This window comes from Marmota flaviventris, chromosome 16 (assembly GCF_047511675.1).
Source record: "Marmota flaviventris isolate mMarFla1 chromosome 16, mMarFla1.hap1, whole genome shotgun sequence".
In the NCBI taxonomy this organism is placed as follows: Eukaryota; Metazoa; Chordata; class Mammalia; order Rodentia; family Sciuridae; genus Marmota; species Marmota flaviventris.
The window spans coordinates 40,483,253-40,555,341 of NC_092513.1; the positions used below are offsets into that span (position 1 = coordinate 40,483,253).

The 72,089-nt window shown below is 35.5% G+C and overlaps 1 protein-coding gene across 1 annotated transcript; it reads left to right on the top strand.

Annotated features, from left to right (window-relative positions):
* The first annotated feature begins 12,815 nt into the window (after positions 1-12,815).
* Positions 12,816-53,010, top strand: Dsc3 (desmocollin 3). Its single transcript, XM_027935730.2, has 15 exons — positions 12,816-12,884; positions 18,590-18,674; positions 20,311-20,510; positions 21,751-21,870; positions 26,933-27,088; positions 28,416-28,560; positions 30,449-30,615; positions 33,025-33,159; positions 33,745-33,930; positions 41,599-41,858; positions 41,970-42,112; positions 43,390-43,614; positions 45,990-46,214; positions 48,255-48,376; positions 52,765-53,010. Exons 1-15 carry the CDS (start codon positions 12,816-12,818, stop codon positions 53,008-53,010), a joined length of 2,484 nt encoding a protein of 827 aa, XP_027791531.2.
* The last annotated feature ends 19,079 nt before the right edge of the window (positions 53,011-72,089 follow it).

Consider the following 72,089-nt stretch of genomic DNA (forward strand, 5'->3'; position numbering starts at 1 on the left):
ACATTGTGTTTCAGGTTCTACTTTAGAAGAATCAGTGTGACAGATACAGGGAGCGATGACCTGAGGAACAGTTGCCTGTCTCATTCCTCATCACCTCACTTGGCTGTCTTTGGCTCTCTGAAACCCTCTTTCCATCCCTGCCACTTCAATCATTCTTACTTTTCTTTTGTCACCATTGACTTTTTCATGTCAAATCAATAATCAGTTCTTAGTTCTAATCTTTATTGACTTCTCAAAATCCTGTGCCACAGTTAAGTATGTTCTTCTGGTTGGGAATCAGTCGGCCTGGCTTTTGAGATACCATGCTCAATTGCTGGCCACCTCATCATAGTCTAGAGGAAGCCTGTTCCTCTTTTCCTCATGATTTCTGGAGTTGAAGTACCCAAAAACTCTGTCTTCACTCACTCTTTCTTCACTCATTTCCTAGATCTTTTCTTTCAGTTCACAAATTTTGAATCATACAACTTAACTTAGATATATAACTGGCATCTCAAACTTCACAGGTCCAATAAAATCCTTTTAAGTCTTAACCCAAACTACTTCCTCTCCCTCTGTTACCCATTTATTCATTCCACTCACTCTGTTGTTAGTGCAAAGCCCTTGTTAAGTATCCATGAGTTTTCCCTTTCTCTCATATTCTATCACTAATCTATGATCAAGTCATATGAGGCCTAATATCAAGTTATATCACAGATCCAATAAATGTGCCATTTTATTGCCCTCTACAATCTGTTTTCTGCATTAACCGTAAATGATTTTTTTAAAAATGTATACATCTGATCATGCCACCTCATACTCAAAACCCTTCAATAGATTCTTATGAAAATATGAGGTTAAAATAAAGTCTAACCCCTTTAATAAGTTTTTTCTTTTCTTTTTAGTTCTTTTTTCTTTCTTTCCTTCTTTTTCTCTTTCTTTCTTTCCTTCCTTCCTTCCTTCTTCCTTCCTTCCTTCCTTCCTTCCTTCCTTCCTTCCTTCCTTCCTTCCTTCCTTTATTCCTTCCTTCCTTCTTTCTTTCTTGTACCAGGGATTGAACCCAAGGGTGCTTAACCACTGATAAATACTCCTTAATACAGATTGTTATTGAAATTAACTGAAGTCGAGGGAGAATGATGGTGTACAGAAAACATCAATTCAGGCAGCAAAGGGGACATAAATTACAGTATATATTGTTGTTCCCACCATGAAAGGACCAGATGAAATACATAAAGATTGATCTAAGCCTTTCTTTTAAAACACAGACTAGAAAGATTCTACAAATGCTGCAGAGGGCTAAAGCATATGGAATGAAGATGCTGCTTTTAAATCAAAATAAAGTAAGTTTTTCAAAAGGATTATTTAAGAACCTGCATTTTAGAAAACTCCAGAGGGCTCAATTCTTCCAAAATGGGTCCAATTATTTCAAAAGCTTTCTATCTTTTATTACATTTCCAAATGTGCAAAAAACAATCAAGATCCTAGTGGTACTTATACCACTCATCAAGGAACCACTTACCTAGAACAAGAATCTTAGCCTTAATCTGCATATTAGAGTATCCTGATATGAAAGTAAGATCCCTTAATCCAGAGAGTCTGATGTATTTGGTCTGAGGTGGCACTTTTTGTTGGTGTTTATTAAAATCTCTCCAGGAGTCACCCATATGCCACCAGAGGTAAGAACTACTTTTCTTGGTGAAAAATGCTCCTAAATTTGTAACTTCACTTCTGAGTTTTTCTTTTTTTTTTTGTTTTAATTAATTATACATGACAATAGAATGCACTTTGATACATCATATATAACAGAGTATAATTTCTTATTTGTCATGATGTAGAATCACACCAGTCATATAGTTATATATTTACATAGGGTAATAATGTCTGATTCATTCTACTACCTTTCCTACCTCATACCCCCTCCCCTCTTTTCATTTCCTTCTACCTAAAGTAACTCTATTCTTCCCAAGCACTCCACTTCTGCATTGTTAATTAGCTTTCACATATCAGAAAAAAACATTCGGCTTTTGGTTTTTTAGGATTGGTTTGCTTGAGGCAGCCACATCAATGCTTACAGCAGCTCAATTCACAATAGCTAAACTTGTTTGCTTGTTTTTGAGATGATCTCACTAGGCTACCCAGCCTGGCCTGGAGCTCACAGATTCATTGATCCTTCCTCTTCAATGTCCTGAGTAGCTGAGACTACAGGCATGGGTCACTGCCCAGCTGTAGCTTCACTTGTGGGAGTTACAGATCCTGGTCAATTCTGGCTCATTTGTAGCTGAAACTTCCAACATCATCCAGTCATTTGCAGAGCTTGATCTCTTCATGACTATAAATTTTGTCTTTGTATGCAAAAGAAAATATTTTAAAAATATTTATTTGTATTTATTGCATACTGAATTAACTCCCTTTCCATAAACTTTTGTTTATTGAATTTTTTCACAAGTTTTGTTTTCTTTTCTTTTCCTGTGCAATCTGCTCTTCTGGCTTAAGAGGTATTTTCAGGGAGGATCACCTCATTGTGGAAGGGGGAGCTCATGCATAGGTTAATCTGTCCATGAGCTCTGTAAGTAGGAAGGTACATTTTGGGTGCTTTATTCACTTGAATATATTCAATGACCAGAGAACTTATATCTAAACTCTTAAGTTCATAATTGTTCTGCATGCTTAAGCAGGGAAAACAAAACTTCAGTACTCTTTTTTGGGCCACTGACCCTGTGTCCAGCCCCATTGTTTGGCCTGGGTGCATCTACTGACACCACCATTGTTACATTGGAATGACATACATTTCTTCTTTACAATGACATTTCTCAGGTACTTGGTGGCTTTTGGGATAGGCATACTCTTGATAGCCTGGGCTGTTTTAGATATTCTTAAAGCATATGTGCAGATTTGAACCTCCTGATTTGTGTGATTCTTTGAGGTTTTCTGGGTCAAGAGATTAGGGAACCATTTTCATAGATCACCTCAGGTTACTTTCAGGAAAAGGAAGAAAGCCAGGAAGGGTCCTTTGTTCCATAAATTTAGACAAAAATGCACTAGAAAAGATAACTTTGCCTCCATCTTCCCAGGTGTAAATCCAACCTATGGAAGAAAAACTTTAATTTCTATGAAAAGAAGGAGGTGAAGGAAGGAATTGAATTAGGTTTTCAAGAAATAAAAGAAAATTCTATTCAAGTGTACAAAATTTAAATTTATTTCAATAAGTATTTGAATAAAATATATTTTTATAATATATTATGTATAAATATTTGTTAATATTAACAAACATTGCTATCATAAAACATTAATTAAAAGACAAACAACCCAATTGTACTTATAATGCCAAATAAGTACATAAAAAATTGCTCAAATCATTAGTCATCAGGCAAAAACAAATAAGATGAGCTATAACTTCTTCAGGGAAATGTAAATTTAAATCACAAGGAGATACTTATAATGGTTACAACTAAAATATTTGCTAAAATGTGTTTGTAAAGCTGTTGATCAACTGAAACATTCAAATATTGCTAATGAAGACTTGATCTGGTAGTAGTAATGAAGCTAAACAGTGACCTAATCTGTAGAAATATACCTATTAGTAGAAATTTACACAAAAGAAAGGAAAGCTTACTCCCACAAAGAGACTCTACATGAAGGTTCACAGCAGCTTTATAATTGCTAAATTCTGAAAACACAATACAAGAGAAGAATTAAATATCTTTTAGTAAATTCATAAGCTGCAATATTATTTGATATTAAGAGGGGCAAGCTACTGATACACTCAACTATATTAGACAAATCTAAAACATGTTAAATGAGAGAAACCAGACACTAAGGCATCCATAGTATGTTTCATTCAGCTTCTAAGATGGAATCAAATGGTTTCTGCCTCCTGGTATTGGCATCATTTCCTAGGCTGCATATTGCTCCTAGTGGCTTGTTTTGAGCCACTAGAATTCAAGCAGAGGTGCTAGGGAGTCACTTCTGATATTGGGATACAAATGAACTATAGTTTCCATTTTGAGGATCAAATTGTTTTTGGCTTATTCTAAGGGAACCTAGGTATCCATGTTGTTCCCTGCCCTAGAAAGACCCTTGATGTCTCTGTCTGATAATCATCAAGGACCTGAGGCTTGCCATATGAGTGGGCTTAAAACAGCATTTATATATTCTAGTTGAGCCTTGAGAAGAGGGAAATTCCTGCTAAACACTTCAATAGCATCTTTTATGATTGCCCCCAAGCCAGAGACAGGTAGTTCAGCCATGAGTGGATTGCAAAGAAACCGTGAGATAGACAGTCTTTGTTTTAAGTTATTATATTGTTTACTAATTACTTTTATAAGTCATGTCCATCAGATAAGAAGCGACACAGCAATAGCTAACTAATAGTGTGTGATTTCATTTATGTGAAATTCTAGAAAAGTCAAAACTACTCGTGAGTGACAGGAAGCATAAAAATGGTTGCCTAAAGGAAATAATTGGAATAGACTAGGGTGAAAGAAATGTCTTGATTTGAATGACGGTGACACAGGTGTATGTATTTGTCAAAACTCATTGAACTATACATTTGTGGTATATGAATTTTACTGCATATAATTATAATGAATGTTTTAAAATCCAGGAATATCAGTCTTTGACCAACAGGTTGAGGTAACTTTGGATCCATTCAGGTATATAGATTATCATAATTGGATCAATAGGAAAGGAAAAAAAAAATATTTTCCAAAGCTATCTGTTTGTACAAGATGGAAGGGCCAGAGATTTTAAAAAACCATAAACTTAGTCCAAGACAAAAATGCCAAACAAGTTAAAGACAATTTAAAACTTCATTAGAGGCTCTAAGCAGATGAGGCTAGAGAATCCAGAACTGGCAGACTGGAATTTTTATTCTTTGGAGAGCAGGTCTCTTTATTTTACTAATAGGATGTGATTGACCAAATAGTCTCTTTCCTTTTCTTCAACAATGGCCACGTACAAAGATTTACTGTGAGTTAAATAACACTATTTCATTTGTTCAAAATTTAGAGCGTCAAGGGAGAGTCAAGGACCTGGCCAGAGGTCCTTGGATAATCTTGGGAGACATAATGGTATTCTCATGGCCAATTTCAGTAATATAATGCTTCCATAATTTCTGGACAGATGGATTTGGAAAACTGTCAGTGGGCCTAGCAGAGCAAGGCTCAGACCACCTTATTCTTGGGGAATAATTTATTATTTATAATAACTTATATGGTATATAAGGGAATGTACATAAAATGTGTTCTTTATTTTACATTATGTCCTAAGAACTTATACATGTTTATAACATTCCAAAATCTTTCAGGTGAGAGAAAGAACAATTCTCATTGTACTAAATGAGAAAGGAGAAGTTGAGGTTAGCTGACATTGGTGTCAGTCGTCTTGGGAATATTACAGACAGGGAACCATAAAGGAGAAAAGATGTCATGACCATAACCATGGCGTATGTCTGTTTGGAATTTCTTTTTGTCTACCGAGGATATCAGTGTTGAGAGCCACAGCCGAAGGGGCCGCAGCAAACTTCCAGCTGCCAGCAAACTTCCAGCTGCCAGCTGATGATTGGCTCACAGCGGCCCCACCAACATCTAGCTGATTGGCTCCTCTGCGGTGATGCTCATTGGGCTGTTTCCCTGCCCTTTCATACCACGGAGCTGCTCATTGGGGGACTTTTTTGGCTCCGCCCACGTGACCCAGCCAATCGGCCTCAAGAGCAGGAGGATTGTGGGAGGTGGAGAGAGGCGTGTGTTGGAGAGAGAGGCTTGTGTTGGAGAGAGAGGCTTGTGGGAAGCCGGTGGTGGCAATTGGGGCTCTGAGGGTTTTTCCTGAGAGGCTATTTTGTTTGGCCTGTGTGGTTCTAAAAATAAAGTTAGTTTCTTTTGACAAGTGGCTCCTGATTGTGCCCAGCCAGACTGCGGCATATCAGGAACAGGGCAAAGAGAAGAGTCCAATCTTTGCTTAGACCTTTGGAACATCAACAGTTGAAGTCAGATAATTCATCATTACAGAATTGAGAAATTTTTCCTGATAATATTTGATCACTACTGTTTTAGTCAGTGTTCTGTCACTAAGCAATATACCCAACAAGAACAACTTAGAGGACAAAAAGTTTATTTTGGCTCATGGTTTCAGAGGTTTGGTTCATGGTTGCCTGACTTTATAGTTCTGGGCCCAAAGTAAGGCACAAAATCATGGTGGAAGGGTGTGGTGGAGGAAAGTAGCTACTTTCATGACAGCCAGGAAGCAGAGACCTCAGCTCGCTGGAACAAAATACAAACCCCAAAGACACACCCCCATGACCTACTTCCTCCAGCCACGCCTACCTACAATTATCACCTAGTTAATCCATTCAAGTGGATTAATTCACTGATTAGGTTATAGCTCTCATAATCTGATCATTTCACCTCTGAACATTCTTGCATTATCTCACGTGTAAGTTTTTGGGAGAGACTTCATATCTAAACCATAACAACCACTTAATGCTATCTTGTGAAGGATATAAGGATGCTCTTTTGGCTAGTGTCTCTTTGATGTTGGAATCATTTATTTTAAAAACAAAATTATTTACCACCTTTTACAAGTGAAGCATTATAGTTAAATCCAGGATTTTCCCTGATCAACATCTAAACAGAACTTGAAAACTAGGAGAAACAGCCAATTTTATTGAATGTCAAGAACACTGAAATCTTACTAGAAAGAGGGAACAAAATAGCCATTCTGGTACATACCTACATACCCAGTAGGCAGATTGCTGGCTCCTAAGTTTTCTTGATGTTAAGGAAGAATCTCTGGATTAGGTGTTTTTAGAAGAACAGCAATCTGGTAGAGCCCTATATAGACATCTACAAGTTAAGACTAGTGCCTGCCTATTAGGGTAGTATGTCACTTTTTATAACATGGAAAGGCAGACATTAATGTGATTCTTGAAAGCAATGCAAGAAAAGTACTAATTAATGTGGCGTGGGGCCTGTTCAGTGAACACTACAATGCTGACTGGTGGAAAGCTTCTCATCTAGTAATATAAGGGCTTAGCAAACAGCAGGATGAAAAGAAAAGACAAATTGAGATGAATATATCTTAAGGTAAATAAAATTAATTGATACATAATTGTTAGTGAAGAAAGTAAGAAATGAATGAATGTTGAGTTTAATAATGTATTACCCAATGGGTATAGATCAAGGTGACAGATAGGTGGGTCAAATGGTGGTTCCATTCCCAGTTTTCTAAGGAATCTCCATACTGCTTTCCATATTGGCTGCACCAATTTGCAGTCCCACCAGCAATATATAGGTGTGTTTTTTTCCCCACATCCTTGCCAACACTCATTATTGTCTGTCTTCATAATAGCTGCCATTCTGACTGAAGTGAGATGATATCTTAGAGTAGTTTTGATTTGCATTTCTCATACCCAAAGGACTTAAAAACAGCATACTACAGGGACACAGCCACATCAGTGTTTATAGTAACACACTTCACAATGACTTAACTGTGGAACCCACCTAGATACCCCTCAGTAGATGAATGGATTAAAAGAATGTGATATATATATATATATATATATATATATATATATATATATATACACACACACACACACACACACACACAATGGAATATTTTTTTCAGCAATAAAAGAGAATAAAATCATGACATTTGCAGGTAAATGGATGGCGTTGGAGAAAATAATGCTAAGTGAAGTTAGCCAATCCCCCCAAAACAAATGCCAAATGTTTTCTCTGATATAAGGTGACTGACCTATAATGGGGTAGGGAGGGTGAGCTTGGGAGGAATAGACAAACTCTAGATAGGGCACAGGGTTGGAAGAGGTAGGGAGAGAGCAGGGGGTTTAGCAAGGATGGTGGAATGTGATAGACATCCTTATCCAAAGCACATGTATGAAGACATGAATTGGTGTGAAAATACTTTATATACAAACAGAGATATGAAAAATAGTGCTCTATATGTGTAATAAAAATTGTAATGCATTCCATTGCCATGTATTTAAAAAATAAAATCAATTAAATATTTTAAAAATGTGTTACCCATAAGTAGCTTGTAGGGAAAAGCTACTTCTCTACTCCTGAGTTAGAAGATGTGGCACTTCCCGAGGCTGATGTTGCGGGATGATCCTCCTAAACTTCTGGGAAAAGAGACGGCTGATGGGACAGTGATTCAGGGAATGACTCCAGGATAAATGACACATGAGATCCGGCTGTCAGCCCACTCAACACCTGTAACCTTCATGCTTGAGCAATGTCTTTTTTACAGACAGATATACACAATGGGCTCCTGGGGACATGAGAAAACCTGGGAAAAACTAGAAGTCTCTTTCTTACTGAGTAGGAGATGACTTTCTCTCTGAAGGAAACCCAAGTGAAGACTTATGAGATGACTCCAAATGAGAGGGACTAAAAATGCACTCATTATCGGGGCTTTGTTTCATTGCTTTTGTTCAGTTACTGTAAGTTATCACTCACAGCATCAGGGCTTTGTTTGCTGTGTGGAAATTACCATTCCTTCCAGCTCAGTGACAAGTCACTGGGAAAAGGCTCCTCCCTCCCTAAAAGGACTGCTTGTAGAAAAGGATATTTGTAAGGGAGTCTGAAGACTGTAGAGGAGGAAGAAGAAAACCATTGTAACACTTCTTGACTCATTAATTAACTGACTGGAAGGGAACCTTTCTGAACCTGGCACGCCCTATCTGGATTGGATTTACTGCCACGGTGTTACTGGAGATTGGATAATTATGAATTTGAGAAAAGTGCATGAATGTATTAAACTAACTCTCTTCTCTCTCTCTCTTTTTGGTATCAAGTATCGAATCCAGGGTTTGCCAAGTTGCTTAGGGTCTTGCTAAAATTGCTGAGGCTGGCTTTGAACTTGAAATCCTCCTGCTTTGGCCTCCCAAGCTGCTGGAATTACAGGCGTGTGCCATGGCACCTGGCCATGTCAAACTTTATATGAATGTTGTCAAGGTTTTAGTGAAAGGCCACTCCTTTGTAGACTGAAAAGGATAGTCCTGCTGTCAGTGCCCTAGGGAGAAGTTAGTCCTGGGAGTACTTGAGGAAACCCACCACCAAGCAGAGAGAAGGGGAACTTCTCTTCCCCCTGGACACCAGGGATCATTTTGGTCTAGAATCGAGGTTCTCTTTGGGATATGGAACATTCCTGTCTGGGTGGAATTTGATCTGGGAAGAGTGGGCTTGCCCTGGGAAGACAGGAGAGGTAGACAAGTATTCTGGGATGGCTCCTGCACTGGGCAGCAATATAATACTTATAGGTTACTAATGACTTTGGGATTCCCATTATCCCCAAGGCTTCAGCAATCTTTTGAAATGACCAGAAAGTCAAGGTTGTTTTCAGTGGTGCTCTGAGGAGCTAGCAGAGGGCTTCTAGTCACACCATAACTTTTTATCTTAAATCATATTTCAAAAGTGCTTATGAGCTAACAATCCGTGGCAGACTTTGTGTCACAAGAACTATTCAAACTGAACTTTTACTTGATTTTAATTTAAGTTTCTTTTCATATATTTCACTTTTCTTGCTAGCAAATTTGTTTCTGACATCATATGGTTGTCTGGGAAGTATTTTATAAAGCATTTCAGGTGGCCTACATTTGTCACATGGCTGACCATGAAAAGACAGAGATGAGTTAGACCTGTTGGCCTTGAAATGCACAAGGCTGCCTGGGTCAGTGGGCCAGGGGTCAGTTTCCACTTTGTAAGATCAAGTCAGAAGATTAAGTTCATGCTCAGAAATTCCTATTATCTTAGGCTTTTTTTTCCTGCTAAAAATGTTACAATTCCCTTGGATTCCTTGGTTTGTGCTATTTTTTTCCCCTAAAATCTCTTCTAGTTTTTGATCCTTTGTTTATTGCTGCTCTTATCTTTCACACTAAAACCAAAACAAGGGAAGATAATTTCACACTTTGGTCCATTATTCATTTAGCATAACTGGCTGTATTGCTTAGGGGACAGGATAATAAAATAAAGATATGTCTCATGCTGATTGAAATTAATTTTATTATAGAAAGCTTCCAATTTTAACTTCATTGAAACTGAAATTCACATTTTAAATACATTTTCAACAAACTCATCTTAAATTATAACCTACACAGGAAAAATATTAGCAGTTTCATTTATCTTTAGCACATTTTTAGGTTGTCATTATAACTGTGTAAAGATTTTTCTCTAATAAACATGCATTGCTTTATAATAGAACTTAGATTAATATACTCATTACAGACAAGTAATTGCCTTAACAAAAGAGAAAATTTCAAAATAGTTTCTAATACTACCTTTGGTTATTTAACAGTCATGTGGGACCTGGATATTTGGAATATGAATTACAAGTATCTCTAATACAAGTATCTCTAATACAGTGTTTCTAGAATAGATTATTACAACTTTTACTTTGTAGAAGCTAAATGTGGAAGCTTAAAGCAGTTGACATGTAATCAGCAAGCTTAACAATATCCTCTTTCAGACAGCATAGCCCAGACCACCAGAGGACAGCAATTTTATAGTTTTTGTCACTTGGAAGATAGTCTTAATCAGGTTAGATTAGTTAACTTGAAGATACTGTTGAAGTCATAAGAAAACTTAAATAGAGAAAATTCTATCAAAAACCATGTGCTATATGAATACTAAGTGAAATCCAAATTAAGTTATAAACAGGTTCATTAATAATGTACAAACTCACTGAAAGTGATCAACTCTGTTAACAGCACTTAGCAACTCTTTTTACATACTGAGGACTTCTACTCTGTTTCTATCAGAATGAAATCCAGTTTCTCAGCAAGGTTGGTTAGGAGTCTCATTTTGGCTGGATTCCCAGCCAGAATCTGGACAGAATGAGATTTTTTTGACTCCTGCTTCCTTGATCTAAAAAATGATCATAAGTCTCTTCAGGGCTCCTCACATCCTGCTCCTCTTCCAGGAAATCCCTGGAACATTCTCTTACCCCTCCCACTTTCTCTGTTCTTACCTCAGGTATCTTTGCTTCCTCAAGGTCTTCTTCAGATGAGTTTGAGCCTCTATTCCAAAATTTCCTAACATCTTAGCCCTTTACTTTAATTCTCCAACCCCTTTGCCCAACCCTTTTCTTTAACAGTTGCAGAGAGATTGTTGGGTGATTGGTGTTGGCATCTCCTTTCTTCATCTGTGTTTCAGAGAAGCCAATTCCACTTGTGTTTCCAAAGCTGGCTGAGGCTGAAAGAAACTTTGAGAAGCTATCTCTGAGGTCATGGGCAAAGGTAAATATTTGGAGGATGGGAAGTGAAAATGCTGGAGTGGAAAGAAGTCTGGAGCCCTTTCTCTGAGCCTGGAAGTTCCTTTCAAACTGATTTCCTCTGATGGTTGTGTCAGGTGCCGCAGAGATGAAACTGGGCAGCTGAACTGGTGTCTGAGTCCTGATAGCTAAGATTCAGGAATTTCAGGGAAGCCCCAGTCCTCCTGGAACACATGGCTTAGGGGTCTAAGGTGGAATGAATGAAGACCATCATACCCTTCTTTAACGATTCTGGACTGTCCTAGGGTTCTCACCGCCAAACTTTTGAATGGTCTTTGAAGAGCAGCAACACATCTCTGAGATGGTTTTGCTCCTGTATCCAGTTCGTAGGGGATTAGAAGACATAAAATTCAGTTTAGAGAGAACTTAAGGAATTATCACCTGTACTGTTATGAACTATGCATTGTATGCTCTGATGATAGCCTTCTTTCCTCCTAGATTGCTCTGGGCAGTTCTGGGTTTCCTTTCCTACAAACCTCCAGGTAAGGCCTGGTGGACTTTGGAACTTGATAAATACTGAACGATATTAAATTTGAGGGCCTCATTTTCTAGTAGGTTTTGGGCACCAGATTTTCCTTCAACCACAAACTGAAAATATTCATCTTAGTACAATTATGGAAGTAAGCACCAGATACTAATATACACATCTAAGGACATTTTTTTTTTCTTAGAAGATTCATATAAGTCCACGAAACTTGTCATTAAATAAGCTCTTAGTATAATCACTATCATTTTGGGTGTGTAAAAAAATGATCGGATCTGAATTTCTTTTCATTGGTTTTAATATCTGGCACACCAGAATGCCAGTTTATTCATGCCACTTGAGATAATTTTCCTTCAGTCCTTTATAGTGGCCCCTTAGACACATTCCAGAGACAACACACACACATATATATAATATATATATATATAATATATTATATATATATATATATTATATATATATATATATATATATATATATATATATATATATATATATATATATATATATATATATTGTTGTTGTTGTTTGTTTAAACACGACATTGCCCAGAATTTGTTCAGGAGTTGAAGGGAGAAACTGCTGATCCAATCACAAGATGTTCTTGGCACCTAGGAGGGCCCGAGTTGGGACAGGCAGATTTGGGTTCTGCAGTGGGAATGCTCAGCGCAGCGCAGCGTCAGCGATGGTGACGCCCCGGGACGATCTGGGCGGCTTCCCCGCTGGGCAGACAAGGGGTGTGGGAGAGCGGGTAGAGGGTGGGCCTGGGACCGCTTTCCCGAGAGCGAGCGCCCTCCTGGACGGCCACGGGGAGAGAGATGGCAGGCTCGGGCAGCTCCCCAGCGGCTCCCGCGGTGATAAAACTTGAGAAATAACTAGGAGGGGCTGCTCTACGTCTCCTGGGTCCAATCCCGTTTCAGGAGAGAACACGCTCCCGGGCAGACAAGCCTGAGAGAGGCCAAAGCGACTACAAGACAAGCAACAGCCAGCAAAGCTCCTCCCGCGCCTTTGCTCTGGGCTTCGCCGCCCTGCGCCCGCATTCTCCTGCCACTGTCCCGCGCAGGCAGGGATGGCCGCCGCCGGTCTCCGGGGGCCACTGTATGAAGCCCTCTGCATGCAACTGCTGCTGACCCTCTTGGTGAGCCATCGGTCCCGGTCCCTATCTTAATTATGGAGTCGGGATGGCGAAGGGGGTCGATCAGTCGTGGTCGCTGCGGGTGGGTGTGATGGGGTGGTAGGGGACAAAATGGACCCAAAGGTAACATTCACTGTTCGGTTCAGTTCTGCCGAGCAAGATACAGGACCCAAGTTCAGTCTTGGGGTGGAGAAAGAAAACGGATCCTTGAGGGGTAGCTGTATACTCAGATTTTTTTAGCCTAATTGTGTGAATCATGCGTTGCTTTCCAACTTCTCCGCACTTGGCTGAGAGCCGTCGTGGGTGGGCAGGGAACTGGGAATCGCTATAATCTTCTGGCTCGCAGGGTGGGATGGTAAAGGTAACAGGGCGCGCCTTTGGGTGGAGAGGGACAAAGGATGATTGTTGGTCAGTTAGGATCGTGGAAGGAGCAAAGACAGACGTGAGATGGGGCTCAACAAACTGCCACTGCTTGCCCTGCTCTAAGATTCCTGTTGACCTCGAATGGGGACGTTTGTGAATGGAGTGGTCGGACCCGTGCCCCTGAGTACCCTGTGGGGGTTTCTCAGAGAAACGGGTTTCCTGGCTACGCGTCTCCTAAAGGCTACTCAGGAGTTCGCCCAAACTATCCACCCCCCTTGTCACCCAGCCCGCAGCGATCGATGTCTGTCTGGGGAGCGAGGGTGTGGGAAGGTTGGGCAAGGGTTGCTCTTGGGGACATGGTGGTAGCACGGATGGCCCGGTGGCTAGGACTGGAGTGAAGCTTAAGAATGAAATCAAGGTCGGTTGGGATGAGATGGGAAGCAGTGGGATGGGTGGTACTTAGTCCGGCTCTGGGAAGCCCTTTGGCCCTGCAGAGACCCACTAAGGGTTTCTTTGCCTTTTGGCTGAGGACAAGTTTCACTTGGACAAGAAGTTCTCAAAGAACCCAAGGAGACTTGATAAAAATTGGGAAATCTGACAGCAGTTATCTGTGAAACTTCACACCTAACCAGAGTGACACTTGGGACCTAGGGGAAAGAGCTACAGACTTCCTCTTGTCCAAACATGGGCATGAGGTCTGGAGGGTGAAAGGACTGTGTCTACCAAGTGGGTTCACTGTGGCCAAGCCGGTCTTGGGACTCCCTCACCCTCAAGTAGGACGAGTGGGTCCAAACTTTATTCTGTCTTTAAATGGGAGAGCTATGAATACTGGGTTAGTAGTTGTGATCTAAGATATATCTGCAGGCAAGAAATTGTACAAACAAGGGCATGACCAGCTCTGCAACCGTTCCCACAAAATGAGTTCAAGAACTGACTCCTTACACATGGGAACTGCTGGCAAAATGTATTCTGTGATATTTTGAAGACATTTCCTGCATTTCTATGAAAAACCTTTAATTTGGTGTTTTGTGTTTTCTCTGAGAAGGGATTAGGGAATGGGGAGAAGAAACCGCAGGTACTATGTTTCCAGATTCCCAGTGTTTGCTCCAGGGGAGGGTGCGGAAGACACCTAGCTGTCCTGACCCAGAGTCACAATAGGGGTAGGCAGTACCAGTGCCAAAGTGGGTAGAAGTGAAACAGAGAAAGCTCCAGCTCTGGTCTAGGACATACTCCTTCAGGATTATTTTAAAAAGGAATTTTAGTAGTGTACTTACTAAAATTAAGTAAGTATATTTGGAGACCTGGAGAGCTTACACAGAATGGTAATTTCTTTCATCTGCAACCCTCAATTTACAAATTCTTTGGGTCCTGATGGGTACATTAAGAACTCAATTGATCCTCTCTTTTCTGTATGTTCTTCCCACTTTGAGTATGTCATTAATGGCATATCATTTTAGAAAAACTGTTCATATTCTAGAAACTAATGGGTCTCTTCAAAAACAATTGCTTGTTCTAAGGAGAAAGCTTTTCAAAGGAAGTCTTAACACAAATCTGAGATTTCTAACACGGTAGCCTTCTCACGGAGCTGTTCCAGAAGGTAGAGGAATTTTCCCAATTTGCACTTTTCTTTTCCTGTTTCTCTTTCCCTCTGTTCTTTCCTCAACCATACTATAAACTGCTATCAGAGAGTTTCTATTGAACACACACACACAAACTGAGGAGAGAAGAAAAATAGGAAAGAAACATGTTCAGCAATCTCACTATTTAAAATTTTTAAGTGTCTTTCTGAGTGTTTATTCTCTCTTTTTTGGGAGGGGGGGCTGTATGGGGGTTGAATTCAGGGGCACTAGGCCAACCCTCCTACTTTGTATTTTATTCAGAGATAGGGTCTCACTGAGTTGCTTTGCCATAGCTAAGGCTGGCTTTGAATTTGCAATCCTCCTGCCTCAGCCTCCTGGGCCGCTGGCATTATAGGCTTACCCATTGTGTCTGGCCAGAGGGTTTTTTTTTTTTTTTCAATTTAGTTTTTAATTATAGTTGGACACAATAATTTCATTTTATTTGTTTATTTTTACGTGGTGCTGAGGATCAAACCCAGGGTCTAGGCAAACCCTCTACCACTGAAACACAACCCCAGAGTGTTTTCTCTTTTAATGTAAAAAAAATTATTAGGGATGGTGAAAACTAGTTTTCATTAGATAAGTTGTCTTCTCAATGTTACAAATAGTAGGACTCTTTAAAATATGTGTTTAATAGTGTTCTCCATATCAAATCTACCTTGAGAATGGTATCATTCCCATTTATATGCTATAAATGATATATTTTTGGATATAGTGTATCATTTGGCTAAGAGGACTTTTCTTCCAAAGAAACTAAAGTGGTAACATTGGGCATATGAACCCCTCCTCCATACACTATTGTACTTTTCCCTCTTGGGATATATATGAACTTTACCTACACCTGGTGTTGACAAGTGTGCATTCCATCTTTTCAGGTTTTATAACATTGATCAATGAGAATGGTGTGTGACTCCTTTATGAGACTTTTTTGACATACCCATACTTTTTAAAATAGAAGAGAACACAACAATTTATACTGACTTATATGCTTGCCAAAAACCAAAACAACAACAACAACAACAAAAAAGATTTAGGCAAGTAAAGTAAGTAAATGAGAAGGAGTTCATTTTACAGCCACAATCTTAAGAAAGTCAAATTTTAGTATATATTTAAACTGATGCATTATTAGTTACTTTTGTAAAACGAAATTGTTGATGTTCATATTGAGATGCAGCTAGATCCAGAAGCCACCTCTGAATGACTAAATGAATGTACACCCATGCACATTTTTTGGTTCTGTTGTCATCCCCACAGCAGCTGTCTTCCATATATGGCACCTGCAATTAATCATACTTTCCTTTAAACCAGAATTTCCATCTTAAAATGAGATTGGTTATAAGGAAATTTATTAGAATGATCTAAGTACTTTGAATATAAAGAAGTAAATTTTGCCATTTACCTTCCAAGTGCTAAGAATTTGAAAGGTCCTATTTCCATTTTGTAGAAGGCAAGTGTCCACAAGAGAAATAAAAAAAATTAAAATTTTGTTATCTTTTTGCTCAGTCAAGAGAATCCCCTTTACATTTCAGATACCACATATATTTCTTTTTTTTCCTTTCAGTACTGAATATAAATTTTAACAAGTCCACAGAATGAACAACCATTACTATAACATTTCCATTTCCTTAAAAAGAATGCTCATGCCCATTACAATCCCTTTCCATTTCTACTCCCAGTCCTAGGCAACTACTACTCTGTCTCTATCTAGTCAGTTGCTTTGGTGGGGATATTTCATGTAAATGAAATTATACAACAGGAACCTTTTGTTCACTTATTTTTACTGGGAATAATTATTTGTCTATGTAGTAGCATGCATTTGTTTCTTTTTATAGCTGAATAATATTCCACTTTACCAATATTTACCATTTTGCTATCCATTCATCAGTAGATATACGTGAGAGTTTTTTTAATACTTCTTGGTCATTGTGAATAATGCTGCTGTGAATAGTCATGTCCATGCTTTTATGGAGACATAGGTTTTCATTTCTTTTAGACAAAGTAGGATTACAGAATCATAGCCTGAGTTTATGCCTAACTCTTTGAGGAGCTACTGATCTGTGTCCCAGGTATTTGCACCACTTTACATTTCCACTATCAATGCAGGAAGTTCTCATTTTTTCTACAACCTCATCAACAACTGATTGTTTTTTCTCTTGTTTATTTTAGCCATCATAGCAGGTATCTCATTATGGTTTAAATTTGTATTTTCCTAATGCCTAATGAGGCTGGGCCTCTTTTAATCTATGTAAGATCCATTTATATATCTTCTTTACATAATATCTATGCAAATTCTTGGCCTACTTTTGTGTCATTTTGTTATTGGGATATAAGGTATCTTCATATATTATTTATATAGGTCACTTATTGTTATATAATTTGAAAATATTTTCTCTCATTCGCTGAGTTATATTTTCACTTTGCTTATATCATTTGAAAAGCAAACATTTTAAATTTTGATTGTGTTGTTTATCACTGTGTTTTTGGTGTTATATCCAATAAATTGTTGCTTGACTCAGGAACATGGACGTTTACTCTCAAGTTTCCCTTTAAATAGTTTTAGTTTTTGCATCTGGGTCCGCAATCCATTTTGAATTAATTTTTGTGTGTGGTATAATTTGGGGGTTCATATTCACTTTCACTGAATGAGGATATCTGATTTTCTCAGCACTATGTGTTAAACAGATTTCTTTCTCTTGAACTTTCTGGAAGCTAACAACAAGTGAAGTTATTTCCAGAATTTTAATCCTACTCCACTTATCCACATAATTATCTTATTGCCATTTCAGACTCTGGCATCTATTTAACCTTATAATTAGTTTTGAAAATGGAAAATGTAAGTCTTCCAACTTTGTTCTTTGTCAAGTTTATTTGGACTCCCTTGCATTTCAATAAGGATCAATTTTCAGCTTCTTAAAAAAAAAGAAAAAGATAGCTGCGATGTTGATAGGGGTTTATTAAATCTGTACATGAGTTTGGGGAATATGTCTTTTAATCCGTGAATATAGATGCATCTCCACTTATTTGGGTCTTTTTAAGTTTTTTTTCACTAAAATTTTATTGTTTTCATAAAGAATTCTGTACTTGTTTGACAAAATTTATCCCAAAATATTTTATTCTGATTATATTGCATGTGGATTGCAAGTGATATTGCAATTTTTATTTGTAGTTGATTTGAAGGAGTGCCTCAGCTCTGCAGACCTTTTCTACTCACGTCATTCTACTTTGTTTAGTTTTGTTTTCAGATTTTTCATTGCTCGTGTACAGGGATGTAATTAATTTTTGTATGTTCATTTGTATCCAGTTCAGCCTTGCTGAATTCATTAACTTTTTTTTTTTTTTTTGTGGTGGGGGAATAGTTATTCAATGGACTCCTTAGGAGATTCTACAAACAAGATTATGTTATCTGTGAATAGAGATAATTTTACTTCTTCCTTCTCAATTTGGGTTTAATTTTATTTTCTTGTGTAATTACCCTGTCTTGTTTAATTGCCAGTACAATGTTGAATAGAAGTAGTGATAGTGAACATTATTATCTTTTTCTTGATGTAAGAGGAAAGTTTCTTCATTAAGTTGGAATTAGTTGCAAATTTTTCATAGATGCCCTTTATCACATTGAGCAAGTTCCCTTAGATTTTTGTCAATTGCTTGTTCAACATTTATTGAGATTCTCAGGTGGTTTTTGTTCTTTACTCTGTACTGTACTAATGTGTTCTTTGTTTATTCTAGGTCTTCACTTTTGCTGGTGAAGCCTGCAAAAGGGTGATATTTAATGTACCCTCTAAGCTAGAGGCAGACAAATTGATTGGCAGAGGTGAGAAATTGCAAAACAATCTCTTTATGTTTTTAATTTTTTTTAATATGATACTGTGTTTGAACTCAAGGCTTCACTCATGCTAGGCAAGTGCACTACCACTGATCTACACCCTGAACCCTGCAAAACAATCTTTTAAAAATATAAATTTAGTTTACTCAGGCTTGAAAGGATACAATATACTATCTTTGCCTCTCTGGAATTGGCCTGAATCTAACTGTAAGTATACAAAATTCAAAATTATTTTAAACATTTTCTTTGCTTTTTATGACTCTTTTGGTTCTAGCATAAGTGTTCTCATCCATGTTTTTGTAGTCATTTGTGTTTTAATAGTTTAAAAATTCCACAAAGAATTATACATAAAGCATAATTCTTTCAGTATTTCAGATTTCTAAGCATTAGAGAAATATATATGAAGAGCTGAGAGAATCAGAGCAGTATCTTAATCAGTGCTTTTGCTACATTGAGCAACATAAAAATGTGAGTCATTCCATTCAAAACTAGCTCTGCTCAGAGGGGCTGTCCTAGTAGATGCGGAGAATATTGGAGGGAAGCATCATGACTTTTTTTTTTTTAAGGTATAGTGTCTTCCAGAGATATCAAATCTTACTTTTTCAACAAAATATTTCATTACTAGTTAAAGACCCTCAGATAACTTTTGTAAACAAATGACAACTTTATTCCTATGGGGAGGAAAAAAACGAATGGATATAGAGAGGTCTGGGGTATTTCTTTAGGGGAATACATCAGAATTTATCATTTGGCTAAAAATGTGAGAATAAGAGAAATATTCACTTATTTTGGCTAAACATCTCCTCCTGTGACAGATTCAGATTAAAGTGAAAGTACTACATATATATATATATATATATATATATATATATATATATATATATATATATATATATATTATATGGATCCTTTGGGAGGATTAATGTAATTAATACTCAATTATTAATTTATCTGTCTGGATTCTTCAAAAGTATGTAGATAAAGAATGGGATGAAAACCAGATATATTTATATATTTCCATTATCTTTTACTAAAGGTCAGAATTTCTAGGGAGGGAAGACACCATGTAGAGTTTTTAGTGGGATACCAGAAAGTCAGACCCCATACATACAACCTTGGACTCATGGGGGGAAAGTACACAGAAGAGAGCCAATGGGCAGAATTCAAAGGTTGATTCTTCTTTCTTGACTGTTTGCCTAACCCCATTGTTCTTTGTGCTCATGTGTAAAATTTCTGAGTGAAGACAACTTAAAAGACTTACAGTGTATTGTTAAGGGAAACTTTTCTGTGTGTTTATTCAGGTGTATGTGGGGGTGTGTAGCTCAACTTTGTCACTATTTAAATGCCTACTCCTCTTTAATTGGAAGGTCACTTTCATAAGCCTATGAGAAGCTTATTAAGGCTTAAGACACCGTGTTTGATAGAAATATGCAATTGAGAATTATTTTTTAATTAGAATAACATTTTCTAATAATGTAAGAGGACTAGTTCATATATTTATTAAATATAAAGTGGTTTATATAATTTCACTTCTTGGTGTTCTGGAATATTATAGAAATGATTTTAGTATACTTTTTCTTTTTGCAGGTGTTTCTACCTTATAATTTTTTTTTTTTATCTGCAGTTGATTTGAAGGAATGTCTCAGGTCTGCAGACTCCATCCAGTCAAATGATCCTGATTTCAGAGTTCTGGATGATGGTTCCGTATACACAGCCAGGGCCATTGTGTTGTCTAGTGAGAAAAGATCATTCACCATAGGACTTTCTGACAGGAAGACACAGACCCTGAAAGAGATTTATGTGCTCCTGGAACACCAGAAAAAGGTACATCATACAGGCATGATTTTTTTTTCAGTAAAACACACTCATTAAAAATTGCCAAGAGGACCAAAGGATAAATAGTATATTTTCCTCTCCTTCCTTTCCTCTTCCCATTACCCTCTCTCCCCTTTTCTCTTTCTCTCCACACCACTACACACTGGCTTTGGTTTTACTCTGTTAAAATCTAAGGGATACCCCCTCTGTGAAGTTTTCTTCCATCTCTAAATTTTGGTTAATGACTTTTATGCCCATCATCAATTTGGCAATTGTACTATTATAGCATTGAGGTTTTTTTTATTAGTGCAAACAATAAAAAAAAATCATGATGAATGGGGATGTGAAGGAACTCACAAAATGCTGAAAGCTTAGATCGTGTTACTCCTATTCTATGTTAACTGCACAAATGATAAAGTTAATTAAAATGACTGCTTAGCACTTGACTCAGTGTTTAATATAATTATTTATTTTCATCAAATCTAATGTCTCCCTTGCTATACATCCTGAAATGAAATGAATATCACTAAAATGTCCAATAGAACTTTTCTGTCATGACAGAAATATTCTCTGATCTGCACTGTCTGGTATGGTAGTCCAGTAAAAATGACTACTGAGACATGTGACTAGTGCAGCTGATGGATAGAACTTTTCATGTTATTTAATTATAGTTAATATAAATAAGCCCATGGCTAATGATGGCCAGTGGCTACCATATAGGAAAGTGTAGATAGAGTGTTAAGGCAGTGAAGGACACACATATTATTTTTGTGGTTCACATGAGAATGTGAGGCTTTTACAGGAAGAACAGATAAGTGCTGTGCAGAGTGAGAGGGTTCTTTTTGTTTTGTTTTATTTTTGTTTGCCATGCTGGGATCCAATCCAGGGCCTTGAGCATACTAGGAAAGTGCCCTATTGCTGAGTTTCACACCCTCACTTCCTACTGATGGTTATAGAGAGGATGCATTCTCTATTTAGGCCAGAGTAGAACTAAGAGTATAGTGATTTTCCTAACCTATAAGTATGGTCAGCGCTGGGAAGGTATGCAAAGGAAATTTTCTAGTCAAGAAATCTTTAATATCTGTATACATTCTTGTATAATGAGCAAAGATTTATTAATTGGTTTTAACTTGAGCATGGAAATTCCTATGGGAACCTCTAGAGAGACTTTATGTTTATAGGCTGCCCACCATTTTACAATAAAGCAGACTGTGATGCTTTTGTTTATGTATTCTTTCTTTAAATTCAGATGTTGAAGAAAAGACACACTAAAGAAACTGTTCTCAGGAGAGCCAAGAGGAGATGGGCACCTATTCCTTGTTCAATGCAAGAGAATTCCCTGGGCCCCTTCCCTCTGTTTCTTCAACAAGTAGGTCTATATTTTTTCTGTTTATGAGTGTTTTATTTATGAGAGTCTTTTTTGTTCAGGTTTAGAAGGTCATAGTAAAGACAGTAGAATGAATCAGACATAAATTTTCTATGTTCATAAATGAATATACTACCAGTGTAATTCCACATTGTGTACAACCACAAGAAAAGGATCTGAATTAGATCTAAGTTATACTTCGTATATGTCTAGCACGTCAAGATACATCTCTACTATCACATATATCTAAAAAGAACACATAAATAAATAAATTGATTAAATATGTTTATGAAGTATAATAAAAAACAAAGTCAAAAAGTTATTAAAATACTGATGATATCAGATGGATTCTATAGCCATTGAATGATCTTTATTCACTTATTCATTCATTTAGCAGATAGTTATTGAGCACCTACTATGTTCTGTGGCAGGCATTGCTTTAGGTATTAAAGATGGAAACAAGTTTAGTCTTGGCCTTTGCTCTGTGTAGTTCATTGACTTAGCAAAAGGAGGTAGAAATAGATAAATGATTATAACTCCTGGTAAGGACTTCAATGTCAGAGATGTAACCATTAGAGTTAGCTGGTAATGCATGTGTTAAACACCAAGTCCTCAGATCAGGTATTGAAAACAAGAAAGAGCTCAAGGGAAGAGTTGTTTGAATTGAGACCTGAAGGATGGGACAGTTCTGTGCAGGTAAATAATTGTGGAAGAAGAGGGAAGTAGAGGGAAGTACAGAGATGAGAGGAATGAGAGCAAGCCTGGCCCCTTAAAGGAGCACTGGAGCACTGCTCCCAGGCATGATAAGGGTGGAGCAGAGGGAAGGGGCAGAAACAGCAGGTATGTATCAAAGCGCGAAAAGCCCTGTGCATTTTCCTAGGAAGTTCCACTGCATCTTAAAATCAGGGAGACAATTTAAGCAGTATAGAAACAGGATCAGGTTTAAACATGCTTTATATGGAGCATGGTTATGAAAGCAATTGCTGAAGTAAGTCTATGGCCTCGTGCTTGTTTCTTTGTCCCTTAAATTTCTTTACTGCGATTGCTTTTTAAGACTGTTGTGATCTGTGTGCCACTTATTTAACTTTTCAATATTCTGTTTTTATTTTTTTCTAAAAAAAAATTATTTTTTAGTTTTTTAGGTAGACATAATCTTTATTTTTATGTGGTGCTGAGAATTGAACCCAGTGCCTCATGCATGCTAGGCGAGCATGCTACCACTTGAGCCACATCCCCAGTCCCCCACTCAGTTTTTGTTCTACCCAGCACTTGACCCTTTCTTCTTCCTCCTGAATATCTTACCTTAAACAGTGATGAGGCATGTTGAGAAATGACTCCTGATTTTTGAACTTATCCTGATCATAGATAGTTTTAGTCACTGCATTACTAAACCTCTCTGTCCTTAATTCCTTGAAATATATACATTGGACATACCTGACCCTTCCCTCTCGGAAACCTTTTCCTTACTTGGCTTCTAGCAAACCATTCAACCAGTTTTCCAATTTTTTCATTGGCTTTTTTAAAATTTTTTTTTCTTTCTGGGGCTCTTCTTTATCCTCCTTCCTCAGTCAGTCTCTAAACTTTAGAGAGCGCCAGGGCTCAGCCATGAACTTGCTTCTTGTTTATTTATGTGTACTCTTTTATTGGTCTCATCTCTTCTCATGGCTCTATGTACATGGCTCACACATGGGAGACTGGAGCCTTCATATTTCCAGCTCAATCTGCCTAACTTAACATTTCCACTTAGGAGTTTAATACACATTTTAAAATTTAAACTTGCATATACATATGAAAGTTTTGGTTTTTCTTCCAAAAACATTTCCCACTTCATTTAGTAATTCCGGGTCATTCCTGTGTGTTTCATCCTAAGGTTTTAGTTGGAAAGAGCACACGTCTCTCCAAGTAGACAACAGATTGGGATTTATTACAGTAGGTCCAACACTGTAAAGAATTGTTAGGAGGGCTGAAGAAACAAAATTTAGTTTGAGCTTTCAGGAAGAAATCCCAAACTAGCCACATCACAGAACCTACCACCAGGGGTCATTTTGCTTTCCTTGTGATAGAGAAGACACTGATTCTGAACCAGAGTGCCACTGCTATGGTCAGAGAAACAGCACAGCCAGAAGGCTGCTCCTCCTCATGTAGCTCCAGAGTAACTCTGCGCCATTCTAACCAACATTACAGATTGACCATAGTGTCTCTCTCCACCTCCACCAAGTTAGTGAATAGATACTAGAACTTCTGTTGATACAGGAAAAAAAAAAAAAAAAAGAAAGAAAGAAAATTGCAGCTAAATAGCAAAAACAGTAGAAGCAGCAGAAATAAAAAATCTGCCTCAATTAAAAGGGTCCAAATCTTGCACAAGCACATCTGACAGTCCCTATTTCAGTATAGAACTCTGGCTACTGAGATGCTAGAAATTTTAACATTTTTTGGGGGGGTTTTGTCTGACTCTTTCCAGCATCTACACTATCAGAGGACACAGTAGAAGGAATATGAAATAGATGTTGAGTCCCAATGTACTAAGTCCACCTCTTCTTCTCTTAGCTAAGTTTTAAGTTTTTGATTATTGTAGGACACTGGCATGGTTACATTTTACTGAAATCCAAAATAATAGTGGTATAAGCAAGACAGAGGCTTACTATTCCACGAAAGAGTGACCTAGTAACAAGGCTCTAAAGTGAGGCAACACGAGGGACCTAGGATTTTTTTTTTTTTTTTTTTTTTTTTTTGGTACCAGGGATTGAATCCAGTAGCGCTTAACCACTGAGCCACATCTGAAGCCCTTTTTATTTTTTATTTTGAGACAGGGTCTTGCTAAGTTGCTTAGGACCTCATTAAATTGGGGAGGCTGACTTTGAACTTGCAATCCTCTGCCTCAGCCTCCTGTGTTGCTGGGATTACAGGACTGCACCACTATGCCTGACTGGCTTTTTTATTTTTTATCTTGACCACACCTGAAAACTCATTTACTTCATCTTAGAAAGTAAGGACATACTTCATCTTCTTTTTTTAGAGCACAGCCTGGATTTTGCACAGCTATTTTTATTTTTACTCTTTTAAAATCTATTTTATAATTACCATTTATATTATTTTTATCTACATCCTGTGGACCTGAACTTTCCACGTGATCTTACCTAATTTTAAAGGAGACTGAGGAATACCTTTCTTCTGGGTATCTTTGTGTTCAGCTATAAATTCTAATACTAAGGAAGATAAGCAGAAGAGATAGTAGGTGATACCATATCACCCTCTGATATGGTATCATGCTTGACTTATACTTAACTCCACATATCCAACCCATTGGCAAATCTATTGACCGGACCTTTCAATTGTATCCAGAATCTAACCATTTTTCACCACTCCTCCTGCTACTGATAGTTTAATAAACAATCTTCTCTCCCTTGAATTTTTGTAGTAACTTTCAAAATGGTCTCCCTACTTCTTCCCTTACTTCAGACAAAGGAACAAGTATTGCCCTTTTGAAATGCAAAAAAGAAAAACAATCCTTTAAAAGGCAATCTATGGAATGAGAGAAAAAATGTAAGCTATCTGTAAGGGATTAATACCCAAACTAACCAGTAACTCACATAATATAATAGCAAAAAGCCAAATAATCAGATTAAAAAATGGGCAAAGGACCTTAATGGATATTTCTCCAAAGAAAACAAAAGTGATCAACAGGTGCATGAAAAGTTGCTCACCATCACTAATTATCACATAATATAATCACAGTGAGATTTCACCTCACACCTGTGAGGATGGCTATTATTAAAAATATAAAAGAGAGAGAGACAAAAAAATGCTGGTAAGGATGTCAAGAAAAGGGAATACTCGTATACCACTGATAGAATTATAAACTGATTAGTCATTATGGAAATCTGTATAGAAGTTTTTTAAAAAATTAAAACTAGAACTACTATATAATCCAGCAACTCCACTTCTGGATATTTCTTTGGGTATTACCCAAAGAAAATGAAATCAGCAGGTCAAAGAGACATCTGTACTCCCCATGTTCATTGTAGCCCTTTTCACAATGTTCAAGCTGTGGAAACTACATGATTATCCACTGACAAATGAATGTGTGAAGACCATCATGATGCATGCAAGACATGCACACACACACACACACACACACACCTATCGGAGTATTATTCATCCATAAAAAGGAAATCCCGACAGTTGGCAACAACACAGAACCTGGAGGACTTTATGCTAAGTGAAATAAATCCAGACAGAGAAAGATACATACTGTATGATCTTACTTGTGGGATCTAAAAGAGTTAAACTCAAAGAAACAAAAGTGTGGTTGCCGGGACATGGGAGGTGGAGAAAAGGGGAAGATGTTGTCCAAAGGGTATAATCTGTCAGTTGTAAGATGAACGAGCTCTGGGAATCTGATGTGTGGTGATTGTTGGATTCGTTACTTTGACTGTGGTAATCATCACACAATATATATCTATAAGGGCAACTCATCATGTTGTATATACAATATTTATTTTCAAAAGATTTAATTAAAAATACTTAAGTTTTTAAGTGTCTAATTTTTTTAAAAAAATCATTTAAAAATTATCAATGTTACTCTTTTTGATAGTCATCAATGACTTTCTATCTTCATTTTCTACAAGGAAAATCTGGCTTCCTTGGAATCACCTGCCTGATGTGGCCCCTCTCATCTCATTACTGGCTAATCTCCTACTCTCCTCCTGGCTCTTCTGCTCCAACAATAGTGGCTTTTTTTGCAGAACTTTGAACACCCTAGGGACTGCCCTAGCCTGATTCCATTGTACTTCCTGTTTTCTCTGTCAGGAAGAATCTTTCCTGTTTTTTCTTATAGCTAGCTCATTCTTGTAATTTTGTGAGCTCCTCTCTCTAGTGTACATTTCAATTCCCCCACCAGTATGGGAGATCCTGTTTGCCTCAACCTTGCGAACAATGGGTATTATTTTTCTTTTCTATTGAATTCTTATCTTTAAAACAAAAAATATATATGAATACATCAGCTGAATTTTTAAAAGATAGCATTTTAATTTTAATTTCTCACATATACATTTTTCCCTTGTAGGTTCAATCTGATGCAGCACAGAATTATACCGTCTTCTACTCAATAAGTGGGCGTGGAGTTGACCAAGAACCTTTAAATTTGTTTTTCATAGAAAGAGACACTGGAAATTTGTATTGCACCCGGCCCGTGGATCGTGAGGAATATGATGTCTTTGATGTAGGAATTTTATTGAGAAATATGACTTTATTTTTTTATTAAATTGTTCTTCCTTTAGTACTCCACCTACTCTTTCCTATCTTCTTGCACTCTATCTTAGAGGGTATCTTAAAATCAAAGGAACATAGAGTGTGCCATAATTTGGAATGCTTGGTCAATATTTCATCTTAACTTTTGTTAGGAAATCCTGAAATGAAGCAAAGGAATTTAATTATGTTTGAATGTAAATTCTAGTACCTTTGGAGGAATTTGGTTTTGCTTATGAGATACTTTCTCTGGTCACTGGTACCTTTTCTTCTCTCCAGTACTTGTCCAGAGTTCAAATAGATCCTACTTCTCTACTGCTTTACGTTTTTGTTTTCTTTCCACATTTATGACTTTGTAATCCTGTCTGAAAACTAGATGAAGAAATAAAAGTGAAAGAAATAAAACCAAGCTCAAACAAAGGCTAGTAAACAAGCATTCTGATAGAGAAAAGCTTGTAATCAAAGACAAATAAGTCAGACAATTTTCATTGTAATGTGGTAAATACTATGTATGATGATTTGGGGGTTCATTAATTTGACTGTGGTAATCATCACACAGTATATATCTGTATATTCTCCCTGGTGGGTAGGAGGAAGGATTCCCTATTGGAAACAGAGATTCTGTTTTTATAGGCGGAAAGAGTTTCTGGGCCAGCAAACGTGGGAGACATGCCCCATATAATATACTTTACTTTTGCTTAGAAAATGTTCAACTCAGTGAATACAGTATATTTCTATAAATAGAGTGTATTTCTATACAGACTGAATAGAAATACATTTTATTTGACCATATATTGCCTTTGGTTAATTAGCAATGGAGAAATTAGTAAGTGTATTTTGTTAGAAAAACTCTAGCAAATATGTGATCTATAAGGTAAAATAATAAAAGGGCTTAAAATGGAAAGATTGGGAATTATTACCTTATGTACATCACATAGTGGGGATTTTTCCCATTGCAGTGACATTATTTATTCTTCAAATGTGACTTTATGATTATAGAGAAAGTAAGGTCTATAATCCAAGTTATTATAGCCCAAATAATGCCTCAGAACAGCATACAGAGTTCCCGATTTTGCTATATTCTGACCTAGGTTTTATTTGAAGTGAAGCCATTTCTACCAAATACTAAAATTTCTTTGCTATAAAATGTTTCTCCATTTGGTGCTTTGATCTAAACAGCATCAAATACAAATCTTTGAAATTGTTGCTGAAAATATTTGCAGTGAAAATAGTTGAGAGAGCATCCTATCCTTTTGCTCTAATTGATATTGACTTTTGAAGCTACTTTTCCTGTTTTATAGTTGATTGCCTACGCATCAACTGCAGATGGGTACTCGGCGGATTTACCTCTTCCACTACCCATCAAAGTGGAGGATGAAAATGACAACCACCCTATTTTCACAGAAACAATTTATAATTTTGAAGTTCCAGAAAGTAGTAGACTTGGTAAGGCTGTTTCTATATTAAATATGTTTGTGTGCATTTTGGAGACATTGATTTTTTTTTTTTAATACTCATGGCCAGGTCATTGTGAGGTAACACTAGATTAGTACCTACTTATTAGAAAACTTTTATTCACATTCTATTAACATGTATCTTACCAGGTGTTTCAGTAATCTTTTTAGCATTGTCAATGTGACACTAATGGACTATAATGGCAGCCAACAGTTATTCAAGCTTTGTATCATATTTGACTTATGTATTTTATTTCATTTTCTTATTATGTGGGTTTATTACTATTGTCACCTCCAGGGGGAAATGAACAATAAAACTAAAAAGTAGTGAAGATTTTTAAATGAGGTTTCATATAGAGAGGTGTTAAATGACATCCACTGAGAACACAATTTTTTAAACATTTTTTTGTAGTATCTCTTCTTTCAAAACTACTACTTCAATACTTCCAATTTAGAATGAATACTGGAATAACATTAGAAAAAGTTACATAATGCATTCCCCATCCTAAACACTCTCACATGTGGAAAATCAAAGTATTTCAGTTTACTTGGCCCCTAAATGTAGCATTCATGATGTCTTCTGAGACTTGTAAAATGAAGAATAGGTATCCTGTAATAAAGTTGAAAGAATGTGCACCCCATCATGAAGGGTGACTTTTCTAACTCATCTATTAAGTTTTCTCAGGGTCACTTAGATTTTTGCAGCATTATTTCAATTATTTTTCCTCTTTATATTTTTCTTTGATAATTTGTTGTCATCAATGTAAACCTGTTTATTATCTACATGTACAATTAAAAAACACAACGATCATTGGTTTGGAGTTTAGAAAACAGAATTTTTCATGGCGGTTCTCTCATGAATTCATGAGAACTCAGGGAAGTTACTTTGAGTTCTCTCACTTGTAAAAAGAGCTAATTACATTAGATGATCAATACTGTTTTTTAGCTTCACAATTCTATGACTCTGTTTCATTTTTCCTTTCTCAAAAATAGAGAAAACAGTTCCAGGATTTTTATATTGAGGATTCTGCTTTTTTTTTTTTTTTTTTTTTCAGTAGCAGTAGAGAACCTAGGGTGAATACTTTGATGCCACCATCAACACCTGGTTCTTGAAGTAATCACATCAGGAGATTTATGCCATTTAAGGCTTTCATACTAAGAAGTTGAAAGAAAATGAATCAGAGCTTAGAAAACAACAACAAATAAATCATAAAAAGGAAATACTGGGCAATTGGACTATTAAAGGTCAACCTGACTATCTATATGATCTTATTCTAAATAGGCCTTAGTTTAGCACTTACTTAATCAAGAGTTTAATTTGCAAAAATCTGAATTATTTAGGAGACATGGTTTATTCTTCCAGCTAGGTTTGTTATTGCAAAGTATAAGAGTATATATTGAAATAATTTTTATTGCCATTTTTTAGTAATGCATTATCAAGCATTTTAAATTGTAAGCAAAATACAAGCTGATTCTCAGCATTAAAATGTTTTATTATTCATATAAAGTCATCTTTATTAATTCTATGTAAAGAGAATTACCTCTGGTAAGAAATACATTTTGAATGAGGAGTTCACCATCACTCTTAAAGTTTGAAAAGTGTAGATACTTCTAAACATGTTTTCCAGTTGTGGAAAATAAAAGTTCTTTTTTTTTTTTTTTGGTACCAGGGATTGAACTCAGGGGCACTCAACCACTGAATCACATCCCCAGCCCTGTTTTGTATTTTATTTAGAGACAGGGTCTCACTTTGTTTAGTGCCTCACTCAGTTGCTGATGCTGGTTTTGAATTAGCAATCCTCCTGCTTCAACCTCCTGAGCCACTGGGATTACAGGTGTGCGCCACTGCGCTGGGCTTAAAAATTCTTTTAAATGCACAGGTACAACAGTGGGAGTGGTATGTGCCACAGACAGAGATGAACCAGACACAATGCACACACGTCTGAAGTACAGCATTTTGGAGCAGAATCCGAAATCACCTGGGCTCTTTTCTGTGCATCCCAGCACAGGTGTGATCACCACAGTTTCTCACTACTTGGACAGAGAGGTAATAGCCACATTTTGCAGAATGCCATTTTACTGGGAGTTGAGCGCCTTTTGCTCCTTTGCTATAATTTGTTATCCTATGGATTAAGAATTTATTAATTTATTACAGTTTTAAGACAATAAGGATTCATTGCATTTTTTCTGTCCTTTACATTCTATTTCCTTGTCTGTGGTTTCTTGGTCCCTGTTCAATAAAGGCTCCAGTTCTCAGGTAGGACAATAAGTTTTGCTTATTTCATGAATATAGATCATAACTTGATCCCTCTTCAGTTATTATAGATGTACATACTTTTTATCAGAAAAGGATCAGTTCAGATAAAGGTGTTGAATCATTAAAATTCTGTAACACTATTTCAATGATATTAATAGTATATTGTCATTCATATAGTAATTTCTGCTCAAATTATTTATGCATAGATTTATGTGGTTTTTGTAATTTCCTTGTTTGACTATATAGGTGCTATGTCTAACCTATAGAGGAGAAATGTCACGGTCAGAAAGATTGAATTGACCAATTCCAATTATTTCACAGAAACTTCCAATCTTTTGTTTTTATTGTTTCTCTGTCCACTCTGTCAGGCTACATTTAAATCAGAATTATATCTCATTAACTGAGGCAAAAGAATCAATTTCATATCTATAAAATAGCTTTATTGGAACACTTCAATGATCCCTATTATGAGAATAAAATAAATAGTAGGGTTGACATGCTAAGGAGATTATGAAAGAGAAATCAATGTAATTGACACCAAAGACATAAGAGAATCTATAGAAAGGAATTGAAAGTAATCTAAAAGTTGTAGTTACCATCATTTTAATTTTTTCAGGATTGGAGCATTTATGTGGTAAAGCACATAACGATAATAACAAATAAGAAAGATTGAAAGGGATAATGTGAATGTTTTTGTATCTTTGGTACATGGACAGTTAACATGGCAATCAAGCAAGACAAGGTTTTCCCATTTATTGCAAATGGAAATAGATGATGTTTAGAAATATTAACTATTTTAAGATTATAAAATGTATTTGTTCCAGTTTAGGAGAAATCCAGGTGTGTTTGCCTCATGTAAAACAAAAATAATCTATTGGAATTTTGTGTGGAACAGTCGGAGTGTGTTGTAGAGAACCACACAGGAACTAAAGAAATGAATAAGGGAGAGAAAGAGACTGAATTTAGGTGAATGGAAACACAGCGTATCAGACAGTCCTGAAGTTTTGGGGAGGGACATTGTATAGTGGGGATTTCCACTGTGGAAAGGAAACTGGGCAAAATGAAGACTGAGGGATGAGAGAGAGCACAGGACCCAACAAAGAAACCAACAGAAGGCCAAAATGAATAAAATAAGAGGCTACAATGATGAATGTTTCACAGTCTAAGGAATTAATTTCACATCACCACACCATGTGCAGAAGTCAACAGTGGCTTCCTAATTGCTCAATCCAACAGTTATGTCTCTGCTTCTAGTTGGCACTTATGAAAACTGTCTTCCCTGGGATTTCCGGTTCCCCTCATTTCACTGATCTTCCCTTTTTAACGTGCTTTGCATTGACTTCTTATTTTCTCTGTGCTTCAAATGCTATTGTTCCTCATGTCCTCAGCTCTTCTCATCCTGTACTGTCTCCTGGATAATCTGATTCCCACCACAATTTCAACCACTCTCTACATAATGATGATGCCCAGGTTGGTATTTCTGCCCATGATCTCTCCATTAAGTATGGAGACATATACCCAGGTACTTCTAAATTTCTTTCATTCAATTTACCTTAGGCACACAAAATTCAGTATTTGTAAAATAAAACTCTTATTTTTAATCCCTTCACTCTATAGTTCACACTTTCAGAGAACTGTCTCTCTTTCTGCATCTCCAGCATTGGCCAGTCATATTCCTGTCCACCTGTCCAAGTAGACACTTATGCATCATACTTAACCAGTTCTCTCTTTTCTTCTTAAGTTGTATATGGAATCTACTATCAAGTCCTACTCCATTGTAATTCCCAAGTGCTTTCCTGTTACCCTTTCTCTCTGTCCCTATTGCTACTGCCTCAGGTTTGGACACCAGCCTTAGGTTATTGTAGTTTGTGAGTGAGCTCATTTAGCTTACTCCAAATTATGCTCAATCTTCTTTAAGACTCTTCTTTCTAAAACTCAAATGTTTCTACATTGCATTTTCTCTGCTTCCCCTAAAACTTTCCCCTATTATCTGTTAAAACATAAACCTAAGTTCTTAGTATGTCTTTGTAATTTAACCTCTGCCTACGTTTTCAGTTTTACCTTTCTCTACCAGATTCTTAGAATATATGGAAGTACAGAAATCAAATTAAAGCACGAAAATAGAAAAGGGTACAATTGAGGCTTCCTTTATGAAATTAAACAAAAGTATCTAAGATTAAGCATTGGCTTTGTTTTCAGGTTATAGACAAGTACACATTGATAATGAAAGTCCAAGACATGGATGGTCAATTTTTTGGATTGTCCAGTACATCAACTTGTATCATAACAGTAAAAGATTCAAATGACAATGCACCTACTTTCAGACAAAATGCTGTAAGTATATAATATAAAAATCTGTCCATCTTGTCTCTTTTTTTAATTAATCTGAATTAATAAAATATTTGTCATACTTTGAAACACATGTAATTCATGAATAATATTAAAATTTATGTACATTATATAATACTTTCATTTATTAATACTATAGTATTTATATGATCTACCTCATAGGCCAATGACATTCTAGTCTTCTCATGTAGGGAAGTTCTTTTATTTAAAAGATAACATTGAATGAAATAGTTCTACTTATGATTCATGGTCTTAAAATAATCTATAAGAATAAATGTTTTTTTTGTGTGTGTGTGTGGTATGCTTAACTACTGAACCACATCTGAGCCCCTTTTAGTTTTTGAGACAGGGTTTCACTAAGTTGCTTAGGGCCTCGTTAAGTTGCTGAGGCTGTCTTTGAACTTGGGATTCTTGTGCCTCAGCTGCCTGAGCTGCTGGAATTACAGGTGTGTGCCACCATGCCTGGTGCCCAGCTAAGAATAATTATTTTTAAAGAGGAAGAAACATTTTACTTTCTTTGTAAAAATTTTCTTTATAAATCAAATTTTTAATGAATTCTGTTTCTTTCAGTATGAAGCAACAGTAGATGAAAATATATATAATGTGGAAATCTTAAGAATACCTATAGAAGATAAGGATTCAATTAATACTGAAAATTGGAGGGCTAATTTTACCATTTTAAAAGGAAATGAAAATGGTTACTTCAAAATTAGCACAGACAAAGCAACTAATGAAGGTGTTCTCTGTGTTGTAAAGGTACAGTAACAACAATTTATTAACAATGTGGAAGCTTCACATATTTTTATCAGCTTATGGTTTAATCAACTAAGTAGTTTCAGATCATGGACTCTACCAGCTCAAAGAGAACTTAAACCTATTTAGTCTGGCTCTTCCTATTTGAGGCCTGCCTATTCTGTAATTTTATTGCCAGTTACTAGTCTCAGAGCATATGCTTGAATATTAATTATCAGGATCTCTATATCTCCATTGGCAAATTATTCTATATTTGCAGAGTTCTGATTCTCAGAAATGATTACTCCTATTATGCACAAATTATTCTCCTTATAATCTATGTCTTTCATCCTGATTCTACTTCTAATGATATTGAGAACTCATACAAGTTTTGGAAAATGCTGCCATATCTCTTTTCTAGGATATATTCCTAATTCTTTTAATCCTTACATAATATAAGTTAGAATCACACTTCTCATTATTTATATATAGTTACATCTGCTCCTTTAGGGGCAATTTTGAAGTTTAAGTATAGTAGCATTTCAGACAGCACAGAATAAACTTATTTTTTGTTCTATATATTGCACATTTGGTAGAACTGCTACATTCTAGGGCTCAGGTTTTAAGAAAGGATGGGCTCTGTTTGAAAAGGATACTGGTTTTATATTTCTAGACAAGAACAAAAAAGAGTAGGTCATTCACTGTATGAAGGAAATAATATAGTGCAATAATATAGTGGCATCTTGGTTACATAGACCTATTTGCAGTTGTTTTGTTTTTAAGAGTTTTCAGGGATGATATACTATGGCAAGTTCTATCCAGACGTGAACAGTCAAATATATTCAAACTTTTCCCTTTTTCAGTTTGAATAGTAAATACCAGCTACTTTTAAAAAATTAAGCTTTATATTAAGAATAAAATAAGAAGAAATAAGAAAATGTTGTCAATTATTTTTTTCTGCCTTACTGGTCCATCCTGTACTTGGACTCTCCAGAAAACCAAGTCCAAAACAATATAGATAGATATTTAGAAAGAGAATCCCTGGAAGCCAGAGTGAAATGGGCAAATAAGATAAGGAAGGATGAAAGCCAATCACGTCTGAATTCTTGGGTGTTCAAGCATTCAAGAAAATTTTTAGACTGTACCCCAGAATTACCAGTTCAAAGATGGTCACCCTAGGTATTTACCCATTAACTCCCATCCTTAGATCACTCCCCTGCACTCTGGGCTGAGCAGTGCCTGCCATTTGTCAAAGGAACTTTCTGGCTTTGGAGGAAATTCTGAGTCTGAAGAGCTGAATCTTTGGGTGTTCCAGATGTGAATCAGTGTAAATGAGCTCTGTCCACCACAGCTGTGGCTGAACTTAAGGGTGGACTGAAGGGTTGTGGTGTATGATTTTTTTTTTTTTTTATAAAAAGTGTTGTTATGCATCTAGTGCAGTTTCCAAGGCTGGAGACTTCTGTAGTACAGGCATTTGATTCAAAATTGATGTAATTGCAAATATTTTCCTTGCATCTCCTTTTCCTCCCTACCACACACATCTTTTTTTTTTTTTTCTTCCTGGAAATAAGTCAAAGGAGTAGTCTGAGATCTAGAGTGGATAGTTTATGCCACCTGAAGTAAGAGACCCAAACTCACAACTTTGAAAGTGCTCCCAATCTGCTTCTCTGTCAGAAGGCAACTCTTTAGGTTTCCCTCATTCAAGGCCAGTACTCAAGGCCCATTTGAAGAAACTGTATCATAAACATTATTATTATTATTATTTAAAAATCTCGATGGTTTTGTTTTGCTTAGGGAAACAAAATTTAAATAGCATTAAGAATTAAAAATTTTGACCAATTAAAAATAATCTCTAGTAAACTTTCTCAAAAAATGCATTTTAAAAGAACCTCATCACTGAGTATAGGTAAATATATTCAGTATGTCTTTTTTCCCAAGAAGTACTGATCACAGATATTAAAGTTTTTGTCCAAATTTATTTGGAAATTATAGCCTAGATCCTGAAATATTTCTGATTCCAAGTGAGTGGTAAACATCAGTTTCACTTCTTATGAATGTCTTATTGTATTACACTGCAGGAGTCCCCAGAATGGACACTGATTAGATGACGTACTTTCCTATTCTGTCTCTAGTTCAGTTTACTTAAATTTCATATATGAAAAATATAAAACATTTTCTGCCCAATAGTATTTATTTTCATTATTTTTTATCATAATATAGTCCAACTTTTATTTAACAATTTTATCTTAGCTATTACCTCTAGTAACTACTTTTAGTATTTCAAGAATGTTAATAATGTTTTGAACAACCAATTAAAAAAAATAAAATTAAAAAAATAATAATAATTATTTTACCATGGAAGTACCTATTGGTAAATTTAATAAATTAAAATACTTAAAAGAAAAAAAAAGTAGTTGCTATGAACCAGGCACATTGTATATCATGGGGAATGATACTAGGTCCTTTATGTATGTTATATCTAATTGTCATATCCCCTTTGGGACTAAGCATTATTTTCTTCAATTTATAATAACATCAACAAAAACAATAATAACCTGGGCTGATGGAAGTAACTCAATTCCCAAACATTGAATATACTGTAATTATCCAGCTTGGAATACAGACCTGGTTAATATTGTTCCAAAGTCAATGATCTCTCTATTACTTCCAGTCTTGCCCCATTAAGCCCACATAGCACTCTGTATTCAATATATGATAGTGTCCATTTGCTGCTTCTTATTGCAGAATCCAATTATATTCTCACATTCACAACTGATAGTAAACCAACAGTTGCAATAATGACTAATATTTTTTATTCCATGAGTGCAAGACCTCATGTCAAGTGTAGTATCTTATTTGTTTTAGATGTCAATAGATAATTAACTTATAATTAATATGTCTTTCATTTTTAATTTAAGTTTTGAGTAAGAAGCCCATTCAGAAGTACAAAAGTAAAAGTGTGTAATAAAAAGTAATTTACCCAGGTCCCCCAACACTCAGTTCTTGGAAGAATCAATAAATGTGTTACCCATTTATTGATATTGTTTCAAAGGCATTTTATGTACATGCAATTGTGTTTAAGGAATTTTACCATGTTTCTTTATTAAGCATGTATTAACATATCTCTGAAATTATTATATTTCTCACTCTGATATTTCATGGTATGAACACAGTATTTTGAAGTAGATAGAATAGAAGGGGCTGGACACCTGAGGAATTTTCAAGAAGCATGTTTATTGACAGCAGGATTCAGAGGTGGCTCTGGCCTAAGAATTCTTCCTCTGAACAATGAGTGTAGAAATTCTTTAAACTTTATACCCAGTGACCAGGGCTGGGGTAGGGGTGTGTGTGTGTGGGGGGAGTACACAGAGGTTTCACAAGTTTGTTTGCTTTTTTCTGCACACCTGGCATTTATAAAAAAGAGGAAACTACCAACCACAGTGCCCTTCTGCATGCAGAAGTTTTTGCTGATAGAAAGCTTTCTGAAGAAGAGGAATTTATATGTTACAAATATAATGGGGGTTTCTGTTTAATTATTGCAAGAGTCTTCTGGGTGGGGGTTTCTGGCCTGCTTCAGTATTTTTAACCTGTTCCCTATCCATGAATTTAGATCATATCATTCTTTATTCAACAACTTATCTCTGAGAAAATTACCTATTAGATATGATGTTTTCATCTTTAATAGCTATATGTTATAGATTTTATAGTATAATACTCATATAACATGAATATAAAATGTTTTATCAATTCCTATAAACTGAAATTTAGGCTTATCAATGGGAATTATAATCTCTTTTGTGAATTCAAAATTTTCTACAATGAATAGCCATGTATACATATCACTTTACAATAATGGAAGATAAATTTATAGAAATGGAATCACTTAATTAAGATAATTTCTATTTTTTATGTGATAAATTAAATTTTTAATGTTCTTTTCTTGTTGAGGTTTTTTTTCCTAATATCTATAGGAAAATTATCTATAGATAATTTATATCTAGGATTTATGTCCAAATCCACAAATGAGAGATTTGCTTATAGTTTACTTCTTTTGTATAATTGATGTTTTTTACTATCAATTTTATGCTTGTTTCATTAAAATAATATATCTATTTTTCTTTTTTCCATGCTTTGAAAGAGTTTTAAAAAACTCAAACACCATTGAATTAAAAAAAAATGTATTTCATGTTCACAGCAACACCAGGTGATTCTTACTCTCCCTCCTCCCATTTCCAGATGAGGAGACAGAGACAAGTAATATATTATAATTCATAGGTGCCTAGGACAGATGATTTGTCCCCTGAATTTAGGTCATCACATGTGTAATTATCCAGGACAGATAGCTCTGTTTTTATATTCAGAATGCCAACCCAGACCTTATGAAGGCAGGGTCCTTATTCATAATCCCTGTGCTGTTCTTCCAGCTGGGTACACTTGTGTTACTTGGCTTGATAAAGCAACACCTTCATTGGCATCAGGGTATCTTCTCTTATTGGAACTTTGATTCACTTCTATTTTTCTGGGTTTGATTTTTAAATAATCACCTTCTGTCCTTATCAGCTCCTTTGCTAAGCTTATTCATTTTTAATCTGAGTCAAATGCTATTTTTTAACATTTTGATCAATAAAATTTGTATTTGTCATATTATGTCTCCTTTCCATATTTATGGAAAATCTTAGAAAACCTGAATTTATCGGAGTTCCTTTAGTAGCCACATTGGATTTAAAAGTATCATATTCTTTTCCTTGGAAAATGTTTGTGACTGTGTAGTTGTACCTTTAAACTCAAGTGAGACATCTTCTATTTTTTACCAGTGCATTTGAAATTCATCTTTAAGTCTGGTAGCCTGTCTTCCAATGAGGATTGACCTCCTTGTTGGTGAAATATGCAGTGTTCTTCTCTACTCTAAGGGAATTCTCCTTTTCCAGTGTTCTGGTTTTTACTTTTGAGAATCATGTTCAGGAAAAATGCACATTTTTCTTTTTCTTTTATACCTGAAGGATTAAGTAATCAGTAGAGTAAATTAAGAATTGTTCAGTTATATTTCTTTTGCTTAATAAATTAATAAAATGCAAACATTGTTTTTTGTTAGTTTATCTTATTATTGCCTTATAGCATTTTGACTGTTAACAACAACAACAAACACATCACTATTCTCTCAATTTTCCTGCATAGTACCTGGTTGTAAGGACAGGTTAAAAACAATTTAATTTATCAGTTTTGATTTCGTTCAATGTTTAGCCAGTGGTTGTACTGATAAGCAGAAAGAGAATCAGAGAAAGTATGTTTTAACTTTACTGTGTGGTGGAAAATAGTGTAAAGCACTTACTGTACATTAAAGCAATAAATGTCATTCTTAAACCAACTGAACAGACCAGAAAGTTTAGGATAGGAAGCTGTCCCAAAGTCACTTAGCATAGATGTATTACAGACAAGGTTTGGACATATGTCTATGGTTCCAAGCATGTGCTGTTAAGCATTATGTTAAGTTGCTTCTCTTTGTTGTGACCTTGGAAAGTTATCTTTGTATTATCTGTAAAATGGAAATAATGCTTCTCTCTGCCTAACTAATAGTTACTCAAACACAATGAAAGTGAAAGCACTTGGTGAACTATAGAATTTTATTATTTTACTCTAAAAAGTCATACCATATTCTTGGGACCAATGTTACACTTTTCCATAACAGATGACTTTTCTATAACTATAGTATGAGCTGACTGTGCCTTTATCTGAGTCCTGGAAGATCTCTCCACCTCAGTGTTTTCTTTTCCTGTCAGGGCCAACAGTAATGCATATGGATTTGAGTGAGGACAGCATTGTTCTTCATCATTCTCAATATGGATGGCTCTCAGTTCCATCTCCGCTAAAATACATGTCCTAAGGAGTTACTAAAATTTCAGGGAAGATATGGGATATTTTTGAGCAATTCTTATTTTTCCATTGGTGCATTATAATTAGACATAATAGAAAATTCATTCTGCTGTATTTGTACATGAACATGAAGATTTTTTTCAAATTATAAAACAAAAACACTGCTGGTGGAAGAGAATTTACCTTTTTTCATTAGTCATTGAGATTCAGCCTACCAGATTTCATATCTTTTGCAGAGTTTTAAGGAACTAAGGTAATATCCAACTTAAGCCTTGAAAAATTACCTGAAGAAACTGTAAGCTTAGCATGATTTTCTGGATCACATAACTGCCCCTCTACTTGTGCAACATTGCCAACAGTTGCCCTTCCACTCTGCATGGGCCTGCCAGCATCTATAATTTGTTGAGATGGAGTTCATCAGCATCAAAAAGAAAATATTAGCCTTCTTTTCTTCTTGACTTTATAGTTTCTGGGATATTCATAAAAATAAAAAGCTTCACCTATGTTTTATGTATTGTATAATTCAAAAATTTTCTTGATTTCTTAGAGGGTTCATGATTATCAATCTCTCATTCTGTTAATACCTGGTTGTAAGGACAGGTTAAAAACAATTTAATTTATCAGTTTTGATTTTGTTCAATGTTTATCCAGTGGTTGTATTGATAAGCAGAAAGAGAATCAGAGAAAGTGTGTTTTAACTTTACTGTGTGGTGGAAAATAGTGTTTTAAGGGTTTTGCTGGATTTACTACCTAAAAATAAATTACTAAGGTGTTGACTTAAAAATTGACAGAGGCTAGTGAACCAATTAAGCAGCTTAGTTTAGCAGAGGGATTATAGCCAGCTGGTTAAGGAAAAAGACTTGAACCAAAGAACCTGATTTCAGATTCCAGCTCAAACACATACTTTTGGCTTTAGGAAAATCAGTTTATCTCTCTCTTTTCCAGTTTGCAGCTCTGTAAAATGGGGAGGATGATAATACCTACCCCACGAGAGTATGAGGATTCAGTATATTTGTCTTCACTTCTTAGAAAAGGGGTGTGTATTTAACAAGTGCCATTAAGACCTCGTGTTTCTTTGACTCCTTTCTGTTTCCTCTATCAGAATTTCACTGGAAAAACTAACTATAGACAATGCCAATGTATTATTCTCCGATTGTCAAAAACATAATTTGCATAACTATAGGTAGTAAGGGAACCAACAAAAAGACAAAGTAGACTCCTAGGAAGTAATGAGACCCTGGATGGATTTGATCAAAGAAAAAGCTGCTATGAGATGCCTTAGTTAAAAGCCTTATAAGGGAATTAAAGCAGACATTTGGACTATCTCATCTATCAGACAGAAAATAAAATCATTGTACCTTTTGAGTTTTGTTGAAGTTAATATCTAACTTTAGAAGAATTGTCAAATGCCTGGGTCCCCAAGTCAGTAGGAAACAGTCACAGTTGCTTTTCCCTAGAAAGTTAGGTGACTCCTAAGGCCAGTCTGCTAAATATTGTCTTCATTTTATGGTATTTCCATATTTCAGGACAGTTTTCCTTAGTAAGAAAGAAATAAAAGAAAGTTTTCCTTAGTAAGAAAGAAATATAGAATTTCTTTCCTACAATTTTATAAAACTACCTACATAAAGTTTTGGATGAGTCTTACCAAAGGCTTTTTAGCTCAAAATCACCTCTGTCCTTAACAAGGGATAGAAGTCAATATTGAAAAAAAATGTGAGAATGAATTTATTGTTCATATTGACAAAAGTTCACTTGCTGTTTGAAATATCAAATGTATTTTACACTGATGTGGATACATCTGTTTTTATTTTTATTATAAAGCCACTGAATTATGAAGAAAATCATCAAATGATCTTAGAAATTGGAGTAAACAATGAAGTTCCATTTATTAGAGATATTGCAACCAGAGTACCCACCATGAATCGAGCTTTGGTTACTGTTCGAGTGAAGGATCAGGATGAAGGGCCTGAATGTAACCCTCCAGCTCAGTATGTGCGAATTAAAGAAAACTCAGCAGCGGGGTTAAAGGTCAATGGCTATAAGGCATATGACCCTGAAACTAAAAATAGCAATGGCTTAAGGTACAAAGAAATCTATAATCATTTATTAATAATACATTTGTCACAATTGAAATAATTTCTTATTTTAAAACATATCACGATGCCAGAGTTTATTCTTACTTTTTTTAACAGATACAAAAAATTGCATGATCCTAAAGAATGGATCAGCATAGATGAAATTTCGGGATTAATAACAGTTTCCAAAGTCCTGGACAGAGAAGTTATGGCTCCCAGAAATGATGTTTATAATGTTACAGTCCTGGCAATAGACCAAGGTAAAAAAAAAAAAAATCTAGTGTTTCATAAAGGAATGGAAGAACAAACTACAATTATTCCTGTGCAGAATTATTTTTGTGATAAGCATATGCAATTCTTAGAAATTATCTTAAAGACTGTTCTTATCTGTCTTAATCATCTAACAAGGTGAAACTGCTTAGCAACAGAAACCCATCTCTTATTTATCTGTGTATTCTCAAGATGTATGACAGGACCTCAACTGCTTATGTGGTTCTCTATGTTAAAGGACAAAGATAAAATTTAAATCTAGAACTAGATAAAACAGACTCATGAGATTCCTCCAGGTCTCTTTGTGTCACTTTAAATTGAGCTTTTAAATAGTCCAGGTGATTATTAGGTCAAGATGATCCTTTCCTTGAATTATGTTTCATAAATTATCCTAGAATATCCCAAGTCTGGCTTCATATTAAAATTAAAATGTCAAGGCATAGATATTACCTTAGACTAATTGAATCAGAATATCTGGTTGTGGAACCTGGGAATCATATATTTTAAAAATTTCCCTGAGTGGTTTAAATACATGATGGGATTAAAACCTAACTAAAGTTAGGATAAATTTCTGTAACTGTCTCGCTGCTTATTAATATTTGCACCAGGAATTCAAGGAAACAGAATTTGCATTTCAGACATTTATATTTATTATTTGGTAGTAATTCTGGTAAAAGATGTGTTAAAACTTTTATCTGATATTATTAACAGCTGTAATTATTTTAAATTATCTGCAGATTTTATTTATTCATGTTCTTATTCACCATGCCTATAATAATCAGAGTTTATTTTAAAGAACTCATACATCATTGGAACTGGAGACTGCCAGACTAAGTGAAATAAGCCAATCCTCAAAATCCAAAGGCCAAATGTTCTCTCCGATTAGTGGATGCTAACCCCAAACAAAGGAGATTGAAATAGAAATCCACTGGAATAGACATAGGGAAACAAAGGGAAGGGAGGGGGTGGGTAATAGGAAAGAGTAGAATTAATTGGTCATAACTTTCCTAGTCTTGTGTTTGTATACACTATCAGAGAAACTCCACATCACGTACAACCACAAAAGTGGGATCCTCAGTAAAATAAGTTATTTTTTTTACTATGTACGTATGTTCTGCCAAAATACATTCTACTGTCATGTATAATTAAAAATTTTTTAAAAGAATTCATATGTCATATATAGATTATAAATGACTTTTTTCCCCTTAAGAAACCACAAAACAAGAATTTAGAAGCAATGCTAAACCTGGTTTCTTCCTCTTCTCAGATGGCAGATCATGTACTGGAACTCTTGCAGTGAACATTGAAGATGTGAATGACAACCCTCCCCAGTTACTCCAAGATTACCTTGTAGTTTGCAAACCAAAGATGACATACGTTGACATTTCAGCCATCGATCTTGATGAACCTGTCCATGGAGCTCCATTTCATTTCAGCTTGGCAAACACCTCTCCAGAAGTCAATAGAATATGGACCATCAACAAAGTTAATGGTATTTAGTCAAAACTCGTGATTTATATGCTCGGAAATGAAAGAATTACTGGAGGATGGATTTACTTGTTTACTTACACAAAACATAATGCAAAATTGATTTTCAGGAGGTCAAATAATCTTTTACAAATACTGTGTGGTGAGTGTGTTACATATTATAAATAAAATGAAGGGAATCGTGACTTTTATGCAAGCAAAATTTACATTTACAAGACAGACAAAATATGCTTTTCAAAATATTGGGCAGCTTATTGTTAAGATAAACTTTCATCGTGTTTTTTAATTAATACTAGTCAGGGAAAAGAGAGACCAGAAAATGTGTAGCTTAAATTGTATTGTAAACAGGCTCTGGAAGTGAGGACTCTGGGTGAATGAGACAAATATACTGTGCTATTCTGTACAGGAACATGGTGGAATATGAAAAGGGGCCTTGGCATTGGAACCTCCAAGAGATACCTCCTATGATCACAGTTTTTTTGGGGGGATGTAGTTCTCTGTATTTCATTCATATTTCACTCTGTTGTTTTGTTACTGTGTCATTTTTTTTTGTACCAGGGATTGAATCCAGGGGTGCTTTAAATACTGAGTTTCATCCCTGGCCCTTTTTATATTTTATTTTGAGACAGGGTCTTGCTAAGTTGTTCAGTGCCTCACTAAGTTGTTGAGGCTGACTTTGAACTTGCCATCCTCCTGCCTCAGTCTCTGAAGCCGCTGGGATTTGTCGTGCTGTTTTATGCAACTGGACTTTTGGATATTCTGTCCCTTCTTCCTAGAACAACTCCTTTATTATTTCTTACTTTATATTGATTTATAATATTTTTGGAACACCTACTATTAGGCAGTGTTCAAGATCCCAAGGAGGTGTGTGTGTGTTTGTGTGTGTGTGTGTGCGTGCATGCATGTGTGTGTGTGTGTATGTATAAATGAATAACAGACACAATCCCAGCTGGGATGCTCAACCTCTGTGAAGTCTTTCTTGAATTATAAGGAGCAGCACCACAGCCTTATGCTACCTGCATTATTTGACCTTTCATCTTGCATTGTCACATGGGTTCCTCTGTCCTCTAGCACATGGGTTTCTCACAAGATTTGTAATTCTTTGTTATTTCCAGTACCTAGTCCAGTGCTTAACAGTTCCTAACTGTTTAAAAAGTATTTAATCAATATTTGATTAAGAAGTATTCATAAAAGAAGAAACATACTAGAGGAATAAGTGGATTGTTGTTATTAGAGTCTAGAAGGTTTTTATAGGAATGCTCAGTTTGGGAGGAAATTCTGGCGATGAAGAGTCTTAGGAGCCAGACTGAGTTAACTGACTTTGGACAGTAGGTGACAGCAGGTATGCACAGGAAATGTTCTCAGAGGACAGCGCCATATCCAGATTTAGGCCCTATAAAGTTGACATTGGTGACAGGAGGACAATTTGAAGAGGGCATAATTGAATGATAAGGAACATCAGAGGCTGCACTTCTGTGAATAAATAAAACATGACCATGGCTCAATTGGTAATCTTGAAGGAGGAGTGGGACTTGACAGTCTCACTCTAGACATTTATGGTCCTGAAGGCTCCCAAATTAACCCAAGTAGTAATTCACATTCCTTGAAGGACTTTAAGATATGAGGTTCAGCCAAACCCTTCAAGTTCTCAGAGTTAGAAATTCCAGATGACTTCTAGTATGTACGTTTTGCTAGTTGGTTATATTTTTAAGTCTGTTATAAAAATTCAAGGAGGTTGTGATTACCATTGAAAGTCTGTGGAGTTTTTAAAGTAAGGTATTAAGACCACAGGAGAAAACTATGACATTAATGAAAACAAACTTTTATGATGTTCATTATCTATTTTTGCATCAGTCTTATAATTAGTCTGAGTGACACAATCAGCTTTTTGGTGTTGCAATTACTTCCAGATGTAAGGCATTAATCATGAAAGATCTATTGAGAGCCTTAAAAACTTTCTTTCCCCCTAAAGATAAGGAACAGACACCAGAAGGTAAATGGATAAGAGAATGCAAATTCTTTATGTGTGTATGAACTGGTACTAAAGAAAACTGCTTGAGCTGCATATTAAGATTGAATCTAGCACTACTAGTTTGCATAGATAGGAATATTAAATATTGCTGGAAGGATACTAGGTCATTCCAATGCCAAATTATTTCTTTATGGCCTCCTTCCACAGAGTTATAAGGGGTAACATGTTAAGTTATAGTATTCTTTGAAAGGGTTGAAGGTATTTCTCCATTTGTATTTATTTTCATATGGCTGGCAACTCCTAAGAATAATGCCTTTAAAAACAAGTGTGGTCAAACAGATGCTAAGGGAAAAAACACATGATCATTCGAAAACAACTTTTTTATTTTTTACAAAATTTTCTTACAGATACAGCTGCCCGTCTGTCATACCGGAAAAATGCTGAACTTCAAAAATATATCATTCCTATTACTGTGAAAGACAGAGCGGGCCAATCTGCAACCCGAAACTTGCGAGTTGATCTCTGTGACTGTACTCACCCCAGTCAGTGTGTCTCAACTTCAAGAAGTGCAGACGTGTCACTTGGAAAATGGGCCATCCTTGCAATATTACTGGGCATAGCACTACTGTTTTGTAAGTATTGTCACTTACTTCATGTTCACATGCATAGTAGAAGATCTGAGTGCAGGAATGGGTCTTTAGTCAGCTTGTGCAAGCATCCATCAGGTGTGAATCTCCTCAAAAGTTCCCTTTGTGTTATTATCTGAGTTTGTTTTGAGACCTTACTATGGAAGGAAACATGCTCTTTCTTGAGATAGAAAACTTCATAATGTTGACAGAATTGTTAAATATTTTTTTAGATTGCACTAAATCTACTAACATACAGTTTCTATTCCTTGATCCTGGTGTTACCACCTTTTAGGGCTAAAGAAAAGCATCTCTTGATATGAGAGTTCACAAAACTCCTGATATGAGAGTTCACAAAAGCCTTTCATTTCATGTCTTCTTGCCTTTCAGCCAAAGACATGGGGGAGATGTTCAGATCACAGAAATCTCATCTTGGGTTTATCTTGCAAATTTTGAATTCTATTAGCCTCCCTCATGCCAGCTATGTAGTTTCTAATGGCACCATAATTCCCCTCTGCTTTTACTTCTGTCCATGCTCTAGCTTGGATTAGCTCTGTTCTGTGATAGGAGTAGTGCTTAAGAGCAAGATTCTGGATTTATACACAGCCCTTATTATCGCAAGCTATAGGTCCTGGGGCAAGTTATGTAACTTTAAGTTTTCTAATCTGCAAAAGGGGACAGTTGTGATAACCTACTGTATGGGGTGGCACTGAGGATTATCTGAGTTAATTCACCTGAAATGCTTAGAAAAGTGGTAAATTTCTAATAAGCGTTTGTTATTTTTCATCAGCCCAACTATCTTATCTATCTATAGCATAAATGATATATATTAATATGTATATATAATTTATTGGTTCTTTTTAGTTATACAAAATAAATATATATATATATATATATTGAACATCTACTATATACCAGAAAAGGAGCACTCTTGAGTAGGCAAAAGTTGGTACACTTTTTCTATAAAGGACATGAAAGCATATTTTTTAAACTGTGCAGACAGTTTCAGTTGTATTTAATCAAATCTGCCATTGAAATTAAAAGTAGCCATAGGAAATATGTAAATGATGGACATACTTGTATTCTAATAGAATTTGATACAGAAGCTGAAAATTCAAATTACATGTAATTTTCATGTCATTATTATTATTGTTTTTTATTATTATGTTTTTTTCAATCATTTAAAAATATAAAGTCTTAGCCCATGGTCCATACAAAAACATATGGTGGGCGATTTGAGGCTATAGCTTTGCCAATCTATTATAGGGTCTTTAAATCATTGTAGAGTTGTTGGTATTACTATTGGTTTTATTATCATAAATTATGAACCTCCCATAATTATGATATAGAACAAAAATTCTAGATAGATAGATGCAAACTAGGTTTAATGAAGATACTTAGAGATAAATCTACTCTTAGAACAGAGTCTGTTTTGAGCTGGGCATGGTGGCACATGCCTGTAATCCCAGCAGTTGGGGAGGCTGAGGCAGGAAATTTGCAAGTTCAAAGCCAGCCTCAGCAAAAGTGAGACACTAAGTAACTCAGAGGGACCTTGAGTTGCTTATTTGTATTAATAAAATACAAAATAGGGCTAGGGATAAGGCTCAGTGGTTGAGTGCCCCTGAGTTCAATCCCCAGTAGCCCTCTACCCCCCAAAAGAAAAGGATCTGTTTTGTCATGTTTTTATATAGACTAGTCACCCTTCTGGGAATCAGTAAATCTCTTTAATATCTTTGTATTAAATGAATGTCAGTGATTTTTAAATGTGTTACTTAACTCATATGTTTTAATGTGGTGGGCAGAATTCCCTTAAATCAGAAAATTGTCAAATCACATATACGATCCTTTCAAATTTTAAAATCTAAGCTAAATTGTGGTTTATTAACTTAGAAGGCCAAGATAATTCATGGGAAATTGTGCTTGTTAGTTTCATTTTCTTCTAGTAGCCCCTAAGTTATGAGAAATGAGGAATGATTGTAGTTGTACGTGGTTATTTTATTCTGCATATGTTAAATTAAGTTTTTTTTTTTTTTTTTTTTAACTCAGCTGTATTGCTGACTTTAGTATGTGGAGTTGTTAGTGCCAGAAAAGGGAAAAGTTTCCCTGAAGATTTAGCACAGCAGAACTTAATTATATCGAACACAGAAGCACCTGGAGATGATAGAGTGGTAAGTAGGCATTTTTTTTTTTTTTGATGAATCTTTATCTATCTACTATAGTTTGCTTCCTTTAACTCATCCTCATGAAGCTTTTCCAAAATTTAGGAGTTTATTTACATTTCTAATCAGGTCCAATTTTGTAAGTATAAGTATTTTGTTTGTCAGTATTCAAATGTTTCTATAGTAGTATTTATTAAATATATTAAACCAGATTTGTGTTTTTGTTATATTTTTTGACTTTATTTATTTATTTTGAGACCTTTCCTTTGAGTCAAATGAATTGACTGCTTTTTAAAAAAATTTCTTTTTTCCATATTTTAAACTGGTGCATTAGTATATAATGGTGGGATTCATTATTATATCTTCATGTATGCACACAGTGTAAATATATAATTTTCTGGAATTATTTTTTTCTTTCTTTAGTATTATGATTTAAAGCTGATTCTTTGATGTGAATTCATTGTGACAAAAATATTTTGGCCACTCTTTTCAATTACATTTCCAAAGCTTATTCATTTAATCTTATTCTTTGATTATTTTGTAATAAGATTTTAAAAACTTTCTAAAAGTTTTCAAGATAAGTAGGAAAATAATCTGTTTAAAAATTGTGATGGGGGATTTGGACCATTACTGTCACCCTGTTTCCTTAGAGCTGCTTGGTTCTATGCTTATCATTTTGTGGGATAGATATGAAAAAGTACGTACAAGGCATGGCTCTTCTTACGGGAAACAGAATCTACTTTAATGGAAAAGATAAATAAAAATATGACAGTAAACCAGTGTGATAAAACACGGTTGGAATTCAAAGACACCTATAATCTATAAGTATAACGTTTATGGTTTGAATCAACTAGGAAGGCCTGGGAAAAGGGGTGTGGCTTTCATTGTAACTTAGAGGAGATGGAGAGAATAACTAAAGGGGGGAAAATGGTCTAAAGAATAATAAAGGTGATGGCAAAGTCTAGGGACTGTTGGGACAAATAGTAAATAAATTGCTTTGAATGGAAGAAGCCATGTTGGAATAGAGGCTTCAGATGAAAGGTTGAAAGGGAGAGGTAGGAGCTGGGATTTTATCACAAGAAAGACTTTATTTTCTTGGTAGGAAGAGTCAGGTCAGACTTTTTCAGAGGAGTGACATCATGCCAGTCACTCCTGGGATGGGGGATCAAGAGAATAGGAAGCCTTTTTTTTTTTTTTTTGTGTGTGTGTGTGTGTGTGTTAGGGAGGAAGTTAAGGCTCTAGATCTTCTGAGAGTTTAAACATGAGATAGCACTATTAGGATAATGGAAAAGTGAATTTTAAAGTAGGAATGAAAAAGACATATTTTTGAAGACATAATGTTTAGCTGTTTACTGAATTTGAAGGACAAAGTAAAAAGTATAGATAAAGTGGCAGAGGGTATAGGCAGGAACAATGACTATGTATGTCATTTTCTATATCTCCAAGTGAGGAAGCCTTTCTTATTTACCATGTAACTCTTTACCTCCTTCTCACCGTTATGCAAAATCATAGCCATGTATGCTTGACATGTCTACTTGCAGAATGCTATTATCATCTCCATAATTGTAAAGTATGTCAGAAAATGGGTTTAGGTGCTAAGTAGCCCTGAGTCATAGTAAGTTCTTATTTTATATGTGAAAATGGAATTGATAAGCTTTACTTAATATTTGTATTTTGCCATTTGATGCTAGAGCTGATAGTATTGATTGGCCATTTTACCATATTTACCTGTTCTCTATTAGGAACACTTTTATTACTATTATTATTATTATAATTAGTAGAAATTGAAGTAGTAGTAGTATTCTATAAGGTGCTTGGTATCATTCATTCATGCCAGAATATAATTTTAAGCAAATTTTTACAAACTTTAACAACATTTCATAGTGATTACATAAAGTCTCATAAGTACAATGAGGAAAGGAGATGATTTTAGTTTTGGGTCAGAGTTTTAGTTAAAAGTATACAGAGGGTCGAGGGTTGGGTGAAAAATCAGAAAAAGTAAATCTGGGGAATTATTGACCTGAGTAGGGAGTAGTTGATACCCTGTGAAACTTTGGGACAAAGCAGATAAATGTGAGCAGGAAGAAAACAGAGAATAGATCCAGTGTCTGGCACTGTGGGGTCAACATCGGCATAGATTTTTGTGTATTTTCAGGTCTTTCATTAACTTGGATATGTATTTATTATGACAAAATTTCACCATCATGGAGATTTTATAGTCAGGAATTAATTTTTTCTTGTAATGCAATTTGACTGTAGCAGCAATCTAAATATGGGGTAGCACTGCCACCAAATGGCTACTTTTCAATTCTCTTTTTTTGATTTTTTCCCCCCAAAGGCAACGAGATAGCATGCATGACTTGTAGATATATTTCAGGTTATATAAATCATTTGAACTTGAATATCTTCCAGTTTCATTAAAGACTCTAGACATTAAATAGTAGAAACATTAAATCAATAAGAGGATGGCACAATGGACAGTCTGATTATAGTGAAGGTTCTTGTTGTGACATAGCATAATGGTGTATAGTCAGCTGACACAGCAATTTACTGCTATAAATAACCCCTGACCTGTGGCCCAGAGTGCTGAAGTGAAGGTCCAGGGCTAAGTTAATGTTTAATCAATCTCTTTCATTTCAAAGCATTTCCTTGACACTTGGCTAGTTACCCTCCCTCCCTCGCTCTCTCATTCTTTTTTTGAACTAACTTCTGGAAAGAAAAAAATATATATACCAGATTCATCTATAATTTTACTTCCTATTTACTCGGTATTTTTTGGAATTTCCTTGACAAAGGTCACCAATGACTACTTTTCCACTTTTTTACTTATATCCAATGGGCATATCCTGTATTTTTTTTAAAGATTTTTTAAAAAAATGGACACAATATCTTTACTTTATTTATTTCTATGTGGTGCTGAAGATGGAACCCAGTGCCTCACATGTGCAAGGCAAGCACTCTACCTCTGAGCTATAACCCCAGCCCCAACGTCCTGTATTTGAATTAATTCTTATCATGCTCCAAATTTTTAAAAATTTCTTGGTCATTCCCTCCTTCTCACAATCCTGTCTGCATGGCTTCAGAGTCCTACTTTTTTAGTTCCCTCTATTATCTCAGCGGTTGTTTTAGACAGATCCTGTCACAGCTGTATTTCTCCTCTCCGTGCTTTTAGACTTGATTTTTTCTTGTGGTTCTGTCCTTAACCCTTTTTAAATTTTGGTCTACAATTTTCTCTGAGTACCTTAATTATTCCTGAAGTTTCAACTATCACCCCAAAATTATGACTCCCAGAATTATGTCTTCAGATTAGGTCTCTCACATGAGCTCTAAGGCTGCATATTTATATGTTCAACTTGAAACTTCATGTGTCTTAAATACATGACTCCAAAATTGAGTTGCTCACACTCCTCTTGCCCTCAAGTACATTTTTCTTTCTTATTTCAGTGAATTGTATTATTATCTAGTTGGCCAAGTAAAAGGAGTCATTCCTGACTCTCCCTTTGCTGCTTATCCATCTAGCCACCAGAACACTCTGTATGGAGTCCATCCACTTTGAGTTCATCATTATCTGCCTAGGTTTAGGTCCTTATAATTTTTCATGGGGAATTATTCAGTGGCCCCATCTGATCTTCATGATATTAATTTGTCTCCATCTTATTTATCTTTTACATTATTGCCTAGAGTAATATTTTTAAAATGTGTTCCTCTCTGTAATAATTTAAAACACTTCATTGGGTCTCTATAATCTCATTAATAAAGTTGGAATTTTTTTAGCACATCATGGAGGACTTTTTCTCTTTCATCTCTCTGTGCAATCTTTTTCTCCTTTGGCCCTCTTTCATCTCTCTTTGTGCCTGTCACTATCTCTCTCTCTCTCTCTCTCTCTCTCTCTCTCTCTCAACTTCATGTGGTAGCCATTCTCAAGTCACTGAAGTTGAGGACCCCTGCAGTAAGTACCCCATTTACTTTTGACTCCAGACTCTTCTAGAGTATTGCATTCTTCCCCAACTCCTACAGGTTTTTAGTCCCTCAGCTCAGAGTTTTCCCAGTCTACTCCACTTATTCTTTCTGGGATTGTGTTTTAATCTTTGACCTCTGTGTTGCTAGCATTTTGTGTTCACCTACACAGCAGAGTAAACACATTCTTAAAAGTCTTATCTTTTTTTTTTTTCTTATTAGAATAAAAGCTTCTTGCAGTCACGGAGGGACTATGTCTACTTTTGTATCCCTGTGCCTTTGCATTTATAGTAAATATTGATAAATGTCTGTTGAAAACATGAATGAATACATAGAAGGTTGAATGAATGGTCTCTCTCCCTCTGCCTTATTGCTACTTTATTTGAAATTCGTTTCCTCCCAATACTGATGGTTTTACTTTATTTTGTATTAAATTGTAGTGTTCTGCTAATGGATTCACAGCCCAGACTGCCAACAACTCTAGTCACGGCTTTTGTGGCACCTTGGGATCTGGAATCAGAAATGGAGGGCAGGAAACTATCGAAATGGTGAAAGGACACCAGACCCTGGACTCCTGCCGGGGGGCTGGGCATCATCACACACTGGATTCCTGCAGGGGAGGACATGTGGATGTGGACAACTGCAGATACACTTACTCCGAGTGGCACAATTTCACTCAGCCCTGACTTGGAGAAGTGAGTTTCCCTATGTGCTTCAACTTTGAAGTTTAATATGTGTATATTTTTACATTAACTTTTTAATTTTTTTTAACACTGAGCCACCTCCTTAGCCCTTTTTTATTTTATTTTATTTTTTTTTTACATTTTTTAAAATTATTAGTTGTTCAAAACATTACAAAGCTCTTGACGTGTATATTTTTAGAGATTGCTTTTATATATTGTTCCATGTTCTTTCTCTTGCTTTCTCTGGTCATTTTTTAAATAAGCTCTTTGATTTTGTTACATTAGCTACTTAAAAAATCATTTCCTCTGTCATATTCACTTCCATAAAATTAGAGGTCTAGTACCTTTTATTAAAGTTTTAAATTTAAGTGTTCACTTATGTCATGAATTCTTTTGATATAGAAGAATGGGGAAAATTCTAATTTGTCATGATTCCAAACTTCCCAATTCAAGCATGTATTTCTCTGTGAAAACAAAAATATTTGTATGCTATTGAGAATGAAAATGAACATTATTTATATGAAATATTTATTTATTATTTGTTTTTTAGCTTTTAAGTTTATTCTACATTGACACATTATAATTGTATATTGATATTGGGTATGGTATCTATATATGATGTAGAATGATAAAATCACCCAAGAAACCATTATTTTTTGTATGTGTGTATGGTAAAAACATTAGAGATTTGCTCTCTTAGCAATTTTGAAATATTTTTTAAATGTCACCTTTGTATGAAATCTTTTTAGTAGATAAATCACCACATAAAAATGAAGTGTTTTTAATCTAGAAGAAAGCAAGAATGTGAAAGAACAAGGGATTCTCAGTTCACATCAAAATCCCTTAAGAAGATTGTGGAAAATACAAATGCCAATGCTCCACTTGGAAAGGTTCTAATTTAATTGATTTGGCTTCTTTTAAAAAGTTTCTAAGGTGACCTAAATGTTAAGTTAGGATGGAAAGCCACTGAATCAAATATTTTTGCTGATGCTAAGTTTTTACCTCTTTGAACCTAGGGTACCATTGCCATTGTAGAAAGGACTGGAAGCTTAGTCCCTTGGGTGGACTGCAAATGGGCAATATCCTGTGGTAGGGCTGTAGGTTATCATATGTCCATAGCATTTTTAGTTTTTTGTCATTTCAAATGTTAATCCTTTATCTGTTTGAAGACGGATGAATACTCTTGTATTCATGTAAGATCAGGTTGAGAAAGAGGAAAGCTTAAGACACTCTTAGGAGAGTTCTACAAAGCACACACCTGCTAATGAGATTAATGCAAGGTAAGATGAACAAGGTCATGAAGAAAGGCACTTGATAACATCAGCCAACCAAAGGAACATCAGTTTAGAGAAAGGTGGGCATGCAGGTGGGGAAAGGGAGGAGGAACAGAAGTTTGACAGTCTGCCAGACAAGATAGCAATGGGAATAGATATGGTCGACTTCTTTATTACAAAAAATCCAGTTTTTGCAATGTGGTTTATGTTGATTATTTTTAATTTCAGTGAATTATCTTGTGCATTTCTGTATTTTGCCATGTTTTAATTATCTTGGAAATTTGATTCTGAAGTCAATATGGTAATTCTTTCCTACTCTATAACTGCATATAATAGTGATTTTAGTTGACATTTACTGTACAATTATAATATGCTTGCCATAATAAGTGTCTATTTCTTGTGTTGTTTTATCATTAATTTTCAAAGTAATCATGTGAGTTGGTTACTGTCTTTATTCTCATTTTGGACATGAGAAAATGGAGACTTAAGGTCTTATTAGTAACTTTTTCAATGTCATAGTTAGTTGGTAAAGCCAGAACTTTGACTCAGAATGAAAGATGTTCTATAAGAAAGCTCAAATTCCAGTCCTATATATATTGTCTAGGGGGAGTAGCCTGAATGCTAGAATAAAATATAAGAACAAATATAATGATAATACAGATATACTTAAATATAGCATTTGTATACGTGATCTTTTATTTGTGTGGATTATTAGAAATATATTGACTTTATGATATGTAAAATATATTGACTTTATGATATGGTTATAATATAGACCAATCATGTGCATTTTTTGTGTATAGGAATCCATTAGAGGACACACTGGTTAAAAATTAAACATGAAAGGTAAATAAAAAATAAATTTTATGTTCATATGTTTACGTTGTTTAAAACAATAATACAATCTCTCTCTCTCTCTTTTTTTAAAATTTTACAGAAGTTGCATGTGTGCAATCAGAATGAAGACCACATGCCATCGCAAGACTATGTCCTCACATATAAGTACGAAGGAAGGGGATCTCCAGCTGGTTCTGTAGGTTGCTGCAGTGAAAAACAGGAAGACGATGGACTTGACTTTCTAAATAATTTGGAACCCAAATTTCTTACATTAGCAGAAGCATGCACGAAGAGATAATGTCACAGTGCTGCAATTAGACACGTCCTTGTGAGGCATTCTGGATGTTTCAAAATCAGATATACGTGGTCCTGGACTTAACAATGGTTTGACTTACAGGTTTTTGTTATTTTTTTGACTTTGTGATAATCTGAAAATGATACACATTCATGGGACACTGGACTTTGAAATTTGAATTTTGACTTTTTCCTAGTTGGCAATAGGCTGTATGACACTCTTATAATGCTGTGCAGCAGCAATGAGCCTCAGCTCCCAGTGAGGGAGCTTCATGACGGGAAGCAACTGATGCTTCACAGGGTGTTGCGTTGCTAAGCTACGAGGTTTGGTAAATAAGGTGTATCAAATGCATTTTCAGTTTAATGACGTTTTTGGCTTATGACAGTTTTACTGGAACAAAACCCCATCATAAGTAGAGGAGCATCTGTATATATAATGGATTTTTCTAGATTTTGAAATATATTACTTACCAAATTTGTATTTTAGAAGCAATTTGTTACTTATCTTTTCCAAGAAGTGAAAAATGTTAAAACAGACAACTAGCAAATATCATGCTATAGTATTGGAATTACGCTCTATAAAGGATCCATTCTCTAAAGATATTTTTCTGATAAATGTTTTGGGTAAATATTAGTTCAAAAATAGCAAAGCTATTATCATATACTAATTTCAAGGGATAGGTTAAAAAATAGACAAGAAATGTTAAATATGAACAAAGTTTTGAGAAAAAAAATCATTAAGAGTAAGTTAAATTAAAATTTTTGTTGCTCTGAAGATTTGGGATCAACCCTCACCCCATTTTCACTATCAAATTCCTCATTTGACCTTGAAGGCAAAATTTGCTGAACTAGCCTATTTGAGTGGCAATAGTCTATAGGTATATGTTCAAAATTAATATGTATGGGTATGAAATTATTATCAATTTAACATTAAAAATGAAATGAAAACAAAAATGAAAGCGACAACTTAAAATGAGGCTGGGCTGTGGTTTGTCCTTTAATAACAATCAGAGGTTTAAAAAAAAAACCAGAGCTTCTTATGCCTAGTTCTTACATACTATGTGATAACTGAGTATATCAGGATAGTTTATGTTCACATGTATAATTTGCTTAAACTTGTAAGCAAATTATATTTGTTTTTTAAATTATACTTCTTCAATAGGAAGAAAGGAGGGAACCAACTGGAACGGTAAATTTGTTTTGCAGTATAAAGATTTCTGTGTCCACAAATTAGTAGCAGACAAGGAAATACCCGCCATAGTTAGGACTCCCAGATTTCTGGTGGAAGGTTCCATAAATAAGGTGTTTTTCCTGGGAGCAAATACTAAAACCATATTTTAAACCTTATCTCTGCTGAAATTAAATCCTCTATCACCATTTTTTTCTCTCTCTCCTATTTATGAACATCTTTTTTTATTTAGAACCAAATACCCATGTCTTCTAAGTCACAGTGTAGTGGCTACATGGAACGGGGAGGCAAATCTTACTGAGACCATCCAGTTGGCAGTGGCTGTCCATCAACTCAATCCTATAGACTATCACCATTTATACTGCGTTCTAATCAGAAACAGGGGGCTATGACATGTTTTCCTGACTCACTGTCTTGTTATAAAGTGGCACTGGCTTGATTCAAGATAAGCCAGGTTTCAAGAGCCCCCTTCTTTTATTTCTCTCCCATCACTGTCCTCCAAACTTCTAGGAGACATTCACTTAAGTGGCCAGTACTCTAGATTTTCAATCATCTTTCAGTGTAAAGTATTGTTTTTTAATCAATTTATTTTGGAACAAGAAATGTTGCATAGAAGAAATCTGGAATTCAGAATGCATGAAAGAAAGAGATCAAGTTGTCCTTGAGAACACAGTGGAGGGCAGGCCCAAGAGATCAAATTGTCATTTTGGAAGAGGGCCAGCCTGAGTGGAGTATTTGGAAAGTCAGAGAGCAACAGGCCTTCAAGGTCATGGAGAGACACCAGCAAACGTTGGGAGTGGTAGTGAAGGCCGGTGGTCTGCCTCATAACTCTTTCCTATGCCTGGCCCTACTTTTCCCTTCTTAAGTCAGTGCAGCAGTGGTTTGATTGTGGAGAAGTGTCTGCCAACCCCTTCGTCATGTCTCTTCTTGTTTGGAGTGTGGAATAGGGAGAGGGCGGGCTGCATGATGAACCTGAGGCTTTCAGGATGGGTCTGAACTGGTTGTGCAGAACAAACAAGGCACTCAAGAAGAAAGCCTGATTCCCTCCGGACATGAAGAAAGTATTTACCCTAAAAGTGGTTCTAAACTTCGGATTGGGTTCTCCATTTTCTTTTCTCTCATTTACTGCTGAACTCTAGGTTTTTTAGACTTAGATTTTTGATACAGTCATTTTCCAAGACTTCTAATTTTAATGTAATCATTTTAACATGTAGAGTTGTTCTTTTCTTCCATGTGTAAGGTGAAAATTATGCTATTTTAGTGTATAAGAATTTTTTTTAAAAAAATTACATTTTTTCCTTGGGTTTTTAAATTGTAAATATGCAGATTGTTTTTTTCTTACATTTATAAGGAAGCAGTTAACTATCTCAAGTGCAATGGGGTTTATTTTGTCATGTTTTAAATACAGCTTTAATTTTGTCATTAGAAGAAACTACTTTGTTTTAAAGAAACATGGCAGGCTAAAATAAGCAAAGATTCAATGTGTAAATAGTACTTACAGTCATACAATATAATAAAACAGTGCTAATGTGGTTTCTTGTCTGTACTGTGTTAGAGACTGATTTGGTATAAATTGCAAAATTGTTTTTCAGGTTAGCATAGAAATAGAATTCCTCAACAGAGTCACTGTTGTATTTGTGGGGAATATTTCAAAGAATGGGACATTATCAAGTTGTCAATATCATTAATATATATTATACTTTGAGGTGAGATTGCTATTTTGAGGTACTGCTTTTTAAATGGGTATCTACCTATGTGTATGTTTACATTGGGGTTTGATTTCTCATGAATATTATTACAAGGTAATTATAATTGCAAGGTGTTCCAGAAATAGTTCACTCAGACAGGAGTTTTATTTTGAGGACCAGTATAGTCAAGGGAAAACAGTATGAGTTTAAATAACAAAAATCCAAAGCAGGCACTCAATATTCCAATCTGGGTTCCTTCACTTACTTGATAGATAATGTCTGACTTTTATCACAAGATGATCCAAACCAAATAAGGTGGTGTGTACTTCATAGTGAATCTTTTCCCCATGTATGAAAGTGATCCCTTACAAAGGTGAGATTGTCCATTTCAAAAATTTGTTAGTTGAATCTAAAGCCTTAAATTTTAAATATACTTTGGAACAGAATTTCAATTGCAGGAGCTTTTATTGTGATCATTATTTTTGTGTGCAAGTATTTGACTTCAAGGATGTTCATTAGATTTTTGTCTGTAGTAGCAAAACATTGACTAAATTCCATGTGTCCAGCAGTATTGATTTAGTTAAATATTGAGTCATAATAGTTGGGCGCATAGACACCAGAGCCAAATTGCTTGGATGTGAATCCCAGCTCTGTTACTAGCCGGGTCTCTTAGGCTCTGTATCCTCTCTCAGCTTTTTCATCTTTAACATCAGAACAACAATATCAACTTTATGGGATTAAAGTTGATACAATATCAACTTTATGGGATGATTAAATTAATGAACATATTTAAAGCATGTAGAACATTGCCTGCACATAGTAGAAAATTGGGTTAGGTATATAGTCAGTAAAATCATATAGTTGAATATGCTATAAAACAATATCTGCTCTTTTTTCAGGGTCAAAATGTTTGTGCTTACCTCAGGGGAAGGAGGGGAAGAAACCTGAATAGAGTCTTCCAAGAGAATAGAATTATGATTGACTTTTGCATTCTGAGTTTATTTTCTACAACCAAAGAACAAAATTTTGAAGTGTGTGTTTGTAAGGTGCTACCAGACTAAACAGCTTCTTTTCAGCTTTTTATTATTTAGAATTAGAGTTGGTGGCATAAATGGAAAACTTAGTGTCCAGGGTAAGTTGGCAACCCTCTATGCTCTGATAACTTATTGTGGTTCCACATTTGAATTTCAAAGCTTGTGTTTTGTCTTTGGTTTTTTAACAAATCGTAGTGAAAGTCACAAACTATAAATTTCACCATTTCAACCATTGGTAATTGTACAATTCAGTTGCATTTAGTACATTCAGAAATTTGTGCGCCTATCACCACAATCTAGTTCAGAACATCTTCAGTACTGCAGAAGGAAAACATTTAAGCAGTCATTCCCTATTTCTCTACAGCCCCAGGAATTAAAAATGCCTCCAGGGGCTGGGATTGTGGCTCAGCAGTAGAGCACTCACCTAGCACATGTGAGGTGCTGGGTTTGATCCTCAGTACCACATAAAAATAAAATAAGGTATTGTGTCCAACTACAACTAAAACAAAATATTTTTAAAAATGCCTCCCTTCACTTTGGAAAGAAATCCTAGGACATCTGAAAGGATCTGAATATTTTTAGAAATAAATAGGACTATCATTCTCTTGTCTAATTGAAAATCAGGATCCTTTTGTGACAATCAAATGAATGAAAGCAAAAACAGATCTGATAATAAGAATAACAGTATATACTAATTTGTTATTTGTAGAAACATTGTACCCTTTTGTAAGAATTTACAGCTACAAAAATGGTCATTGTTAATGGTCACAAAGAAAACTGAACACCAATGCTATAATAGATAATGTTTGATACAAATACTCAATTGAGCAAATGCATCAATTTTATATTAAAATACAAAGATATTTATTCCTATTTAATTAATTTCAGTGAGATATAGAATACAAAATTGGGACAAGTTTAATTTTGTTGTACAAGAATTCGGAAAATTAAAATTCCTTAATTTTATCTGGAAAATATTTTCCAGACAAGTTTGTCAACCTGGTCGTAATGCTACTATCCCTACTCAGAACGGTAAACTCTTCTATTAAGTTGAAACTCACACTTCCAATTGGCTTTATTTTTTCTGTTCTTCTGATGAGAATAGTAGAACTGTATCTGTCTTTCTGTCTATCCATCCTCTACATGCTGCCTGAAGGAGTTGGATCTGGAGTGTGATCTCTGATGAAGGCCCAGGTTGTGTCCTGTGCTGGGATGCTTTCTGTGTAGCATCATTGAACTTTAGGTAGTCCCTGTCTACATTTTGCATATTCATCTTATTATCATATTCATCACTGAAATATTAGCCTCTGCTTGAAAATAAATTCACCAAAGCTTAGCAGTCTCATATCTATCTATAAAGAAACTATCAGACTTGCCAGCATATAAGATACATTTTCTTCTAGATTGTGCCTTAGGGAGTTTCAAGAGACTCTCAAACTGTCCCTGTCTGAGGACTGACAAACATTAGGACTTGGGGGAACAGAAAAGCCAAAGAGTTTAATTATGGGTGACTGGGGAGGGAAAAAGGGTGATAAAGAAATTATTCTTTTTCCAAAAATATGAGCTTGTAATACACAAAAATTTTTGCAATTTATTTTTTCTTTCTGGCAATTTAATTTGTTCTCAGCTCCCAACTCCAATTCCATTTAAGCAGACATCTTTGTGTTGATTAATCTCTCTGAGGGTTTACCATAGGATTAATAGAGCCTCCTGGTTTGAAGCCCTCAGAAGCTCTGCTCTGTGATTAGTGTGGGCACTGCCTCAGCGACCACTGGTATGAGTCAGTTTCCAAACATCAGCCTCTCTCCTTCCCCTGCCCTTGTGCTCCCTGATCAGAGCTGGCAAATATTAACACTAAACCTCAGAAAAGTCAAGGTGAAAATAAAACCCTAAATGATTGAGATTCATCTTCTATCACTTGGCTCAAGGTAGACTTAATATAGAAACTTATTAATATAAAAACAAAAGGAGATATATTTTTGGGATATATGAGAGATGCAAAGATCCTTGCCTATATTTCAACAAAGAAGCCATTAGAAATAAATCCAAGAAATAAACTGGTTTACACTGTTCTTTTAATTTTTTGACTAGGTAAGTTCTACGTGAGTCCTGAAGGTAGGAGAGGCTTGGTGTATGCCTTTGCCTCTGGCTCCCAGTGTCCATGGCTTCTTTTCAAGTATCTGCCAGAGAGAGGGGGCACACCCTTCCATGACTCACACCTCTCCTCTCCTCTAGAGGGAACAGGAGTGGCTCCTGGGGCAGGACAAACACATTGACAGAGCCTGGAATCATGTTGTTAGTACATAGAACTTCAAAAGTAGAAGGTTCTTCAGGGGCAAATTTGAAAATGCTAAGTTCTGGCAGAAAAACTTATAAACTCTCTCTTGTATAATTTTTCTCTGACTCCTGTGAACAATGCAATCACTGTGGGAAGAACATGCACTTTGGGTACTACGAACTAGCATTTTCCTTGGCCCAGGCTAATAGATACAGTATGCACTAGATAGACGCAAGATGCAGAGGGACACTAAAAATGTTGTTGCTGAATTCTCAACACAATTTATATTGATTTTATTATTTTCTTTTCAAAGTGCCTTGAGGTAAATGTATGTTGTGTGATGTAAGTGCATACACATTCATTTTATTAAAAAGATAGATTTCAATTGTCACCTAAACAGATTTGCTTTCTTTACATATAAAATTTGAGTCTGTGTCACTGGCTGTAGAGTTGTGCTTTGTTTTTGAACTTACAGCTCATGTACTATGTAGGTTTCTTTGACATGATGTGACGAGTTCCAGGCTAAAGGGCAATTTCACAGATATTCCTACACTGAAGCTTCTTCTTCTTCTTTAAATATGAATCATCACAGACAAGTTAAAGCAGACATATAAGATTACTTGGGGGAAATGCCAAAGAATGGCTTAAGCATATTAGGCTAGGAAGAGAAAAGAATGCAATGAGTTTTATTGGAATCAAGTTGCTTTATTCACATCTTTGTTATGTGACTCTACTTGGTGAAGGGGAATATATCATATCCATAATGAGAACAGTATTCAGAGTTAGACATGAGTATGTTCCTCAGTCCAAATCTTAAAAGGCCATATTCTTTAAAAGGAACCCTGTTCACCTCATTCTCTTGACAAAGAAAGATTCTGTATCTTGAACTAAATTTTATATACTAACTGAGGCTGCAACTAACAAACCCAACAACAAATTCTTATACCCTTAAAGATGTTGAAAATATACCTTTATTTCTTCATAACTTAATTTGTCTTTATTTTGGCACACACACATGCCCTTATACCTAGGTAAAAAAAAAATGAAATAAAAATATAATTTTATTAGTAGTTTACAATTAGGACTCTCTCATTCCTCTATTACTGAGCTGTGTTTAAGTTTCAAGCAGTTTACACCTTTTCACATAATTGGTGAAGAACTTCTGTTTTTGAGATCTTTATACCTAGGATTCTCCAACACTTTTTATTTTAAAATTGTCTTTTGGTGAAGGTGTTGTTCCTGCACCGGCTCTCTGACAGGGTCATAGCGTGGGGGATGCTGCGGCAGGGCCGCACCATCTGGAAATTGGAACCATTAGGAATGTTAAGTGTTTTGTTTATGATACTCATGATATAGATAACAGGGCATATGTCAATCGTTAATAAAAGTATGTATTTCCTGAGATTGCAGGAAAATTCCCAGAATGAGACTAAGGATACAATTGAGACATGCCATGAGGTACGTTTCAATATCTCTCAGGATACAAACAATAGAGTTACTCCTCAAGCCTGAACAACAAGAAATATTTATCCCATGGTTAACAATTTACACTAGCCCTCCCACCCTATCCCATCCTAAAGCCACAACCTGTACAATAGCCCAGCTACAGAAAAACAATTGCTGTGCCAACAGTACAAGGACCACCGTATGTAACTTATGGTATCCCTTTTGAGGAAAAGAGGCTAATAAAAATACATTGCTCACTGTCTGGGTTTTTGCCTTACACAGAAACTTATGATGAAAATGGAAAACACATAGTTAATATAAATGACAAATGGGTTGAGGTGTAAAGCCTGCCCTTTAGTTAAAGATTACAAAGACATAAGAATTGGTGTGCTTTGACCAAGGATCAAGGAAGTTCTTTAAGAAAGCAGTTAAATAGGTCATATGAAAAAAGAAAATTACTTTGGAAATTAAAAATAGAATAATGTAAAAACAACATAGATACATTTTAGAGGCACTTCAGAGTAAGTAGGCTTTTAAATAATAGACTTTCATTACTTTAAATGGGTTTTACTGGGAGTTTAGTTTAGAAGTAAGAAAGCTTACCAATAATCACAAGTATGCTTTAAAGTTAAAGGTTAATGAAATAATTATAGGTATGCTTTAAAGTTAGAAGTGAATAATAGGTCAGGAGTCATGCAGTCTAGTTGCGTTGCCTCGTAACTAGTGATTGAGGTAAAAACCTAAAAGCTTAAGAAAAATATTTTGAACAATGTCCTCAATATCTTAGGTAATCAATGTATGTCAGAAAGGATTGTAACTCTTGAAAATTATGTAAGTAAAAAATGTTTCGGGCTTTGAAGCTATCCATTAACTACATGAAAAAACACCTGTAAAAAAGGTATAAAAGTAAAGGTCCCTCCATGGGCAGCAGAGATTTTTTTCGGAGGCTGCTTGTAACTTGCAACCTGTTGTCCCAATTCTTCTTTTGCCAAAGCCACTCCTCCTTCAGGATCCCTGGAACCCCACTCCCCCTGCTGGGGCTAGACCTTGGCAGTCTTTTGCTAATACTTCAAAACGATGTAAGCACTTCTAGTCAATTTCTGACCAGATTTGCTAGGTAATATAATTAAACAAATTATTTCAGCCAGCCAGTTAGACTAAATTCTTGTCTTCAATCTGTACATTAACATGCAAACCAATCATATAACAAAAGAATGAAGTTATTATCTTGATAGATGAGAGTAAGACAAGTTAAAAACAATGATCCAAAGAGAAGGTCCCCAAACCAGAAAAACAAACATTTACATATATGAACAAAAGATAAACTTCTAATTTGAATGCAAGTAATGTTCAGAACAGGTATAATAATTGTTTGGCCTAACATGGGAAAACCTTTCATTTGCCAAGTAACCTGGATAAATACTTAGTTTATCTGAGCTTCAGTATATAGTTTAAACAAGGCTCCTCATTCATTCTTTCAATCAGTCAATGACATACTTTTGGATCAACTCCCACAGGCCAAGCACAATTCTAGATGCTAAAGACAGAGCAATTAATATAATAACCCAAATCTGTGTTTTAATGGTAATTATATCCCTGGAAGAGAGGGAAGATAGATTATAAACAAATGTAGAAATACAGGAATAATACATCCTGCAGCAATGGGTGATATGAACAAAGTAAATTAGAGTTAAGGGCCTAGAGAAAGACGGGAGACTTTTTATTTTATTAACAGTGGTCTAAAAAGGCCCTTATAGTAAGATATTTGAACAGAGACCTGAAGGAAGTGAGAGAGCAAGCCATGTAGATTCAGGGCAGAAAATGAGAAAAGATAGTCCAGGGAAAGGAAACAGGGAACATGGAGGCCCTGAGGTTGGGATTTGGTTGGTATGTTCAATATAGCTAGTATGGCTGAAGTTGGGTGGAAGAGAGGAAGAATGGGAGCAAGGCCAAGGGGAGAAGCCAGGTCTCCAGGGTTCTGTGACCTTAGTCATTGACTGGCATCTTACACTAATAAAGTAGGAGACTCTAGGATGGCTTTGAGAAGAGGAGACACCCAAGCTCCAATAGTCCTTAACACCACAGGCTAAATGAGTTTTCTTCCTCTTCTCTTCCTTTCGCTCCTTTGGCTTCAACCTCTCTTCTTTTAGTTTTCTTCCCCCACTGAGTTTCTTCCTTGTCTCCTCTTGTCCCCCATCAGCTTTATTTTATTTGTGTTTTTTTACTATTTCCTGGAGTTAGAGCTGAGTTTGCATCTTTACTTTATCATTTGCCAGATGTCCTTATTGCCATGTCACAGGGGCGGCTTCCTCCATTGGGCCTTTGGAATACACAAAAGGCAAGAACCAGCAAGTTCTAAGTCGCCAATACCAACTTTTGGCATCTTGCTCCTCTTGTAACAGTGGGAATCCAACTTCTCTTCCAACATGTCTTTACAGCCTTGAGCCTGATCTGATTTCAACTGTGCTATTTGCCCTCCAGCTGGTTTACATTGCCTTTGAATATTTTGTTTCTGCCCTGAGCCAATCCACTTTTGTTATAATGCTTGGAAAACATGTCTTCACTAAGCTTAAGTCATGCTTTGGTCCATGTATGCTCACAGTCTGGGTTTTCTATTCATCTCTGAACCAATAATCCTGTATTTTTACATGCTTGTAAGAAAGGTAAAAGATATAAATATTTATGCTCCAAGAAGCCTGTTGAACAAGCATGCAGAACACTCTTCTTGGTGCTTAAGCAGATTAAAACAAAGATTTTAAGAGATTAAATTTGGCAATCTATGTCACTTTGATTGCAAATTAAAAGTTCTTCCAATTGTGTTGACTGACGTTCACTGTAAAGAGAAGACAACTGTCGAATTGTTCTACTGCAGAACTTTTTATTTCTGACTTTATTTATGTGTCTAAGTAACATGTTTTATATAACTTCAGAAGGAATTAACATGATTAGTGTATGATGGGTGATTATTAATCCATTTTATCCATTGTTACTTCAACTGTACCTGCATCTATAGTTAAATACCAGTTTCTTTTCCCCTTCTGTAGTTAAAATCCAATATTTTATTTCACAAGCCATAAAAGCTCAGGGTAATTCATGTGTGTGCTAGATACCTATTCATAAGGACAGAAAAAATGTCTTTCTGCTGTTGTTCATACCAGATATGAATCAAATGTAGCTAACATGTTTTCATGGTAAAATTATTTTCCATACCTTGCCAACACTGGGTAAAAATCTCAAGTTTTAGACTGCGTCCTATTTTTTAAATCCTATTTTTAAATTTTTGGTATTAAGATTTTAGGACAGAGACTAATTGGAGGGCCTTTTGGTTTTTACTGACTTTTTTTTTTTTACCTCAAATACTATTTGTCAAACTTGTAGATACTATACATACTTGCTTCTATATCTTTAGAAAAGTTTTTTCTTTTTAAAAAAAAATCTAGATGCAAAAATCCTCAATAAAATTCTGGCGAATCAGATGCAAAAACATATCAAAAAAATTGTACACCATGATCAAGTAGGATTCATCCCTGGGATGCAAGGCTGGTTCAATATACAGAAATCAATAAATGTTATTCACCACATCAATAGACTTAAAAATAAGAACCATATGATCATCTCGATAGATGCGGAAAAAGCTTTTGACAAAGTACAGCATCCCTTTATGTTCAAAACTCTAGAAAAACTAGGGATAACAGGAACATACCTCAATATTGTAAAAGCAATCTATGCTAAGCCTCAGGCTAGCATCATTCTGAATGGAGAAAAATTGAAGGCATTCCCTCTAAAATCTGGAACTAGACAGGGATGCCCTCTCTCTCCACTTCTGTTCAACATAGTTCTCGAAACACTGGCCAGAGCAATTAGACAGACGAAAGAAATTAAAGGCATAAAAATAGGAAAAGAAGAACTTAAATTATCACTATTTGCAGATGATATGATTCTATACCTAGCAGAACCAAAAGGCTCTACAAATAAACTATTAGAGCTAATAAATGAATTCAGCAAAGTGGCAGGATATAAAATCAACACGCATAAATCAAAGGCATTCCTGTATATCAGCGACAAATCCTCTGAAATGGAAATGAGGACAACCACTCCATTCAAAATATCTTCAAAAAAAATAAAATACTTGGGAATCAACCTAACAAAAGAGGTGAAAGACTTATACAATGAAAACTACAGAACCCTAAAGAGAGAAATAGAAGAAGATCTTAGAAGATGGAAAAATATACCCTGTTCATGGATAGGCAGAACTAACATCATCAAAATGGCGATATTACCAAAAGTTCTCTATAGGTTTAATGCAATGCCAATCAAAATCCCAACGGCATTTCTTGTAGAAATAGAGAAAGCAATCATGAAATTCATATGGAAAAATAAAAGACCCAGAATAGCAAAAACAATGCTAAGCAGGAAGTGTGAATCAGGCGGTATAGCGATACCAGACTTCAAACTATACTACAGAGCAATAGTAACAAAAACAGCATGGTACTGGTACCAAAACAGGCGGGTGGACTAATGGTACAGAATAGAGGACACAGAAACCAATCCACAAAACTACAACTATCTTATATTTGATAAAGGGGCTAAAAGCATGCAATGGAGGAAGGATAGCATCTTCAACAAATGGTGCTGGGAAAACTGGAAATCCATATGCAACAAAATGAAACTGAACCCCTTTCTCTCGCCATGCACAAAAGTGAATTCAAAATGGATCAAGGAGCTTGATATCAAATCAGAGACACGCCGTCTGATAGAAGAAAAAGTTGGCTACTATCTACAGTCGGTGGGGTCGGGCTCCAAATTCCTCAATAGGACACCCATAGCACAAAAGTTAATAACTAGAATCAACAAATGGGACTTACTCAAACTAAAAAGTTTTTTCTCAGCAAAAGAAACAATAAGAGAGGTAAATAGGGAGCCTACACCCTGGGAACAAATCTTTACTCCTCACACTTCAGATAGAGCCCTAATATCCAGAGTATACAAAGAACTCAAAAAATTAGACAATAAGAAAACAAACAACCCAATCAACAAATGGGCCAAGGACCTGAACAGACACTTCTCAGAGGAGGACATACAGTCAATCAACAAGTACATGAAAAAATGCTCAACATCTCTAGCTGTCAGAGAAATGCAAATCAAAACCACCCTAAGATACCATCTCACTCCAGTAAGACTGGCAGCCATTAGGAAGTCAAACAACAACAAGTGCTGGCGAGGATGTGGGGAAAAGGGTACACTTGTACATTGCTGGTGGGACTGCAGATTGGTGCAGCCAATTTGGAAAGCAGTATGGAGATTTCTTGGAAAGCTGGGAATGGAGCCACCATTTGACCCAGCTATTCCCCTTCTTGGTCTATTCCCTAAAGACCTAAAAAGAGCATGCTACAGGGACACTGCTACATCGATGTTCATAGCAGCACAGTTCACAATAGCAAGACTGTGGAACCAACCTAGATGCCCTTCAATAGACGAATGGATAAAAAAAATGTGGCATTTATACACAATGGAGTATTACTCTGCATTAAAAAATGACAAAATCATAGAATTTACAGGGAAATGGATGGCATTAGAGCAGATTATGCTAAGTGAAGCTAGCCAATCCCTAAAAAACAAATGCCAAATGTCTTCTTTGATATAAGGAGAGTAACTAAGAACAGTGTAGGGACGAAGAACAGGAGAAGAAGATTAACATTTAACAGGGATGAGAGGTGGGAGGGAAAGGGAGAGAGAAGGAAAATTGCATGGTAATGGAAGGAGACTCTCAGGGTTATACAGTGGAGGAGGTAGAGAGAGAGGAGGGGAGGGGAGGGGAGAGGTGGGGAGGGGGGAGGGTGGAGGATGGGAAAGGCAGTGGAGCACAACAGACACTAGTATGGCAATTTGTAAATCAATGGATGTGTAACTGATGTGATTCTGCAATCTGTGTATGGGGTGAAGGTGGGAGTTCATAACCCACTTGAATCAAAGTGTGGAATATGATATGTCAAGAAATTTGTAATGTTTTGAACAACCCACAATAAAAAATTAAAAAAAAAAAAAATCTATCAACAGAATCCCTGCATCTTGGAAGGCCCATATGCAATTCTCTGACGTATAGCTGGGAGTTTTACAAATGTCACTACAAGTCTCCAAGTAGAAAAAATAGGCAGGTATTAATAATACCAAACGTGTTTAATTTTAACTGTCAGCTTATGTTCCGGTTTTAGCAACATGAAACATTAATGTGGTATAATTTCTGGATTCAAATTTCCCTCAAAGGAAATTTGCAGCATTTTTCTTTCTTTTTCATCTCATTTCTTTTTTTTCTTTTTCGTTAGTGACTTACAAGTCTCTTGTAAATTTCTTGTCAGAAATTGTGTACTGAATAAAGAAAAGAGCCCACGGGTGACTTTTCATGAGATGGAACAGGAAATAGAATACTAGGACATTGATCTGAAGAGTAACTGAGCCAGTACATAGAAAATACTTAAAACATTGCCTGATATTATTATTTATGTGGTGTAGTTTGTGTCCTGTGGTGATCCTTGATCACATTTCTTTTATTAGCCTAAAATATCACTGAATATTTCAGTGAAACTAATGATCTTTTTTTCCTCCCTGGAAGAGTAAGTAGGATTAGCATTAAATAAAATGGGATTTCCTGAGTCCACTTGCTAAGGAGCTTCATGGGGGTAAGAAGGAGGGCCCAATTACCTCCCCAACTCCTCTGTTCTGTAAATTTCCACAATTATGGTGCATGGATGCTGTACTTTCTACAATGCTGCATTCTTTTCGTCTATGAACTGACTTAGGTCCTTGTTGGTGTATGTTTACTCCAGAACCCATACAACTTCTGAAAACAGCTTCTATATCTTTCTATTTTAGCATGAGCTCTCACTAAAGGAAAATGTTTTTATTGGCACTTTTTGAGGATTTCCACTGACTCTTTTAATGTACTGCTTCTTCCCTCATCATATGATTTCTTCTTGATTTCAGCTGCTTTTAGCATCTCTGGTATAGAGTTTGTTGTCTGAGGGCTCTCCCTGCATATTGATTTTCTATCGCTCCACAGCAAATGTCCACAAACTTAGTGGATTCCAACTTTATGGATTTATTTTCTGTGAGTCAGAAATGCAGGTGCAGCTGAGCTGGGTCCTTTGTTCTAGGCCTCTCAGGCTCCAAACCAGGTGTCACCTGGCCTGTATTCTCCTTTGAGAGGCCCAAAGCAGAAGAATCGCTTCCAAGTTCCTTTAGGATGTTGGCAAATTTCATTTCCTTGTAGCTGTAGAATGGAGAGCTCCACTGTTTTGTTAACTCTGAGGCCTGCGTTCAGGTCATACAAGGCCAGGGAAGTTCTTTGTCATGTGGGTTCCTTCAACATGGCTGCTATGCTCTCTGCCAGTCCTCTGCTAAAAAGAGTCTTCCAGGATATATCCTAATCAAGGGAGAAAAATCCCATCACCTTTGCCATATTTTGTGTGTGTGTGTGTGTGTTTCTTGCATTGAGCATGTAGTTTGATTGACTTTTTTCCTATAATACCTACAACCCTTACTTATTAATTGAGGGGTTTAACTCATTTACATTTAATGTAATTCATCATTAATATAGTTTGGTTTCAGTCTATCATCTTGCTATTTGTTCTATTTTAGTCTCATCTGTTCTTTTTCCTTTATTAATCTTTCCCGACTTCATTATACCAATCCAGTTTTATTTAAAAAATTGATTATATCTCTATGAATAAGGATTTTTACATTTGTGTATGTATATATGTAGAATATATGTATAACAGTCGTTGAAATGTATTTCACATACTATACAGTTCACCTATTTGTAATGTGTAATGAATGAGTTTTACTATAGTTTACAAAGTTGTCCAATTATCTCTACAATTAAAAATCATTTTCATAAACCCCTAAAGAAATTTTATACCTACTAGGTATAATCCCGCGATATCTCCGCTTTATGCAACCACTAGTCTATATTTTGGCTGTACACATTTGCCTATTTTGAACAATTCATACCAGTAGTGTCATTTAATTAGTCTCCATTTGTGGCTGGCTTCTTTTACCTGACATAATATTTTCTAAGTTTATTAATGTCATAGCCTGTATCATTATTTCATTTTTTTTAACAAATGAAAAATATTCCATTGTGGTTTTGATTTGCAATTTCCTGATTACAAATGATGTTAAACTTTTATTCATGCATGGGTTTATTGGATATTTGTTATCTTTTTTGAATACACATGGATTTAGACCCTTATCTAATATGATGATGATGAAGATGATGATACTGGGAATTGAACGCAGAGTTCCTTCAGAGTTCCTACAGAGTTGATTTTGATGGCCTCTTGTTTTTCAATGTGTCTGTGGAGGAAAGAGAGTCTGGAGTGTTAATCTGTCATTATGCTGAAGTTGGATTTTATGGGTTGTTAACTACCTAAATAATTCCAACTTTTTCCATTTTTCTACCACCTTGAGACATTTTATCTTTGAAAAGATGTGCTAGGAAATAAAAAAAAAAAAAATCAAAGGATGCATTGTTGCCTGCTCAAACTTTCTTTTCCATTTAATCAAGGGTAAGATATTAAATCCGAATGAATTAGGCTCAATGTTAATATTTACTATAGAGAAAATTCACCAAATGTTTTCTGATTTAAGTGATATTTGTGTAAAACATTTTATGATACTATGCTTGATTTTCCTCAGAGTTAGTAAATACCTTTATACTTAAAATGCTATAATATTTACTTTGAATGCCACTTAACATTTCTTTTGAATCATAGAATCATACAAGTATTTGCTTTTAACTTAAAAGAACATATACCTATTTTTTTCTTTACAAAATACAACATAAAATATCTTGAATTCTTTTTTGAAGTCCTTTTTAGAAAAGATTTTACAGATTTCACATATTTTTCTTTTTTAAAAAAAATATATGTTTTCTTCTGAGAACTGTAATATGTGGACATAGGAACTGTCTTTGTGAAGGTAATTTTCAAAATCATGTTGATTTAATCAACCCAATTAATGTAGTAATTATAAAATATCCTCACA

Excerpts from the sequence above, each read along its gene's own strand:
- Dsc3 (XM_027935730.2), top strand. The coding sequence starts at position 12,816 with ATGGCCGCCGCCGGTCTCCGGGGGCCACTGTATGAAGCCCTCTGCATG. Across the intron at positions 12,885-18,589 it reads AACTGCTGCTGACCCTCTTG|GTCTTCACTTTTGCTGGTGA; the intron begins GTGAGCCATCGG and ends TGTTTATTCTAG. Across the intron at positions 20,511-21,750 it reads TCCTGGAACACCAGAAAAAG|ATGTTGAAGAAAAGACACAC; the intron begins GTACATCATACA and ends CTTTAAATTCAG.